This window comes from Quercus lobata, chromosome 2 (assembly GCF_001633185.2).
Source record: "Quercus lobata isolate SW786 chromosome 2, ValleyOak3.0 Primary Assembly, whole genome shotgun sequence".
In the NCBI taxonomy this organism is placed as follows: Eukaryota; Viridiplantae; Streptophyta; class Magnoliopsida; order Fagales; family Fagaceae; genus Quercus; species Quercus lobata.
The window spans coordinates 79,260,705-79,332,472 of NC_044905.1; the positions used below are offsets into that span (position 1 = coordinate 79,260,705).

Genomic DNA, 71,768 nt, shown 5'->3' on the forward strand with positions numbered 1-71,768 from the left:
TGGACCTACCTAAGACAAACAAATCCAAATCAATGGCTCTTAAGTCAGTTGATGATGTTGATGGTAATGGATTTAATTATGAACTCTCTTCTACAGAGATTGCTTATTTTGCCAAAAACTTTAGAAACTTTCTTAAGAACAACAACAGAAAGGAAAGAGGTAAAAACAATGCTGAACCTAGAAATTTTAAGATGAATGAATCCACTAAAGTGAACAATACTGATAAATCTAAAGAAAAAATAGGTCAAACCTCTAATAATTCCTTGGGTCAACAATATTTTGGTTGTCAAAGGTATAGTCATGTGAAATCAAAATGTCCTACCTTCTTGAGATCAAAGGGTAAAATTATGGCTGAAACCCTTAGTGATGATGAAGTTTCTGATCATGAGTCTAGTAGTGATGAGGATGAAAATTTCATTGCTTTCACAGCTACTGCTATAGTTGATGAAAGTGTTGTGATTGATGAGAACCCTTCTGATGGGGAACTCTCTAAGAATGTCGATTTGCAAGAAGCCTATAATAAGCTTTGCAAAATTGCTGCAAAAGATGCTATGAATGTTGACTTAGGTTTAAAGAAATTTGCTTCTCTTGAACTCAATAAGAAAAATTTGCTGTTGAAATTGTTTGATGCTAATGAATTGATTAATAAGGTGAAGACTGAAAACATGGTATTGCTTGATAAAATTAAGAATTTGAAACTAGAATTATCTGTTACTAGAGAACAAACAAATAGGTCTGCTAGTCCTAAACTTGATCACATATTGAGTATTCAGAAGTCTCCCTTAGACAAAACTGGTCTAGGTTTTGAAGATAGCATCTCTGTATCTGAAACTCATTCCACAAATTTTGTTTCTTCTTCTGAGCCCCCTAAGAGTGAGATTGTCAAACCAGTATAAGTTACACCACCTCTTAGGAAGATTAAAGTTGATCTTAAAGAATCTAAGCCTAAGAATCCTACCCTCCCTAAGGATAAGTTGCATGATAGACTTTTATGAGTTTGTCATTTTTGTGGAAAAATTGGGCATATACATCCAAACTGTTTCAAGTTGCAAGCTGCAAAGTAAGCAAATAAGCCAAAAGTACCCGTGCCTCATGCACAAGATCCTATGGTACTTATTGGTGAGTTGGTAAAAGTGTTAAACCTTTATACCAATCTTGGAGTTGCTCATCATTCTAATATGAATAATAACTTCAATGCAAGAGCTGCACTTAAAAGGTTTTGGATGCAAAAGGCGCAATCTAATTTAGTCTTTCTGACATGATCCTTGTGCTTCATCTCTATATTCTTTATGATCATTCTCCTTTTGCTGTTTTTTTTTTTTTTAGGATTTGCATTGCATAACATTCATGCATTTCATGATAGGTTGTTTTTGTTATTCCTTTTTTTTTTAAAAAAAAATTAAAAAGGGAAAGAAGGAAAAATGTGTTTTGCATTATTTCTCTTAGACTTGTAATCTAGGCTGACCATATTATCTTTACATAATATGCTTGTTGACCTTATTTAGCTTGAATGAGCTTAATTTTACTGTACTTTGCTAGTTTTAGCTGTGTAGTACATGTTGTATGGGAATTGTTTATAGTTTTTAATCACATGATCTTCATTTTGAAGCCACATGCTTTTGATTGTAAGGACTAAAAAATCATAAGAGAAAGGCATAAATAACCATCTCACCACTATTTACTAGCCAATCACGAACACCTTAGTGCATATTATAAGATTTTGTGCTCGAGAAAGTGTAGCACATGCACAAAAAAAACATAAGGTGTAGCCTCGGATTAATGCCTAATTGCACACACTACACAAGTTATTCTTTACTAAACTTAGTACATGATATTGTGTGTGAATTTGGTTTGGCCATCCAAGATTATATATTCCTTGATTTTAATGCATAATGTGTTTAATATTTGTGTTTTTAGGACAATTTGATTAAAAAAAAACTTGTTGTTGGAAGATCTAGGTTGCATTCAAATGCTTTCGAAAAGCTTTTAATCTCATACTCATGCATCTCATTCATGAAACACTATGCTTTGAGGAGTTCCTACATTAAATTGCTCTGTTCTTCAAAAATTTGAATTTTCCAAATTTTCAACCGATCGAAGCTGTTGCTCGACCGATCGAAAATGCAATAAAAATTTAGGTTTGAATCTGCCTGACTTGATCGGTGCTCGATTGATGTTGGATCGATCGAATCTGTTTTTCAATCAATCGAGGCTTATTTTCGACCGATCAAAATTTGGTTAGAAGGTGTTTTAAAAAGTCTTTTCTCACGTGTTCTTCATACTTTTTCAAACTTTTCAAACTCTTTTTCACTGTTCTTCTTTAACCGATCCAATCTAAACCCTTTTTGTCATTTTCTTCCTCAAATTTCTCAAGGGTTTTTGTCCTCAAGTGCAAGTAAGACCTAATTACCCCTTCTTTTTCATTAAAATCACAATTTTCATGCATTTTTATTGAAAATTTCGAACCTAGGGATTTTGGGATTTTTATTCAAATCAGTTGTTTTTAATCAATTTTGTTTAATAGGTTTTTGTTCTTGGATGTTATTAACATGTTTCCCATGCATTAATTTGATTAATTTTGTGATTTGAGAAAATTTTGAAATTCTAGGGCTTGAAACTTTGTGAAATTGTTGGGGATTTTGTTCAATTTGGCTAAAATTGATGAGATTGACTTGTGTTATTGGTTGATTATGTCATTATATGATGTTATCTAACTAGTGTGATGATAAATTGATCAATTTGTTAGGATTTTTGAAATTTGGTTTTTCAAAATTTGGGGTTTTTGGTCTAAAACTATATGTTCAAGTCAATTGATGGTTTATGAAGTAAAATTGAACAAATTTCAATGCATTAGAGCCTGCATCATTCGTGCATTCATTACATGCTTCATATAGATTGTTATTCATTGATATTTTTGTGCTCTAACCCTCTCTAATGTAGTCTACCCTTGGTTCTTTTTTTTCTTTTTTTTTTCAACTCTTAGCATCATGGTTAGAAAGACTAGAGCAAAGAAAACCATCACCCCCTCTACCCCTATTTTCCAGAGTGATAGGTTTCTAACCCTGAAAAACCAAGAAACCTATGAGAATCTAAATGTTTATAGAAAGGAGTGGGCTGAGTGTAAAGTAACTCTAGATGAGGTTGATCTGGAGATATGTAGGAGTTTTGATCGTAGGGGTTGGTTGCCTCTTTTAGATGTAGATCATCCTCCTCCAGCTGTTTTGATTAGAGAGTTCTACTCGAACCTCTCTATCCACTCCGATGATTCCAACATCCAACATGTGACGAGTTGGATACGGGGTGAAGTGTATGTCATTACTCCTAAGGTAGTGGCCTCTACTCTTCATGTACCTTTGGTACAGCAACTTGTTTATCCTTACACCGAGGTCCCTCCTCTCGATGACATTATGTCTTACATCACTAGTACTTCCATTCAGTGGGGTACTAATCCTCGTGTCACCTCTCATGAGCTTATTGAGCTCAACTATTTGTTTTTCCAAATTTCTTGTCATTCTATTTGGCCTATCTCTATCTCTCACTTGCACACCATTCCTATTGAGAGATGTGCATTTTTGTATGCTCTTGTCACCGATTCTCCTATGAGTTTTCCTACTCTTTTCATTCAATCACTTGTTAAGGTTCATAGGAGTAGTTCGAAAGGGCATGGTCTTTTCTTTCCTGTTTTCATTCATAGAATTTTGTTAGATTTGGGTTTAGAGGACTTTCTTGCTTAGGCAAAAAAGTCCAGAGTTAAGTCTGGACTTTCTTGCCACCTTCCTTAGGCAAAGAGCAGCTCAGATGAAAGCTAGCTCTAAACGCCCCAAATTTGAGTCTTCCACAGGTGATGCATCTCGGCCTCCTCGATCTGGTGATCCTTCTACTGAGGAGTTTGTTAATCCTACCGCCGCTATTGATCCTCCACCTTCTTCTTTGAGCAATGCTTCTCTACGGAGTATGCTGGACACTATCATTATTATTCAGGTGGCGCATGGACAAATTTTGGTGGATGTGCTTGCGGAGCTTCAAGCTTTACGTGTTGATTTGGTGAGTGTTCAACGGTCTCCTCCACCACCTCCTTTTGATGATGAGCCTTGATTACCCTTTAGCACTTCATCACAAAAAGGGGGAGTACATATTATGCATGGAGATAGACGGAGTTTTTTGTTTTGGGGTACATAGATTATATCTAGGAGCTTCTTGATGTACTTCATTTTATTTTGGCTCATGATGTATTTTAGGAATTAAATGTATTAGAACTTCAATTTGTAATGTGTTGGCAAACCATAATCAAAATTTAGAGTCTAGATTTAGGTTGCTCAAAGTGTGTTTATTTGTAAAGTTGGAATCAAGTGATTGCAGGATTTATTAGACTAAATCTGCAAGGCTCGATCGATCGAAAATTAGACTCAATCGATCGAACCTCGAGCGGATTATTTTTTTCTACAAAATTTCTAACTCAGCCCAAGCCCGATTTGACGTGTAGGGTTTTATGTTTTACTTCAAGTATAAAAGGATAAACCCTAGCGACGTTTTAGAGGTCTTTGATGTGTTGTGTGTTGAATCTCTTGTGAGATCTAAAGGTGTTTACCTTCATACACACTTAGAGTTATCAAGATCAAGATTATGTCAAAAACTTGTTGATTGCTTCAGTTATTGCATAAATAATTTAAAGAAGATCTGAAACCTTTGAGTGGAGTCTCAAAGTCACAAGTGGGAGTACTTGTGGTTACATTGGATTAAGTAAAGAAGTAGTCCATGGACTCGAAACTGTCACGTGGTTGTGGTAGTAAGTTTTCTACACGATGTATCAATAGGATGTTAATGGTCTAAATTCTATTATAAAAACTTCAATTCTTTCATAGTGGATCTGTTTTACCTTGAGAATAGCTAGGTTAAATCCTCCCCAGGTTTTTTACTGGTTTGATTTTCTTGGGTTATCATATCGTGTGTTCTTTATATTTCTGTATCACTTACATGATATGATTTTATTGAGTTAACCTAGATCTGAATAATTTATCTAAGTAGTTACTTGGCTAAATAACTAGGTTAAACAACTTGTGTTTTAAGGGGTCTAAAAACGTACATTATGGAATTTGGAAATTAGAGAGGAAAAAGGTAGAGAGAATAAATGAGTTTAGGCTCTAAGGTTTGTGGTTGCTATCTAGCTCTTCAACATGGGAATTTAGTGCTTAATCTCACGGGTTTTAGAGGAATATGAGAGGGCTTAAAGGATGGGTACAAAAAATGATGCAAATAACCGATTTCTCTCAAGCTCATGAAAACTAAGTTACTGCCAAGTGTCCTCTAAAGTTATTATTCCAACTACTTTTTCAAATTTTGAACTCACCCCTCAACTCACCTAACATATTAATATCTATTAAGATGTTTAGTTCAGAAATTTCACTTTTTAGCAAATTGAACTCTCAACCGAGTATAATGAACCCACAAATGTAACACGGTACTGTTTGTTTTTAGACCCCTTAAAACAAAACCAGATTAACCTAGTTATTTAGCCAAGTGATTACTTAGTCAAATTATCAGATCTGGGTTAACACAAATATATCATATCAATGTGTAAAGTGCGGAAAATAAAGAACACAAAGATATGATAACCCAGGAAACCAAACCGGTAAAAACTTGGGGAGGATTTAACCTAGCTATCCTCAAGGTAAACCTAAATCCACTATGAAAGAATTGAAGTTTACACAATAGCGACTTAGACCACTAACATCCTATTGCTACCTCGAGTAGGAAACTTACTACCACGACCCCATGATAGCTCCGAGTCCACGAACTACTTCTTTCTTGGATTCCTAGCGAGTACAAGCACACCAGCTTGTGTATCTTTAAGCTTCTTGAATGCAGTAACTGAATGATCACCAAGTTCTTGACATAATCTTGAATCTTGGAAACCCTAAGTATATGTGAAGGAAAACACCTCTAGATCTCACAAAATATTCACACACACAGCATAAGGAGCAACCTCAAAAACGTGGCTAGGGTTTCCCTTTTATACCTAGGGCAAAACATAAAACCCTACAAGTCATATGGGCTTAGGGCTGAGTTGGAAATTCTACAGAAAAAACAATCTACACGACTTTCGATCGATCAAGTCTAATTCTCGATCGATCGAGCCAAACAGAATTGCATACTCAATTCTGCAGTAACTCGATTCCAACTTTACATAAAAGGCCTATACTTTGAGCCAGTCTAAAACAAGACTAAACTTGTTTTGATCATGGTTTGCCAACATACAAAATAAAGTTCTAATACATTACTTCCTAATTACTTAGAATTTAACAAGTAAAACGAAAATATCAACAGAAAAGTACACGAAAAATTGGTACAAAATAATATCAAGGGAGTCAATCTCGTATTGGAGGCTGTACCAATTTGACCAGTGGAACGATATATTTTGGTACTGGTTAATACTGGTGTACCATTTCGGATTTACTGTTATTTTTCATATTCATAAATATGTGTGTGTGTGTGTGTGTGTGTGTGTGTTATACTAAATATAAAAGTTTACCATAAAACATTACCTCAATTCAGAACAAATTATTCATGGTTTTAGACTTTAGCATCAATTAAAAGAAAAAAAAAACACAATATAAAAAATAGAAAACTTAATTGTTCATTGCATACTAAGAAAACAAATAATACTAATAAATTAATGCACAACAGATTAATAAGAATAAAACTACCATATTCTGCAACAAGCTCACCTCAAAGGACATGAGAAACCACATAAAGCAAGCCTTGGGAGTTCCTGAAATCAAGCAATATGAGAAGTACTTAGGATTACCATCATTTGTGGGGGAGAGGAAGAAGGCTAGGTGTGGAGAAAATTACAAGGTTGGGAAGAAAAGCTACTCTCAAAAGCAAGTAGGGAGGTCCTAATTAAAGCAGTGGTACAAGCAATCCCCACCTATACCATGAGTTTGCTTTAAAATTCCGGTAGGTCTATGCTCTGAAATTGAAAGTATTGTTAGAAAATTTTGGTGGCGACAAAGAGGAGACCGTAGGAAAATCCATTGGGTGAAGTGGGAAAATCTTTGTCAACCAAAGAAAGATTGAGGTATGGGTTTTAAGGATCTAGCCTTATTTAATGATGCACTCTTAGCAAAATAGGCATGGCATCCCCTTCACAATAAAAATTATTTATTTTATCGAATTTTCAAGGCTAAATTCTTTTCAAATTGCTCCATCATGGAGGCTGCTCAATCTTCAAAGGGGTCTTACGCTTGGTAGAGTATACTGAAAGCAAGAGACATGTTAAAGAGAGGAGCTAGATGAAAAGTTGGCTGTGGGGAGAATATTAGCGTGTAAAACGATGCCTGGTTACCATCTTTGGATCATCATACAGTGCAATCACCAGTGGTGGAAGGATTTCAAGAAGCCAAATTGATGGAATTCATCAACCCGGTTTCTCACAGGTGGGAGTCTGAATTAATCAACGATTTGTTCACTCCACAAGAAGCTAAATTGATATTGAGCATCCCATTGAATCAGAAGTGGACTGAGGATAAAGTTATTTGGCTGTTTGCCTCTTCAGGTAACTACTCTGTCATATCAGGCTATAAGTTTCTTGTTAATGAAAATTGCATTCAAGGTACAAGTTCAAACAACCCGAGCCTTCTTCAAGTTCTCTGGAAGAAGATTTGGGAGGCTACAGTTCCTAATAAAGTTAGGAATTTCGTGTGGAGAGCATGTAAGAATGCAATTCTAGCAAAGACAAACTTGGTCCATAGGAAAGTTCTAACTGAGAGCATTTGTGATCACTACCGTGCCTCTCCCAAAACAGTCCTTCATGCACTTTGGGAATGCCTAAAATTGTCGGTGGTGTGGGAGTCAGATAATCAATGGAGCTTCAGAGGAGGTTCAAGCTTCTCATCTTTTCATGCACTAGTCCAACACGTTATTGCTAAAAATTAGGATCTAGAGAACTTTTCCACTATCGCTTGGACGATATGGTATCACTAGAATCAAGTTAGGGTCAGCCAGAAAGATTTCCCTTACAATCAAATCTACCCTCTTGCCACCCAAATGCTACAAGAGTTCTTGCAGGTGCTTTCGGAGCGGCAACCTCAGCTACCAAGAGCAGAAAGGCAGCAAGTCAAATGGAAACCTCTTCTGTTTGTTTTTAGACCCCTTAAAATGCAATCAGATTAACCTAGTTAATTAGCCAAGTGATTACTTAATCAAATTATCAAAGGTTAACACACATATATCATATTATTGTAAAGTGCAAAAAATAAAGAATACAACAATATAATAACTCAGAAAAACCAAACCGGTAAAAAACCTATGAAGGATTTAATCTAACTATTCTCAAGGTAATACGAATCCACTATGAAAGAATTGAAGTTTACACAATAGCGACTTAGACCACTAACATCCTATTGCTACCTCGAGTAGGAAACTTACTACCACGACCACGTGACAATGCCGAGTCCACGGACTACTTCTTTCTTGGATTCCTAGCAAGTACAGGCACTCCCGCTTGTGTATCTTTAAGCTCTTGAAAGCAGCAACTAAATTGACCACCAAGCTCTCGACATCAATCTTGAGATTGAAAACCCTAAGTGTATGTGAAGGCAAACACCTCTAAATTTCACAGAATATTCATACACACAGCATAAAGAGCAACCACAAAACATGGCTAGGATTTTCCCTTTTATACTTAAGGCAAAACATAAAACCCTACACGTCAAATGGGCTTGAGCTGAGTTGGAAATTCTGCAGAAAAAAACAATCTACACGACTTTCAATCGATCGAGTCTAATTCTCGATCGATCTAGCCAAGCAGATTTACACAGTAAATCCTGCAGTAACTTGATTCCAACTTTACATAATAACGCATACTTTGAGCAAGTCTAAACGAGTCTAAACAAGATTAAAACGTTTTGATCATGGTTTGTCAACATTACAAAATGAAGTTCTAATACATTAGTTCCTAATTCCTTAAAACCTAACATCCTCCAATGACAAAACTCAAAGCAAACTTTGATGGGGCTGTATAAGACAAAAGAGCAGGGTTGGGTGTGGTGATACGAAATCATCAAGGTCAGGTTCTCACTTCTTTGTCCGAGAACATTGTGCTTCCACCTTCCATCGAGGATGTTGAAGCTCTGGCAACAACCTGAGCGGTTTCCTTTGCAACTGAGCTAGGCTTTTCATCTATCATTATTAAGGGTGACTCAAAGGTGGTAATTAAAGCCCTAAATAGTGAAGAGGAGTCCCTTACCACGTTTGGTCATCTATTTTCTACAGCAAGACCAACTATGGACATGTTTAGCAGCTTAAGTTTCTCTCACACTCACAGACAAGACAATAGTTTAGCACATAACCTAGCAAGACATGTTAGTAGTAATTTAGTGTGGATGGAGGATGTTCCATCACAGTTACAAAGTGTACTTCAAGCCGATTTTGGCTAGTTTGTTTTAATGAAAATTTATGGCTTGCTTCTCAAAATTAATTAATTAATGCAAGTAAGTTACCATTCTGCCCTTACAAAAATTCAAAAATTATAAAACTATAAAAAATAATAATAATAAAAAAAGGAAGCTTTTTTTTTTGTACTGGCCCATACACCCGGTATTGGCCGGTAATACCTGAAATCAGCCAGTATGGCTGGTATGGCTGGTATTTGAACTGGTATTAAATGTTGACATTTTGATACCAGTATACGTACCAGTACGATACATACTGGCCGGTATGGTATCGACCACCTTGCAAAATATGCCAATACTAAGATCCTATAATATAATTGGATTAATTATCCATTAAAACGTGAATTTTTTCTTAACTAGTAAAATATCTTGCTATTGAATAAGAGACCGAACATCAAATATGGCATATATCTGGATTAAAATACATTATTACAACGTACTCACCTTCGTCCTAGTACGCCTTATTAGCATAAGTGCCCACTATGTCTATGGATGTATCCTAGTCCCTAGATTCCAAACACAGATGCCTAATATCGGAATTAGCCAATTGCGTCTAAAGACTCTAAACCTTAGAAGGTGCTAAAATGAAGTGTATTGTGCCTAAACCTTAGAAGGTGCTAAAATGAAGTGTATTGTGCCTAAACCTTAGAAGGTGGTAACATGAAGTACACTTTGGTACACTTGAGGCAAGCCGTCCTATATAACACAATGATTTGTGCCTACTGGTTGCCCATATGATCGTATATCATATATTCTTTGAGGAACGCATAAGGTTCTGAATTGGATTGATTGAGGAAGGCACCATGTGTGGAAGATATATAGCACTACTTTAAGAATAGCGTTTTAGGTGTACGGAACTAATGACCTTTATGTATTGATATGATCGTATGTTTTCAGATTGTGACATTTGTCTATCAAATTTTTAACTTAAAATGAGACACTTGTCAATTATAACTGTCAATTGGAATTTCCCTTTTACTTGTTCTTTATATAGACACACAATTTGACAACAATCAAAACCCAATAAGTTAATCTTAAGCACTTGTCTACCATTTTGATATAATCATAAATTTCCTCCATCCTAGGTTGGAAGAAATTTAATGTGACAAATAAACAAATTTTCGAATATACATTTCCTCTCCTATAACATATTCAATAATAGTCTATGACATATTTAAATAATTTATAGTAAGTAATGAGATTTAATAAATATGGATAATCTCCATGGCAGGGTAAAAAACAAGACTAAATATATTAATGATTTTAAAAACCACAAAATAACACACACACATGTATATATGTGTGTAATTAATACTTAAAAGTTAAAACATGTTTTATCATGACTTATTATTTTTATTATTTTCCCATTTATAAAAAAATTCCATTAAGTTAGTTTTTTGTATAAAAACTTCCATCAAATATTTTTCTATTAAGTCATATATGTACATATGGATTCAGATCCTCTAGATTTTCTAGAGTACTCTACCAAATAAATTTCCTTAAATCTTAACCATTCTTTAATGATTTAATAGTCTAGATATTTAATGATTTAATGGTCTAAATTTTGCCATGTTAGCATTCCATTAATAATAATCTTAATTGTTAAGATTAAGGAAATCTATTGGTAGATTACCTTAAGAACTCTAGAGGATCTGAATCCATTATTATATAGTTTAAAGAAAACATTTTTCTATTAAGTCTACCTCTCTGCCTCTTTTTGTCATTTGATAACCTTATTAACTGCCATGAAATGTATTGAAAGAGGTTATTTCAACTAAGTTTGGAGGAAAATGTTGTCCTTCTAATAAAGATATCCACATTTAGTAATTAGAACTCTTCTTTGTCATTCAATACACATAGTTCCACTAGGTTGATGCAGAGAAATGGGGAAGGGAGGAGGGTACAACTAGTCACACATCCAAGGGTATGTTAAGGTGGAAATTCATGTTGGCAAGTTGTGTTTGTGTTGTGGTGAGGTCTGGATATTCGAATACATGATTTAACCATAACTTGACTTATTTAATAATTGTGTCAAAGCCCTTCATCCCTAACATGATCTGTTTATTAAGTAGGTTAACATGACACAACTCACATAACATGCTTAATAAATAAGTCATTTTGGGTTGACACAAACTCAAGTATTTTTATCCCATTAAATAAACATATTTTATTGGGTTGACACAAAGTAATGAACTGAATTTTGGATTATTGTAAGTTAAATAAATCAGAGATAAAATTGACTCATTTATAAATTGTTTTCAACAAATCGAGTGATTTGACATGAACCCATTCACACTAATCAATGAACACTAACCCAATGTGTCGTCTCGCGGGTTATGTCGAACACTATCACCTTGCATGTTAGTACTATTGTTCCCTTTTAGCACATTCATCAATAATTATCCTAGATTTTCAGCATGGCTCAAATGGGAAATAACATATTATAGCAAAAAGTTTTAACAAAATAATAGGATGTCAAGTTAATACATATCAAGAATCACGTACATCTCCTATAATTGATTATATTCTTCTGCTAATTTGTTTATACCTTTTTTATTTTCCTTATTTAATTAGGAGTCCTTCAATTACTAAAGGTTTTTTTTTTTTTTTTTAGAAACAAACACACACACAAAAGGAAGAGAGAAAGGGGTAGACTAGATTATTTTCTTTAGCATTGTTCTTTTTCTTTCAATCTTTTATCTCCTTTTTATCTAGATCATGGATTACAACTCATTAATTTTTATCCCCTTCTTTTTTTCTTGATCATTGCTGGACAACTCATAAATTGGAGTTGAGTCATGATATGGCTGACCTTGTAATCTTTCCGTTGTGTCACTCAACTATACAGGCACGAGCTTTTCCTGTCTAGCCTCAAAGTAGTCTGACTAGATTTGATCAGCAATATTTCATATTCCTTATGACTGCCACTAGCTGATACTCGATCGTGCAACTCTTCCTTGCTTTTCTTCTTATTATTTATTAGTGTCACAATTCTTACAAGTGCTCATCATTTGTTTGATCGATGCATTTTTTACTGCCAAATCTATAAGATTGTATCTAATTTACTTAAAGCAATTACCACCCCGCATGAGACAAGACAAGCATAAGAGAATTAATGGTGCTAGTAATCTCCCACTAGTATTCCTGTTGCCATTGTTGTATACTATTAGATCATTTAATCTAAAGTTTTATGGAGTCATTTACAAATAATATGCTTATCAACACCCCATCGTGCGGAATAAAAATTTTCATGTTATTATTCCCAACCCAATACACAAATTGTCGGCATAAGGAACTTCATTTTATTATTGTCTTGATGAGCTTGAATTTCACTGCTCTGATACCCCACCTTGAGTTTGAGGGAACTGTTAATGTGTAATAGGCTCGTGAGCTTTAGGCCTACTTTACTTGTCTTGCTTAGCACGCATATTTGTACATCACACTTATCTACTATATAAAGACACTCTTATATATGTTATTACTTGATAAATACACTACAATTGATTCAGTATTTCTAACAAATATTATTGTAAAACTGGGCTTGGATTTAACACTTACATGAAAATTCCAGGTGGTGTATCCTCAGACATTGTGACCTTCAAACTGTGGGAGTGAACTGTTCACTTTTTGTTCCTATCGCCACTAACTATAAATCATCATCGCGAATAATATTCTTTCATGATGCATTTCAAAAAATATTCTTTCATGATGAATGTGTTGTCTTTCTAGCTAGTACTTGTTCTTTCTGCATCCCACAGAGGCCATGACAATATTGATTAAACACTTCTCTTTTGTGGCTTTCCTTCCTCCTTTTGGAACCTTATTCTTTTATTTTCACAGCATCAAAACAACACTTGCAGAGAGAGAGAAAAAAAAAAAAAAGGACAGGGATGAGGGATGTAATGTTATGGTTCAAAACTTTCAATACCTAAAAAAAAGAAATAGTACTGACTTCTCTAACTTTAAGTTTGTCTTTCTAGTTATTTTAGCACAAAATGTACATTCACCTGAGTGTGTTCGTCAACAATCAGATGATGGGCAAAGCTTCTCTTAACACAAACAAGACACATGTGACACATATGACTATACCAATCTGTGTCATATCATAGACGTGTGCGGTAGCAATGTATTTAAACACTGGACCCAAACCAAATCAGAACCAAAAACGCTTCCAAATGTAAGTATTGCACAGGCCACTCTCTCATCATGAATTTTCATGGTGATGGAGTAAAAACTAAGAAGTTGATAGAGACCGAAGTGACTAATTAAGATTCTTTTAGGTGGAGTCTGTCGGATATCTGGGGTTAACTGGTCGAGTTTTCAATTAGAAAAGCCCAATTAAACAAGGCCATTTCACATGGAGTTGGAGGGAGAACCCCAAGGATGTGACTAACATGACAAAACTCTTTGATCCGCACCTAGGTTTGTCATGAAAAAACAAATGTGCCTGCTTTTGCATCATATGATGAGCTTGCTGAAAGGTCATCTTGTAAGGAGTATGATAAGGATACAACTTTGGCTCTTTTTAAGCGTGCGTTTAATGTTGACTATGGCCAGAAAACATGGACTCATTTTCAAAAAGAGGATATATTTTTCTACTTTTCTCTTTGATTTGTTGTTGTTTATAAAAGATGACCCCCTCAGTAAAATGAAGTGCTAGTTTTCATTAGTGGCACACTGGCTGTGGCAAAATTGGCATCTAGCCAATGCTACAACGGCAAAAGTACAAAGCGAGTGGGATTTGATGGTCAAGCTACCACAATCGCTCGTTAATTTGCTACGTATAGTAGCATAAGAAACGACAGTGCTATACCCATATTACTTTCTTGGTGTAATAATCCGTATATTAAAAGGACGTGAAACCTAAGTTGCACGGACACGGACACGACACGGACACGGACACGGGGATACGGCAATTTTTGAAAAATAAGGACACGACACGGCGGCGACACGGCGGTTAAATAATTAATTAAATTTTATATTTAGACACATTTTTTAATATTTTTAGACATAAAATACATTTATATCTAGAATTCAAATTATGTAGAACTACAAATAAGTAAACTAACACCCAAAGTAGTACAATAATACACATAAAATGTTTAAAGTACAAACCATAAAAGGATAACAAGTTCAACATCAAACTAAAAACATAAAAGGATAATAAGTTCAACATCAAACTAAAAACATAAAAGGATAACAAGTTCAACATCAAACTAAAAACATAAAAAGATAACAAGTTTTAAACTACAAGATTATCAAAGAACAACAACATCATCATCATCAACATAATCATTATTCTCAACAATACTTGTCTCCATCTCTGGCTCATCTAGTGTGAGATAAGCAACCTCAAGCAACCCAGGTCCTCCAAATGGCTCATCCCAATTATCTCCACCAATGTCCCACTTCTTAGATTCTCCACTATTGTACTCGGGCCTCCTCCTTGAAAGAAGTCGAAGATTAGAATGAACAAACACTAAATCTTCAGCACGTTTAGGAGTAATTCTATTCCTCCTCATAGAATGGATGAAGCCATAGGTACTCCAATTCCTCTCAGCACATGATGATGAGCAAGGCTGTTCAAGAAGTTTTAGAGCTAAAGTTTGAAGTATTGGTAAAGTAGACCCATAAGTTGACCACCAAAGCATTGGATTGTAGTTCCACCTATCCTCCATGTTATCCTCATCATAAACCTGTAATGAGTTAAACAAACCAAACTCCACATTAACTTTTTGCCTATCATCAGGATCAGGAAAGATCCTTTTGAGACACTTGTTTCTCTCCACTGAAATTTCAGCATCCTTATGTGGTGCAACACGGCCTCTAACTTCCTCAATCCATTTAATAGTATAATACCTAGTTAAAAACAAATAAACAAGTACAACTAATGATTTTAGTTTATTTATTTGGAAATACCTAAAGAATATAAACGAAAAGATTAAAGAGATAGAAAAATTACTTTGGATTCAAGGAGTGGGCTAGGCAATGAAGTGGTGTGCAATTTTTAGTCCACCGTTCAATAAGTATATTGTGTACCACATCATAGAATGGAGACTCCTCATAGTCTTCCTTGCCTTCATGTTGGTATATTTCTTTCTTCACATTTTCTATCATGGAATCCCACATTTCATACACCTTATGGAGAATAGGTGCATCCGTGTCAGCCACTCGAAGCATCTCATAAATAGGTTCTGTGAATCTTAGAATGTATTCGACCTTGTCCCACCACAAATCATTCAAAATATAATCCCTCACAGTTTGAGCTTTTCCTACATCATCTTCTCTATATGACATCCATTCCTCACTAACAACCATATTTCGAAGATTTTGTTTTACTTGAAACAATCTTTTAAGCATGATAATTATTGAAGCAAATCGTGTTTCAGCAACAGCAAGTAACTTCAAAGGAGAATATGAATTAAAAATTGCTAATCTCATAGAATGATTTGTGATGAAAATACGAATGAAAGTTGCCTCATCTGAAACTTGTGCAATCCAGTTACATTCATTATATGCATCCTCATTCTGCAAAGAGTACTTAGGTGCACATATATTCTTCAAAGCCAAATTGAGAGTATGCACAACACAAGGTGACCAAAATATATGAGGATATTCAGCTTCAACAATAGATCCTGCAGCCTTCATAACAGACGCATTATCAGTAATAATTTGGACAACATGTTGAGGCCCAACCTCACCAACAACCTTTAAAAACAAGTCAGCAATGAAGTGCTTGTCTTTGTACTCTTTGGTACCATCAATGGATTTGATAAAAATTGGCCCTTTCTGTGATGTAGCCATAAAATTGATAAGTGGCCTTTTTTGTACATCTGTCCACCCATCACTTACAATGCTTAAACCCTTTTCTTTCCAAGTGTCTTTAATTGCCCTCAACAACTTCTCAATATGTGCCTTCTCTTTTTGCAACAAAGTTGTTCTTAATTTATTGTAACCCGGAGGAACATAGCCCGCTAAATTATTATTAGCTGCAAACTTGATCATCTCAATCCAATACGGGTTCTTAGCAAAGTGAAAGGGTAAGCCAGCAGAGTAAAATGTCCTAGCAATAAGACAATCTAATTGCTCTCGACATTGATTGTTAAAAGCCCTCTCCAAAGGAGAATTCCCAATCCCAACCCCTTTTTTTTTTTGGAAAAATGGATGACTTGTAGCTGTACTACTCTCCCTACTATCCAAATTAGGACTAGTAGGAGAATCAGTTGGTAAAGACACTAACTTAGGCTTCTTCAATCTACGCGAAGATTCCTCAAATGCATCTTCTAATTTCTGCATTTCATTTTGATACTCATCTCCAACCTTGGCACATGCTTGTATTCCAAACTTAGGCAATTTTAACAAGTGTGCCTTCACCCTTGAATAAGACCCCTTAAAAAATTTTTCACAATAGTTACATCTAAAAGAAACATTCCCACCACCAACACTTGCTTTTTCTAATCTAGTAACATATTTCCATAGAGGAGCAGCATTCTCAGAAGATGATTTCTCATTCTCACTTTCTTTTTCAGGATTCATTTTAATAATTCACCTACAATATTTAACTTCAATAAATAAATAAAACTATAGCAGGGCACAAAAACAAATTTATAAATAATAAGTTATAACTAAAAAAAAAAAAGAAAAAAAAAAAAAAAAGACACAGGTCACGGCACCACCACAGCAGCAGTAAAAAAAAAAAAAAACAGACAAAACACGTTATATATATAAAAGTGCTTAACAGTAAACATTACACCCACCCACGCTAAAATTAACACTTGAAAGAAAGAATGAAAAAAAAAAAAAAAAAAAAAAAAAAAAAAAAAAAAAAAAAAAGCAGAGAGAACAGAGAAGAGGTGAATCGGACCTGTTGTCCGCGCCGAGAGAGATGGAGATCGGAAGGGACGGATGGAACGCCGTCGACGTCAGAGCTCGCCGATCGGCACGAGCTAACTCCGGCGAAGAGCAGACAGCAGCGGCAGCGAAGTGGGTTTCAGCAACAGAGAAGAAGTGAAGAACTTGAGTTTTGTGGTTTGAACTTCCAATTTTCAGATTCTAAAAATGTTTTATGGTTTTAGGGTTGTCACAGATCAACGGTAATGGTAAGTCCATCTGTCAAAATCTGTGCTTTTTTCCTTTTTTTTTTTTTTTTTTTTTTACTGCTGGCGTGTCGACGCGTCGGAACCGCGTCGCGCCGTGTCGGAGAGAAGCGAAAAAAAAAAAAAAAAAAAAAAAAAAAAAAAAAAAAAAAAAAGGGACACCGCCGGACACCGGAAACTGGCGCGTCGTCCCCGTTCCGGTGTCCGACACGTGTCGGACGCGGACACGACGCCAAAAATGGCGTGTCCGTGCAACATAGCGTGAAACATTATGTTACATGCATATACGTCTATTGGAGGCACATTTATACGTCTAGTTTGAACCCAACTAGCAAAATTACCCCAATAATTGATTAAGTTTTGCTTAGTCTAGAGTTAAGAATTTATAAATTAGCTAGCACACCAGAGTAATAATCAATTAATCACAATCCAAAAATAATAAAAGTAATAAAAATAATCAAGGGTTTAGTGATGAAGTGTTTCAAAGGAAAAATCACTTTTGGGTAACTAGGTTTAAACATCGGTTCAACAAGTTCAGTTACTGTTTTATGCAGTCTTGCTTGAGCAATAGTCAAGCAGACTTTTTGTTTAAGTTCACTCAAGCGAGTCTTCTGAAACTTGAGATCTTCAAATAATTTCTTGACTTGACACAATAACAATATATAACCAAACTATTTTAAAGACACCCTCATTTACACTTGTTTTGATACCACAACCTAAAACCTAACATATGAAAACATGATAAGTGAAACTAGAGATAGAAGAAATTTCACTACATGAGTACTAAAAACTAATATGCTAACTTAATTTTAAACAAGAATAAAATAAAATTAATTAAGAAATTTATCTAGGAACATGCTAAAATTACTACCAATTTACATTAAAAGTCTTAGAAATAAACATGACAATCAATGAGATTGGAACTACTTCAACAATTAACACAATAAAGAAATTGCTTAATATATATACATTAGCTTGCTTGTAAAAGTTGGCATACAAGTTTGTAATACACATGAGATAAAATGCAGGGTATCCCTGTAAACTGTGATTGATCGAGTATTAGTGGAATGCTCAAAGTGAGATAAATGAATTTTATTTTTAAATTTAGCATTTTTCTATTGTTGTGACAAGTAATTACATAAATTATTATGTTCATTTGTAAAATTTATGTAGTAAAATAGATTGTATTTTTAGTATTTTTTGAAAATGATAAGTCCTTAATCATTTCATACTAATATTAATGACAATAATGATTAATAATTTTATTTTATACATAGAATTACACATTGCCAGCAACAAAAGAGAAGGGGAACCTTGTGGGGGGTTTATAGTTTGGATAAGTAATCGTATAAACTTTGGATAAGTAATCATATAAACATAATTACTTTAAATAAAAAGTATTCATATAATAATATATGTCTAATTTGTATTAATTCTTCTTTTCATCTCCAAGAAAGTCTCCAAAACATTGAACCAATAGAAGTCCAAGCAAATTGAAACCCTAAACCATTTCAATAAATGAAAAAAAAAAAAAAAAATGAGTATACTGAAAAATTATTAATAACCAATTTTCTTAAAAATTGTAAAAGAGACTTTAATAAACCTAAAAATAGCAATAGCCAATATGAATGCATGGTTTTAATTTTTAAAACAAAAAAGAAATAATATAGAAAATTTATTATTAATTTAATATTTAAATCAAAAAAACAAACACTCTTAACAGTTCAAAATGTATTGAGTAGACTCTCATCTGAAGTATACCTCAGATAATTTACAATTAGAAGATTCCTATCAAACTATATTCAATCATTATAATTTTAATATGAGCAATAAATTGCTGGCTATGCCACTGTACACTACGCCTCCACTTTTTTTTTGTTTTTTCCGGTGAATACTGTGCAAATTGATAGCACAAGAAAGATGGATTGGCAATTTGAACAGTTTTAGGCATTCAACAACCTCTTCTATCTGCAACCAACAAATTCCCTGATGACCAAATTGACAACACAGTAGTTGACAATGTGGGTGGGTGGTGTTTGGTAGCAATCACATTCTTTGGGAATTTGGGGGCTTAGCAGCAAGTAACTGTAGCAAGTAATTAAGCTCCTGTGGAATGTGGACCCTTGGCTTTGAGCAGCAAAGATAAGTGGGTCTCTTTTTCCACCACTTCCCCACCTTTTATCGTAGACAGCAATAAGATCAGGGTTTCGTAGGGCACTTCCTCTGTGCGCTACGCCGCCAAGTGTTGGAAACCTATCCTATAGAACCAGGACCAAACTATATTATTGCTAGGGGGGCCATGGCCAAAAATTCTAAGACTATAATGAAATGATTGAAAGGAGGTAACGAGCTTATGTGAAAGAGATAGAAAATTAGTTACAGTTTGTCACATAGAATAATTGTGAATTTGATTGTGGTTTTAAACTAAGGATTGAGATAGCTATAGCACCATGCAATAAGATATCAACAATTGATAATAAAAGTTGCAAAAGTCACTTTTAATCTCAACTCTTAAATAAAAAAATTTTTAACTCTCAATTTTTTACTATTTCACTTTTACACTTTATTGTTTCACCTCTCTCTTACGTACTATGATTAATTGCACGGTGCAACAGCTTTTTGCTATTGCACCAAATCTCAATCCCTAAAATAACTCAGCCATATATGCTCAGATTTTAAAATCTTTTTGAATGTTATATACATAAATTAAAATTTAAAATTAATTATTTTGGGCCCCACAAAATTAAAAATTGACCCTAGAAGCCAAGAAATACAACATGCATCTCATTTTTGTGACTCTGCACTATAAGATCAAGTGTATCTCTCTTCAAAAAAAAAAAAAGATCAAGTGTACTTGTAAGGTGTGTGTACTGTTTTGACATTTTGCAAACTTCAAAACATATTTTGTTAATTATGTTTTTATTATTTATGCAAATGACTTTGCATTTTTAAGTTGTTTGGCTTTGGTTGTTTGTAACTTGGGACTTAAAGTTAAAAGTATGGTTCTTTCCTTGGCAATGCTTATTATCTTTTTAATTCAAAAAATATTTGACATATAAATAGTTGTATCACTTATATTTGATTGGTAAATTAGGGAAACCTAGATACAATAGTTGCATTAAAAAATTTGTTTATACTGGCCCCCCATATGGTAAAATTCTAGCTCCTTCCCTTTATAGAACGGTTATAAAGCCACTTTCTTCCTTCTTTAATTTTTATTTTAAAAATCATGAAACGGCTTTCTAATAATATGGAAACCCACATAACTGAATATTCACATGTTAAGAGAATAATCACAAAAAATTGTTTCATGAAATACATTCTCAATAGTTTTGTAACATATACCAAGAGTCTTATAACTCAATTATTATCTTTGGATAATTTCAACAAAATCGTCCACAATTGAATTCCCCCAATCCGGGCTGAATTCTCACGTACCAATCTAAAAGAGCTTTAAGCTTTGTAAGCCTTGCACTTGTTTAGGGATTTACGTAGGCCCTTTTGAATTGGGCCCGCCCTTAGGCCCATTAAATCGGCCGTTAGCGAAACCTGAAATGGTTTCAATCACACGCAAAAATTAGCTTGTGAAGAAGAAGAGCGAAACCGAAAGCCCAGAATGTGTGGTGCGTGTGTTGTTTTAGACATTTTACAAACTTCAAAACATATTTGTTAATTATTTAGTTTAGTTTTTAGTTTTTTTTTTTTTTTTTTTTATGCAAATGACTCGTATTTTTAAGTTGTTTGGGACTAAAAAGTTAAAAGCGCGGTTCTTTTGCTTTCCTTGACAATGCTAATTATTTTTTTAGTTAAAAAAAAAATTCGTCATATAATTAGATGATAAATAATTGGAAACCTTGCTACAATATTTTTTTCAAAAGAAAAATCCAAATAATTCAACAATTATTTTGTCTTTTTCATTTATTGATTGGTCAAAGAATTTATTTAGAATGATAACAAAATTATTGCACAAGCCTTACAAATTGATGTATTAATCATCAAAATACAACAAATAAATAATTAAAAAAAATTATTTTTTATGTGCACCAATCACATTTATTGTCATATAAGTTTTTAAATATTTTGTAGTAAAACTAGTAGTAGTTATATTTATTATGCTATTGATATGACACTAATTACGTTTAATTCATTGTCACATTAGTTTACTTTTTAGTAAATTAGTAGCAGCTTTAGCATTTTCCTTGTTGATATTTTGTTAATACTAATTAAATGCTAGTTTGCATTAAAAAAAATTGTTTATATAACCCCCCATAAGGTAAGATCCTAGCTCTGTCCCTCTATAGAATGGTTATAAATCCACTCTCTTCCTCCTTTTATTTTTTTTTATTATTATTATTTTAAGGATCATGAAGCCACTTTCTAATAATATGGAGACCCACATAACTGAAAATTCACATGTTAAGAGAATGGTCACATAAAATACCTTCTCACCATTTTTGTAACATGTGTCAAAAGTCTTATAACTCAATTAATACCTCTTGATATTATCAACAAAATCATTCCACGATTGAATTCTCCCTCTCCCAACTTTCAAATTTTATATACATATATATATATATATGTTTTACTAATGTGTGCCCTTAGAGCATATATTAATAAACCATTTTAAGAAATCTTTTATGTAAAAATGAAAAGTGTATGCTCTTAAGAACATACATTAGCCAGACCCTTATAACATACAAGTTACGAATTGGGCTGGTAATTTTGCAAGTATTTGGGCTGCCTTCTTGTGCACCAATCCAAAACAGCTTTGCACTTTGTAAAGCATTGCATTTGTTTTGGGATTTACGTCGGCCCCTTCTAAATTGGGCCTCAGCATTGGGCCCATTAAACCACTACTTAAATGCATAGGGCCGTAAACGAAACCTGAAACGGTTACAATCACACACACAAAAATTAGCTTGTGAAGAAAAAGAAGCGCGAAACCGAAAGCTCAGAAGAAATGGCGGGAAATGATCCTCAGAGGCAGCTCCTAACCCTAATTCGCGATTTCGCATCTGAAAAATCGCAAGGAGGTACGAATTGACTTCCGTTTGGTTCCCGAGAAAGTGTTCGCGCGGAAACAAAATAAAAAACAGCTCTGAATCTCATTTTTTTTCTATCCTGGTTTCGATTTTTCAAATTTACATTACAAACTCCTTTAAAGTAAGCTAATTATTGGAATTAGGCACAGAAAATTGCAATGCGTTTATTTTTATGTCCCGAACAATATAGATCTTAGAACTAAAAGGTTAAATTCTTCGATCTTCCTACATTTTCTTGGCAATCAAACATATGCTTTGGATTTTCTTATTTCGTTGCAATTTTCTGAAATGCAATCGTAGATCTTGATTCATATATTTATTGTGAAATATGCAGAGCGAAGAGTAGTTGGCTTGAAAAAGCGAATCGAAGAACTTCGATATGAGCTCGACACAGCAAATGCGGAGCTTGAAGATGCCAAGCGCGCAAAAGAAACCGCTGAGCAAGAGCTTAAAGGCTACGAAGTTGAATTGACTATGAACGAAGCTTCGATTCAAGCCCTAGAGGTTTTGTTTTACTTTGGATTTCGTGTCAATTTGTCGTTGAATTTCCCCTCAGTTAGATCAAGTTTAGGTCGAATTAATTTCAATGCAATTGCTCTTAATTTCTTTCAGGCAAGGATTTCTCTGATTCAGGACGAAGTATCCACCATTGGATATGATGTGGAAGCTCTGAAGGTACTGGTAAAGCCTTTTTTTTTTCTTTTTTTTTTTTTTTTGTGTGTGTAGTTTGAACCTCTTTTTCCTGATAAAGCTAACTTGAATTCTGTTTTCTTCAATTGAACCTTGATGTATGGGAAAATGTGATTGGATCTTCCAAAGAATACTGAAGGAGCTTTGCGGTATAGTATTGTCATCCTATACTTGATTATGCTTTTTGAGTATGGAATCGTTGTTGTAGTGTAACACAAATTTGGCTTTCATGCATTTATCTCTACTGCTCTTATTGTCCTTGCAGAGATGAGTTTATAAGCCAAATGGTTGAGCTCAACGCTAGGATAAGGTTGGTTTTCTACTCTCGCTTATGCAGATCTCAGCGTTTTATTCTTTGAACAACATAACTGAGTCAGCTGACCAGTGTTTGACATATGATCTTGATTCCTGGCAATGATTCCATATGGAATATGAAGCGTTTAAGTGCACGTGCGTGTTTCTTAGGTAGGATTCTCCTTTAAATGGATATTGCAGAATGTAAAGAAAGGAAATCCCTAGAAAAATTTGAGTGTTGTATCTGTTTTCAAAATGGTGGTGAGTGACATGGCATGGCATGGGCTACCTTTGAAATAGTGTAGTACTTGTAGGCGATATTCAATTTTCAAGAGAATAGATATGGGCATATAGCAAGTGAGTAAGCTTTTTAATGCATTAGAATATATACTGCCCCAAGCTGGTGTCCATTGTACTTTTGTTTCTTATTCTTTTGCTTGCTTACATCGACTGATGCCTTTATTGTTATTATACTTTATCAATTAGAACATATCATTATCCTCGTTACAGGATCTTGATGATCCTACAACCTTGCACTAAGAAATCAAAAGGCCTCTTATATCTACTGATTGAGTACAAGATACTGGAAAACAACTTGCTATATTATTGGCATGAAGATTTTGAGATTCTTGCTGTTCTTAGAGATAGTATTCAATAAAAACTCATTTTTGGATTTTACGGACCTTGATGTAGTATAGAAGAAAGTGTGCAGAGCGTTATAAAATATCTAGCATATTCTGATTTTCTGTGATCATATTACTGCTTGTTAATACAGGAAATTTCACCAAGAGACAATGACTTGTGATGTACACCATGAAAATCATGTTGGAATGGCAACAGGTGATAGCATTGGTACAATTTTTCAGTTTAATATTATCATGGAAATTGATTTTGCAATTCCTGGCATTGATGTTTGTTAACAAAAAAATAAATCAGGGCATTTGCCTTTTTGTATTGTTTCTGTGGTATGATCATGCGGCATGTGCCTTTTATTAGAAAAAAAAAAAAAAAAAAAGGCATAATGGGCTTCCCATTTCCCAATTAGTCTCAAGTATATAGGTTAAAATCCAAAAACTTCCGTGAATTGAACTGATTTGTTGGTTTTTGATTTTTCATAGTTCAACACAAATCAATTCTACATTTCTGCATCTTGGAAGCTGAAGTTTGCAAACACGTGTTGAATAATTAAATTTCTGTTATAGAATGGTAAACTGCTATTGATTGACAATGTCCTGTCAAATTACTAAGGAAGCATATTGGTAATTTTGGAGACATTAACTAATATAAATATGAAACCTCAATCAATTATTTTAGCTAACTTTTTGCTCATTGCATACACGAAAGAGCTTTTCTATGTCTCTTCCTGACCCCCGTGTCATTTTTTCCATTTTATTCTTCCCTCCCTATCTCCTCTTTGTTTTCTAATTGAATCTTTCTTGCATGCAATTACTTACATTGATTAATGTTGTTAGCTAGAAACTGAGGAGCTTGCGACTTATTTCAGAAACCAAAGACAAACACGTGATGGAAGTCACTGAAGTAGATCCAAAGACTTCTGAGGACACATTGGCCCATATAATATCCCAAACAACTAAAGAGGAAGAAGAATTCCAAGCAGAGCTGAATTTTCAAAAGCAGGTGAGAAGTTAGTCCTCTGCATAAAAGTTCTACAATATAATGCATTTTTCGAAAGGTCTAGACTTTACATCTCTTATTCCTTTCTCATATGAGATCTTGATGAACCCCAAGGGGTGTAATCGGCCAGGGATCATGCCTTGCAAAGCGGAGGTTACTAGTTTAATTCTCCACTACCCCATCCCATTGGGGCTAAAACTTATTTTAGAGAGAGAGAGAGATCTTGTTGAAATTTTCTGTAACAAATACTTAAATTGTCTGTGACTCCTGCAGGTCCAGCAGGATTTGATTGATTTTGAGAAGAAGGTGTCTCTGATGGAAGTGATAATGAAAGTAAAGAAAGCAGTAGATGACATAACAATATATCCTTATCAAATCTATACATTGGGTACTACCTTTTGAAAGGTCACTAACTGTTTAATAATTTATGAGAACAAAAGATAAAATTGCATCATAAAGAAAACTGTCAAGCTCATTTGTACAAACAACATTACAACTGGTAGGAAAGAGATATTTAGCTTGCAACTAATTGACAGTAAAAGGGCTTCATTAAAAAATCTTGACACCATTTTTTATTTTTTCATTTTCCTTATTCTCATCCCGTTTTTATTTTTATTTTTATTTTCTGGATCACCCAGCAACCAGAAGAGCAATAATGTTTAATATGGTATAGAATTGGAAAAATATGCTTGCTTTCTTTCATCTGAGCTATTTTGCTTGTGCTTCAACCAACATAGTTTATGAGCCCAACTAGCCAAGAATGTTTCTTTGACTGTAAACACGCAGAGTGATGAATTGGAATTTAAGTTTGCTTCCCTCAGAGAGGAGTTGCAGAGGAGTTTTATTTGTCCGAGTTGTCATTTAGATAATGTGGAGGCTCTGAGTGGATTTGATCAGGTAGACGTGGCAAACTGATTCTTTGTAAGTAGTCTACTTGCTATTACTGCATTTATAGTGTTGATCTTATCAAATATGTACTGCAATTGCGCACTCGAGGGTCCAAACATTCATGTTACTTACTGTTCATATTGAAGACAACTGGCTTTAGAAGTTGAGTAAAACTCCTGCGTTTCAGCCTTTCAGGGAAGATGTGACTGCCCATTTTGTACAAAAGATAATAATAGGAGGAAAAAAAATATGCTAATTGTTTGGAAATGCTCTATGTTTCAAAGCTTCATTCAAATTCTATCAAGCTTATTTTCATAAACACTTCAAAGAATCCTAATTTTCACTCCCTCATACCTTTGTTTTGCTAGATAATTCCCTGCTAAGTTAATATTTCCTTCCCTCCTAACCCACCCCCCCAAAAAAAAATAATAAATAAATATATCAGAATGCTTTACTTTTTGCCTATCAGATCTAATTTTCATTTCGAACAAATAATAATCCCAAAGAAAACCGAGAAAATTAGAACTATGAGACAACGACATATCTCACGGAGCCAGCCTGCAGCTACATGGGCCAGCTGTATCCATTCTCATCCGTTTCATTTACATTTATGCACTTGTATTGACGATGGTTCAATATCATTTACAATCAACAATAGGAATGTTGATTTCGTCACTTCATCATGAGACAGCTCCTGCAATAAATACAATAATGATAATGATGATGACAACACTTTCATTATGGCCACAAATTTAAATACTCCATAAATGACTCAATTTACTGAAATTTATGTACAAGTAGAATTTCCAGATAACCAGTATTTTCGAACAATCAGGTAGAACTTACAGTTAGTTTGGGGGGTCTTATGGTGGGAAAAATGGTGTGCAGTGCAACAACTCCTGGACTGGTAGACTTAACATCTTGACCTTTGTAGAGAATAGGCCAGAAACGGGTCGATGGTCGGAGAACTTGCTTTCACTACGAAAATAGGATATTTGCTTTATCCCTCTCCCATACCATAGAATTCTATCACACCTGCCATTACATGATCTTGTCTCATACATTGTTCTAGCGAAGTAATTTTAAAGCAACTGCTACTAATATTGTAATTTATGACAATTGACAATGAAGATGGAAATTTATTTCAGGTCAAACTATCACTTGCAACCTAGGACTGGGTCAATCATGGTCATCTGGCCTTGAGACAGTTCAAAATTTTAAGCAAAAACTGTGATTGATGAGAGCAATGTTAGGGATACAAAAATTTTGACAATTACTGACATGATAAGTTGTGACTGAAAAAAAAATTGTCTCTCCAGACTTATTGGATTGATAATTATACCATGCTGGAGTCCTTTGCTTCTCTCCTGCTTTGCTTGGAAGGCCACCTGAGTACCGGTTGTGATTTGAGGAAGAATACTTGTAAGTAGGTGCAAAATCTATATCTCCCTCCTGCCAACCCTGAAATACTCTTGCATCTTTTTGTTCCCTCCGAAGTTGATCAAACTCTTGCAATGCTTTCCAGTCTTGCTTCTTTATCAGCTGCCTTGCAAAACTGTCCTCCAAGCATAGTCTATAGTTGAGATCCCCGAACCAGAATATCTGGCTATTCCACAAACATAATACATTTTAATTTATTAAAGATCAGAAATTTTGTTCAGCCTATATCATATAACTTTAACATTCTTCATCCTCTTCAAATTATCTTTTTATTAAGGTGTTGCATTTTAATATTTACTTGGAATTTGAAATAGAAGTTTGATACTGAAAATACTTTTGAATGTTGAATAAGATTTCAAATGCAAAGATGTTACTGTGTAACAGTAATGTGATGCGATTAGCGTTAAGATCTTCTTGTTGAAATCCAATTTCTTCCTTAATACAAGCCCTCCAAATATCAAAGTAGATGAATAATTTTATGGTCGTACTATTGACAAAAACTATGCTTGTCAAAAGTTTTTGATCTTAAGAAGGATTGAAATTCAAAATCTTAATTTTTAGGCCCAAAAATACTGAACACCAACATTGAACAAAACAATATAAAATCTTATTGCTTATTTGTTTGGAGTAGGACCACTTACTCATGTCCCAAGATATTGAGAGGGGGTGAACTATTATCAGTTTTAGCTGCTTGAGGGAAAGATGTTCGCCTGAAAATCTCCGAGACTTGGCGATTCCTTCTGATTTCATCACCCTTTTTCTCACCAGAAGCCAAGTGAGCAGCAATGAAGCAAAAACTAGTTCCTTCAATTGACATGCTAACAGAAACCGCACCTTTGTTTCCCAAATAACCCATGATTCCACAAGCCACTGAACAAACTTTCACATTCGAAACGCAAAACTTCCTAAGCAACTCCCTCTTCATCCACACGCTTACAAAGACCCCAACCATCTTCTTGCTTGCCATTAGCTTGTACTTGCTGTTCCCGTTTAGCTTTTCACTTTGATTTCTTGATCTCTCTCTTGTTGGAGTCCCAATTCGGCCGCCAACACTGCTCCTCTTTTTCCAATTGGGACTCCCTGCGTAGTGGTAATTGTCACTTGAGATTATATTCAACATCGGTGTCAACCAAGGGCATCCATATTTGTTATTGAGAGTTTTTCCTATAAGCATGTTCCAATTTGTAGCTTCAGTTGGATCTTCGGCTCCTATTACATTTAGGGTCTTTAATGGTACAATCTCTTGAAATCTGCAAGAGGAATTTTCTTTGCTGTCAAATGAGTTCCTTTTTTTCTGACATAAGAGATTAAAGAGAGATAGATATGTACGTAATAGGGACATTAAGATGACCTGAACAATTATTACATACCCAAGAACGTACATGTCCGCAGCATCTTTGAGATTCAACCATTCATCCAAATCTACAGCTAGACTACCTACAGGAGATCTTCCAGCAACATTCCATGTACCCACAAAGATTCTGAAGTGCGCAGAGAAAGATATTTATCACACACAAAGTAAAAACTTTTTTTTTTTTTTGGTTTATTTCTTAATTTGGACTAAAAGATAAAAAGTCTCACCTTAATTCATTGATTGAAATGGTTGGATCCATTTCCCTTGACCGAAGGAGAACATTGTCCAGGTAATCATCACTCTCATCCTCAACTTCATATGCAAGAGATTTCAGTAATTTTGAAACAAAATACTATTGAAAGCCATGAAACTTAGAAGGAAAAAAGAAGTAGTAGTTAACCTGAATCTTCACTCAGATGAAATGGGTCGGCTCTTTTTTTCTTCCTCTTAAACCATTTGCCAAGCTTCCGAGTTTTCGACTTCTGGTTCTCAATATCCATAGCTCACAAACAAAACAATCTAGTCCATGCATGCCATATAAATCACAAGAAGATGGAATAGATGTGCCTCGTGAGAATTTTCGAATCTTCCTTACTTGAAAGCCGTTCAAAATTGAGCATAACTGCTAGTTTCATCATATTCAATATTACCAATAAATTTTCCTGGGTTTTGGTGTGGATAGCATCGTTGAGCCAATCGCCTTATGTGAGAGAAAAAGAAAGAGACAAAACCAAGCAGGAAGCTTGTACGTTATATATTTCCACAGCACGCAATAACCCCGAGAGAGATTTTAATTTTGAGAGCAAATCAATGTTAAAGTCAAAGCTTGTTGGACCAAACTTGTAACCCCATATACTACTTCATGGTGAACTTCCAATGTCTGGTTCAGAGAAGGAAAAACCACAAAAAGATAGTGGCCTCACAAAGCTTTTATGATTTTCATTTTCTTTCGATAATTTGGATTTTTAGACGTTAGGTGGTGCTGGTCACGTATGTCTCATGGATTTTTACGTGACAATAGATTATTAAGTCAAACAATCTAGTATAGGGCATGGGTTGCCCTCTAGAGTGGACCACTGAGATAAGCTATCATATGCACATTTATTGGATGCACCTTCTCCTACTCAATACTCCATCTCTCCATCAAACAAATAATAATCACGCAAGGATTAGAGCTGTAAGAAATAGAACTTTGGTAGTAGTGATTGTTGGTATTGTTGTACAAAGTATAGTTTTATCCGAAGAGTTTTAGTAGTAAAGCTTTTGAATTCTAATCGTGGAATTTTTTTTTTTTTATACAATATAGAATTTCTACTCTAACTTAATCTAAGTGTATATGTGTGTGAAATTTCCTCCTGAATACTTAAACCCCAACCCTTGTCCCCCACACCCTACAAGCATTTATACTTGTGAAGTGACCACCACACCAAGGATGCTTGAATGCACTTGTTGGATCAAATTCTAATTATGGAATATGCTAATTGGTGCTTGATTGCAGTTGTTTGATCATTAATATCAGGTTCAATGCTATTTTAGTTAAACTGACCTCTATTTTTGTTACTTTAGCTAATATATTATGTACAACAACTGCATCACTCTCTATACACTATTTTTATTCTATTTAACTCTTTACAAATATATCTTTTTTATTCCTCTACTCCAAAATCAACCCAAATCGGTTACTAAAAATATAAAAATAAAAATAAAATCAACGCAAATCTGTTGTGGCCAACGTCCTTCACCACATGATTTGTCATGGCCAACATCTAAAAAGAGGTATGTTAGAATTTTAACTTAAAGCATCTACTCTATAATTATTATTTTTTATCATCAAACTAAGACGTTAATTGATTTTTGGTGTAGGTACCTTTTGAACCCTAGATCTCTTATTCAAAGACAAGATTTTACCGGTTAAGTTAACTAAAACTCATTATTTTTGGTAAACTATTAAGCTTGATGCGAAGCATTTTTAAGTGAGATTTGCTCAAATTTGGCTAAGCAGGCTAAGCTTGCTGAGAATGCTCTTAAGAAATAATTGAGCTAGACTTTTGTATTGAGAAGTAACAAAAGTTAATAAATAATTACCCATTTAACTAAAGGTTGTGTGACTTTCCAAAAAATTGATAAATTGCAATAAAAAAATTTAACTTTAATTAATGCACTTCGATACTGTTAATTGAACTCTTTTATTATTTTTCAAATCAAGTGGATATTTCCTTACTTTACTTTTTATTTTTTTAATCCATAAACATTAAATGTGCAATACCACACACAAAGTACTCGTTTGGATACTGATGAAAAGGCCAGAGTTTGGACCTGTGTATTTTTTCTTTTTTTTTGAAAAGCATGTTTCTATGGCTTTTATGCTTTTCTAGGGGTCCCATGCACTGTTCACGGGACCCACAAACCTCTTTTTTAGCAAAACTTTCATTAAAAATGGGTCCCACGATACTATTCACACATTTAAAAATTATTTTGCTATAGTGTTTTCAATTTTCAGTTTCTTCCAAAATAAGTGATATCCAAACACACCCAAAGTATTCGTTTGGCAAAGATTATTTTTGCCAACTTATTTTATTATTCTGCTTATTTTTGTTACTATTTATGGATCCCACTGCACTTTTTTGTACTATTCATAGGTCTCACTCTACTATTTCAATTAACTTTTACTTTTATCTATAATACTTTCAGTAAAAAGTTTTTAGTCTGTTTGGAATCTGGTTATTTTACTGAAACTGAAAACTTTTTTATGAAAATACCATAAATAAATGTAAAAGTTAACTTAAATAGTACCGTGAGACATATAAATAATACCAAAAAGTGCAGTGAGACATATGAATAGTAGCAAAAATAAACTAAAATTGCAAATAAACTGAAATTTTCAGCTTGTCCCAAACAAACACTTAGTAGAATTTTGCAATTAGCAGAAAATTGTAAATTTTTTCCCTAAGATCTTCAAGTCTCCAAAAAAAAAAAAAAAAAAAAAAAAAACAACAACAACAACAACAACAACAACAGATAGATAGCCATACCAAACATGAGATATTGTTACATTAATTATATCCAACTCTAGTGGCCGGACATTGCATCTCAATCTCAGAAACTACAATTCCTCAACCTGTGTTCAAGTGGTAATAAAGTAATCTGAGTTTAATTTTAAAAAGAGATTTATGACTTACAGATCAGTATATACTTGCATATTAGAAAAGGACCATTATATTCACTTGTTTATTATATATTACAGCCATTTTTATTGTTTCTTTTGGTAAGATGTTACATTTAGTTCACTCTTTTTTCCTTTTTTCTGGGCAAGTCAAGTTCACTCTTTATTTATGCTGAATTTATTATTTCTTGCGATGTGCTAAAGAGTAAGCCGGGATAGAGAATTCAAGAGAATATTAATGCATCTTACAAAAGAAAATTATTATAATTATTAATTACTAATTAAGTGAGATAGGTTCTTAGAGCATTCTTATCAACCATTCTAAAAAATTTAGCATTTACCATCTCAAAACCCAATTTTATAACATATAACACACCACTTTACAATACAACTTATATTAAAACTTCTATTTTTTTTTACCATTTCATTTAAATATTGTTTCTTTATTATTTTTCCTCTCTCTCCTCTATCTCTCACTTTCTCAACCCAATTATTCTCAGCAACGCCAGCCACCACATCCACCCACCCACCCATACCACAACCACCCACCATCGACACCACCAGCCACCAGCCAGATCCACTACCACCACAAACAACAGCCAAAAAAAAAAAACCCTCCACATCCACTGTCGGACCAAACCATGGCCAAATCGAACCGCCAGCCACCACATCCACCCACCCATCACCACCAACCATAGCAAGAAAAAAAAAGGAAAAAAACCCACAAACCACAGCCAAATCAGTTCCGACCAATCAGTTTGATCAGACCCATGAACAATCAATTCGATCCACGACCAAACCACGCTCCGACCCACAAACAATCAGTTCGATCCACCCTTCGATTCACCCTTCGATCCACGCTCCAAACCAAAAACCCACACTCTGACCCACAACTCCTTCGATCGGCTTGGCTTGATGCTTTGGCCTGGGTTTCGTCGGAGAGGGAGGCATAGACGTCAAGCAGAGGGAGACAGAGAGCAGAGAAATGGTTGGCTCAAAGCAACGGAAATGAAACAGAAATGAGAAAGAAATAATATGTTGAAAAGAAAGTGGGCCCCTCTGAATAAAAAAATAATATAAATTTTACCATTAGTGACAGTTCGGTCTCAAATATGAGATTGCACTGAACATCAATGCCAAAAATTATAACATTTAAAACCCTTGATGGAGCAAGCGTTTGGGTTAAAAATGCTAAAAAAAAGCGTCTTTTAGCATATACAAGGCTTGATAAGAATGCTCTTAATAGTGATGGCCACGAAAAAGAATCTAAGAGATCCGTTTTTAGACTAGCTTGGTACGATTAGCATTAATTACTTTATCATTATCAGTTTATCCTTTCTAGCAACCCTTCCATTCTATCTAAATCATCCACATTTTTTTTAATTTGGATGTCCCAGAATATTTGTTCCATGTTAAAACAATAATGACTAATTTCCTTGCCTCCATTTCTCTTCACATTTATTGCACGGAGGTAAACACTTTCTCACTAAATTGAGTCTCATATAGAAAAAGTTAATGAGAATTTTCTTTTTTTTGGCTGTGTGAAAAGTATTTATGGTCAGTTCTTTTCTCTCCATTTTTTCTGAGGAATAAAAGTTATTGTTAATAATTCCTAATGTTATGACGGAAACTAATTTTTTTTATTTTAGCCGGTAGTGGCAAGGGTTAAAATGACATGACATTAAAAAGTTAAAAACCAAATTAATACATATAAAAGATTATGAATCAAATTAAAATATAGTGTAAATGATATGGATATTTAAGAGGTTTGCTCTAATATTATTATAAGAGTATCTGCATCAGTGGATGCAAAATTTCTGTCCATTTTGCAAAAAAAAAAACATGTTTTTTCTATTTTACGTACCCACTTTTACAAAACACCCACATTAGTTTGTCTATTCTACACATTTATTCAATAAATTATTTATTCTTGAACCATCTCACTCAATACCTCTCTCTCTCTCACAGACCCAACACTATCCAAAATAACCAACACCCAACCACCATCAACGATCAATCCACACAACACACCCACCATCATCAACCCACCCATCAAAATCCCGAAACCACTAAACAAAATCATCAAAACTCACTAATCAAAATCATCAAAACCATAAAAATAAATAAATAAAAAAGCAGTGGCGATCATCAACTTAGCCTTCATCATCAACCCACCCATCAAAATACCAAAACCACTAATCAAAATCATCAAAACCCATTGATCAAAATCCCAAAACCATCAAACAAAGAAAAAAGAAAGCAGCAGCGATTAGCGAGAGCTTCGGCGATTGCCGAGAGCTTCAGCAAGTAATCAAAATCATCAAAACCCATTGATCAAAATCTCAAAACCATCAAACAAAGAAAAAAGAAAGCAGAGGCAATCGGTGAGAGCTTCGGCAATTGGCGAGAGCTTCAGCAAGTAAGGTGATCGATGGTGGCAGTGGCACGGCTAGAGTGAGGTGAGAGTGAGAGGTGCCAGAGAGAAAAAGAGAGTGAGATGGAGAGAGAAAAAATAGTAAAATATTAAATGTAAATCCATAATAACCGTGTATATATATAATTACTATAACACTTTTACATATATATATATATATATATATACAAACTTATGTAAGTACTATGTGAGTACTTTTTTTATTAAAATATATAAAATTAACAATTTTTTCTATTTTGTAAAAACTGATGTGATTATCCTAACTGATAAAACTAGAAAATAAAAAAAAATAAAAAATAAAAATTACAGTGATCACCTCACTATCAGTGTAAAAAGCAGGGCAGATCACCTGGACCATGTCATTTATGAATTAACGGTACCTGTCACTTCGTATGAATTAATGGTACCTGTCAATTTGGATATTCTGGAGAGTCTAGCAATGTAAAAAGAGATTTTTTTTTTTTTTTTTTTTTTCTTAAGGGAGAGAAGGAGAGCAGTACACATCATGATTTGAGATGCTTTTTGTCACATATAATATCATGACACAGATTTCCTGTGATTGGTTAGGTCAAATTATCTGGTCCGGAATCAGATCATAATGCACCCAAAGCTACAATTAAAGCACCGCCTTAAGTTTTTGGATTTGGGAGTAGGGACCCTCGGGTTAGACGTATAGCACCAGTAAGTTTTTACATGTTTGGTTAGGGAATTTTAATAATAAAATTGTTTTAAGTGTTATTTTAGTGTTATGTTTAAATAAGGAAAATTGTTATTTAAATAATAGTACCAAATAGGCCTTAATATTTATATAAATTATTTCACAAACAACCGTCGCCCGTGGTTATGAATCGATGGTAAGAATCTTTGTATTGCTTCACATGATGTTTAGTAAGAGTTGAGAATTGATAGGTTATTATTGATTTTTGTATGAATCATCATTGACACTATTTTATCATCTACTATTGAGCTGACAAGTTATTATTAATTTTCATATAAATCATCACTAACACTATTTTATTATCTACTATTAACAACTGTAGGGTCACAATTTGGGGCCCAAGCCCAATAGGTATGGGGTCTTGGTCCAAGGAGCCCAGAAACAATGAATTTGTAGAGAATGGGCTATAGAACTAGGTCTTAGCGAAGTGGATAATAGTTAAAGTTGGGCTATACAACAATTAAACACAAGCAGATCCTCTTAACGTCCATAGATTCTCAGTCCGAGGAGATGAGATGCATGTATGCTGGTCCCTATTCAAAGACTATGGTTATTTGTACTGTTCCTCTGTTCCCCTTTTTTCCGTCCCCTTCCTCATGGAGACTCTCTTTCTTATATAGTCTTCTTGAAGCCATCGTGGCCTTACACTTGTTGATTATCTAGACCCTCACTTAAGTGTTTGTCTCATCGAACACCCCCCTCCATCCTTCTGTGAGTTGTGGTAGCCAAGGTAGCACTGTTCACAGGTCTTCTCCACATTAATGCAGCCAGAAAAGTAGTTGCATCGCATTTAATGTGGCAGCTGCAGCCTCTCCTTGGACATGGGTCTGTGGGACTCGTCCTTGTTACTAATGTCCGTTGGGGTGGGTCCTTCTAGTAGACAGAATGCATGTTTAAGCCACACTTGTCACGTCCAAGGAGACATTTCTCCTCGGACCGCCCTTTAAGGGGCTGTTTGGATTCATTTTTTTAGTCACTCAATTTTCATCACTCATCACTCATAACTCATAACTCATCACTCATCACTTAAAATACCATGTTTGTTTGGCACCATCACTCACTTCTCATCACTCAATATTTTTCACACTATTTGTGGGCCCCATACCTGTCACATGTGCAGCTTTTTTTTTTTTTTCAGTACCCAAACTCATTGAATCCAGTAAAAAAAAAAAAAAAAAAAAAAAAAACCGAACAGCCAACCTAGGAAAAGAAAAAAAAAAAAGAAAAAGAAAAAAAAGAACGAATAGCCAACGCCAACCAGCCAACACCAACCAAAAAAAAAAAAAAAAAAAAAAAAAAAAGAAAAACGAACAGCCAACGCCAACCCAGAAAAAAAAAAAAAAATCAAAAGGTGGTCAAAAGTTGCGGATGTGGGTCCCCTTTGTGTGTTTAATTACAATATTGTCATTGAGTTATGAGTTATGGAAACTGAAAACAGCCAAAAGTTGTTTTCAGTTTCCATAACTCATAACTCAAAAATCAGAGAATTGAGTGATGGAAACAGAGTTATTATTTGTCAAACAAACTTTTTGCTATGAGTCCCACCATTTTTGAGTTATGAGTTATGAAAACAGAGAATTAAGTTATCAAAACTAGCAATCCAAACGAGCTCTAAATGTCTTTATGTCCACGAGAACTGGGCTGGGAGTCCTTTTGGCACCCACGTCTTCTCCTCAGACGTGATTGATCTTCCCGTATGGGGCCCAAGGCCCATTGTGTGATTTTGGGCCTTTACCCCTACAATAGCCCCTCAAAATTCCGGTTTTTCCCTCTTATCCGAGGAGAAAATGTGGGATTTTAATATTTAATGGATAAATTATCACAATTTCTTGATTCACGCGTGTGGGAGAACAGTCTCACGTGCCTCATTATTGCAACTAGCGTTTCGTAGCCCACGAGGCGCCATTAATTGCACCAAGCGACTCTATGTTCCCTCGCATCCAACGGTGGAGCACTTAATCAACGGTAGATGTCCCTCCAATTTTTTGGGCGGGAGTAATCCCGTTTATTTTTTCCTCACTATATAAGGCTTCTGAGGGAGATTACTTTCCCTTTTTTAGAAAAGACACTCAAGCGTTCCAGAGTACTTCAGCACTTTCTCTCGCAAAACACTCAAAAGTCCATAGCCATTTCTGTAAGGATTCCGGGCGGATCCTTTGAAAGCTCGAGAGATTTAGAACTCACGCTTCCCGTAAGTGTTCGTTTCCCCGTATTCCTTAACTCTCCTTCTTTGCTGTTCTCCTCGACCTCCTTTCATTAGCGAACCTTTTTCCATGTCACCTAGGGTTAATAGGATAGGTAAGTTTAAGAACCTAGTAGATTCTCCGACCAGCATGCAAGGTTTTAGGGCCAAATACCGTATCCCGCAAGGAGTGGGTCTAGAATATTGCTCCTCGGACCAAATCCTAACCAAGAGAGAAACGGGACAAGTCATCATTCCTATGATCGCTTTCATAGAAGGAGAAATGACGATTCCCATGGGGAGGATAACTAGGGATTACTTGCGCGGCCATAGGTTGGCCCCCCACTAGTGTGCCGCTAACATGTTCCAGATCCTAGGGTGCGTAGACGCTCTAAACGAACAAATGAACCTCGGCCTCTCATGGCACGATGTAGTTCACTTGTACGAATGTCATTGCCTTAATGAGTCGTATTACCTAAAATCCAGGTCCGACGAGGTAAGGCTGATATCTTACCTTCCCAAGTCCAACAAAGGCTTAAAGGACGATTATTTGATTGTCTCCGGAGCATGGCACGACGGTCTTCGCTGCCCAGTTAGGGCGGGAGCACCAGGTGGGGCACTTTAGGATCAAGTTTTGAGTTTTCCTTTCACTTGTCTTGGTCTCGGTTTTGATTGTTTGCCTTCTCGAACTGACATAACCCTCCCTTTAGATATTTTGCAGATAAAGAACATACTACTCCGAGGATCAGTCTGGTCAACGTCCAAGCTCTCAACTACCTCTTAAGGTCCGAGATTTTTGTGAGCGAGGACGGACAGTTGCGGGCCGCTCACCTCATCTTGGATTACGAGCCTCTTTCTCGAGCTTTAGTGGACGTGGGCCAGGCGATAAGGGCTGGGAGTCCCCGATTAGCCCGCATTGACGTTTTTAAGCCGGGCTTCCTTGCTCTGAAAGACTTACCACCAGTCCAACTGCCCACTCAAAGCATTCTCCAAAAGGTAGCCGTTCCAAGGGAGGGAATTGACTCCTCGCGCTCGTCCCTTGAAGCTAAAATCGATCATTTCCATTTCAACGAGAAGGGCGATGTATCAACAAGGCCCGTAGAGCTTTCAAATTCCAGTTCGAATCTTGATCGCTTCTCGGCGACTCACTCTCCTGGGCTAGTAGTTGCTCAGATTGACACGAGCCAAGAAATTAAAGAGGAAGGCATGGACTTAAAACCGAGATTCGGTCTAAGGGGTCTTATGTCCAATAGGAACAAAGGGCAATCCTCCAAGGATGCCCCTAAAGAGCAGGTTCCGGCCAACCTTCCTCCTCCTCCTCCTCCTTCTCTTCCTCCTTCCACTGACCCCGCGCTACAACCCATTCCCAACTTGAGGAGGAAAAGGCCAGTTTAAGAACTGGAGAAGGGTGAGGTGAGCCCCCAAAAGGCCAAACAGCAAAAAAAGGGCAAGGAGTCCAAAGACAAGAGAACGAAGTCCATTGATAGCCGAGAGGAGGCAGCCCTTAGGAGGGAGCAGCGCACCTGGTCTCCTCGCCTGGAATTGGACAGCGCTCTCATCCCATGGGATGCAACCCTGTGGGAGTCCTAGCGGGGGCAGGCGTCTTATCTCGCCAAGGCCTTACAGCAGCCCCTCCTCTTTCCTCGTGATATGGACGAGCTCTGAGCCACAAGGCAACCGGACCTTTTCATGTCACTGAAGAGAGACCTTACTATGGTAAAACGAAGATTCTCCCCTGCTCAGGTTCCTTATTCTGTGCTCGTCTACTTATCGTTTTCGTTTTAGTGATTCTTTCGTTACTTCTATGCAGGTCACCTAGCAAATCTTCGTGGCCGAGGAGTGGGCGAAGAATTCCCGAGAGAAGGTGAACACTGAGGTTCAGTCCCGCCTTGCCGCGGAGAAGGCTACGGGTGCCCTTAAGCTAGAAAAAGAGCGCCTAAGTGAAAAGATCAAAAAGGTTATTAAGGCCCGGGACAGCACTGAGGCAGGCCTTAAGACCACAACGAGGTAGGCCAAGGACATGCGCCAGCAGCTTCATGTTACAGAGATAAACCTTGCGGTCGAGAAGCAAATGGTCTCGGACCTGAAGGCACAGCTGCTACAGGCCTTAGCTTTACCTTGGCGTCATAACCTTGCTTAAGCTTGTGTTGGTAGTAGGCGAGCTGGACTGTTGCCCTTTCCCTTCTTTCCTCGATAAGGTCTAAACTCCTTTCCAGCAGCTCATTATTGCCGTTAAGGCAGAATGAGCTAGTTTTCAATGTCGGAAAGTTTGTTTCCAGCGGAATAACAGCCTCGACCCCATAGGTCATGGAGAAAAGGGTCTCCCCTATTGATCTGCGGGGTGTGGTTCGATACATCCACAAGACGTGTGACGACTCTTCCACCTATCTTCCCTCTGCGTCGTCTAATCTCTTCTTCAACCCGTTTACTATAAACTTGTTTACGGTTTCAGCCTACCCATTCCCCTGTGGGTAAGCCGGTGTGGAGTATCTATTGGCAATTCCCAACTCGCTACAATACGTTCTGAAAGCCTTACTATCGAACTGAAGGCCGTTGTCCGAGATTAGGGTATGAGGGACCCCGAACTTGGTGACAATACTTTTCCAGACAAACCTCTTGGCATCCACTTCTCTGATATTTGCAAGTGGTTCGACTTCAACCCATTTGGTGAAGTAATCAGTGCCGACAAGCAAATATCTCTTGTTCCCTGCCGCTTTAGGAAATGGCCCAACAATATCCAAGTCCCACTGAGCAAATGGCCATGGGCTGGAAAGTAGATTGAGAATTCCCCCTGGTTGATGTATATTTAGTGCAAACCTCTGACATTAGTTGCACTTCTTCACATATTTATGTGCCTCTTTCTGCATGTTTGGCCACCAGTACCCTGAGTTATGGCCTTATGGGATAAGGATTTTCCCCCTGTATGGCTTCCGCAAATCCCTTCATGCAACTCTTCCAAGATAAGTTCTGTGGCGTCAAGGTGCACGCAGAGCAGGTATGGCCCTGAAAACGAGCGTTTATACAGTTTCAGGTCCTCGGATAGCCAAAATCGAGAAGCCTTTCTTCTAATCTTGTCGGCTTCGCTCTTCTCCTCAGGTAAGGCATCCTCCTTTAGAAATAGTATTAAAAGGTCCATCCGGCTGGACCCCGCCCTGACGCTGTGACATGTACCATCTCGGCCTTCACCACTGAGGGCCTGTGTAGATCTTCCACAAGTATAACCCGAGGTAAACATTGAGCCGAGGAGGTGGCCAGTGTGGCTAGAGAATCAGCATGTGTGTTTCCGCTTCTGGATATGTGTAGTAGGCTAAAAAAGTCAAAACGCGACCACAGGCGTTTAGCTTGGTCTAGGTACTCTTGCATTCTTTCATCCCTTGCCTCCAATTCCCCATTTACTTGACCTACAATAAGTCTTAAGTCCGAGAACATGTTTATAGATTTCCCACCCAATTTCTCGACCATAAACATTCCTTGCAGTAGGGCTTCATATTCTGCCTCATTATTTGTGGACGAAAAGCCTAGCCTCAGTGATTTTTCGATGGTAATCCCGTCGGGGGAAATAAGGATGAGTCCCACCCCAGAGCCCCTTTGATTCGCTGCACCGTTGACATATGCTTTCCAACAGGTGCGCCCCTGTTGAGAGATCGCGCCAACCGATTTTTCATCCATGCTTGGCATTCCTCCCCCTTCTTCTAGTAAGGGTTCGGCAAACTCAGCCACCAGATCTGTGAGGATTTGGCCCTTTACGGCGGTGCGAGGCATGTACTTGATGTCGAAGGCGCCCAAAATGGTTCCCCACTTAGCAATTCTCCCTGTGTAATCGGCACTTCGGAGTATAGCCCTGAGCAGGAGTTAGGTTAAAACAACGACTGTGTGTGCCTAGAAATAATGGGGGAGTTTTCGTGTGGCTTGAACGATCGCCAAGATGGCCTTTTCTAAGGGAAGGTAACGAATCTCAGCCTCGTGCAACGACTTGCTCACGTAATAGATAGGTCGTTGTACGCATTTGTCCATTCGAATCAACACCAAGCTTACTGCATGAGAGGCCACGACAATGTAGGCGAACAAAATCTCATTGGCTTCAAGGCTAGACATGACTGGCAACCGAGACAGATACTCTTTGAGCTATTAGAAGGCCAAAGCGCATTCTTCAATCCACTAAAACCCTTTCCACCTGTTTAACAAGAGAAAGAAAGGCCTACACCTATTTGCCGAACGAGAGATAAAACGATTCAAAGTGGCGATCATGCCGGTCAGCTTTTAGACCTCCTTGGGGTTCCGAGAAGGCTGCATGCTGTGGATAGCTCTAATTTGGTCGAGGCAGACTTCGACACCCCTGTGGGTCACCATATAGCCCAAGAACTTCCCTGATCCCACCCCGAATGAACACTTAGACGTGTTCAAGCGCAGCCTGTGTCTTCTCAGGATCCCAAAGATGTCACCGAGGTCCCTCACATGTTCGGACACCAATTTACTCTTTACCACCATGTCATCTATATAGACTTCGATACTCTTACCCATTTGTAGCTCAAACATCCTGATCATCATCCTTTGGTAAGTCGAACCGGCGTTCTTCAAACCAAAAAGCATCACTTTATAGTGGTAGTTTCTGATAGGGGTGACAAAAGCTGTCTTTTCCTAGTCGTCGGTAGCCAGGGGTATTTGATGGTATCCTTGAAAGGCGTCTAAGAAGCTCATTCGAGGATGTCCCGTAGTTGAGTCCACCAATCGATCTATCCGAGGCTTAGGAAAGGGGTCCTTCGGATAGGCCTTATTCAGGTCCGTGAAATCCACGCAGACTCGCCATTTCCCACTCTTTTTCTTCACCACAACTGTATTGGCTAGCCACTTAGGGTAGAAAACTTCTTTGATAGCCCCTGTTTTCTTAAGTTTCATCACTTCCTCCCTTACCATGTCAGCATTCTCTTTCGACGGTCACCGAAGGGGTTGCTTCTTAGGCGTAACGACCCGATTAACGTTAAGGTGATGGCATATGAAGTTTGGATCGATCCCTGGGGCCTCATAGGCGTCCCATGCAAACACATCCACGTTTTCCCTGAGAAAATCAATTAGCTTTTCTTTCTCTTGGGGTGGTAGTTCCGAGCCGACTTGAAAGAATCTCTCCGGATTGGTGCCCATAAGAACTTTTTCCAAATCCTTACAACTTGCCTCCTTGGCTGATCCCCCACCACACGGGGCTGGGGTCGTTAATTGTTATAAGCCATTCTCGGTAAGGGTTGAGGGCTCGGCACTCGGCCGTCGCGAGATGGCGGATACCATGCATTACCAGGCCATGGCTTGGTCTCCTATCACTTCTTTGACCCGACCCTCCGACGGGTACTTCACCTTTTGGTGCAAGGTTGAGGAAACAGCCCCTAGAGCATGAAGCCAGCGTCTAGCTACAATGGTGGTGTAGGATGAATATGCGTCCACCACTATGAAGTCCACCTCCACTATGTCTGAGCCTGTTTGTATGGGCAGTCTAATCTGGTCTTTCAAAGTAACAGTTTTCCCTTCGAAACTTACCAAAGGGGAGTCGTATGCCGTCAGGTCTTCGGGTCTTAGCTTCAGCCCCTTGTACAGGTCGGGGTACATTACCTCCACAACACTGCCCTGATCGACTAGTACCCTCTTCACGTCATATCCCCTAATCCTGAGTGTGACGACTAGAGCATCGTCGTGGGGCTAGATAGTTCCAACCTTATCCTCATCCGAGAATCCGAGCATGGGCGAGGCCATCCCCTTAGCCCTCTTAGACTCACGATCGTCAACCTCGGCGGGGAATCGGGCCACTGACATCACTCTGAAAGGTTGGGAGCCGATTCTTCCTGGAGCGGCAAGAACGACATTTATCGTGCCAATAGGCGATCTCAAGGTGCTTTGCCTTGCCTCAACGTTCGTCTGTTCTTGTCGGCCATTAGAATGATGCAAGAGATGTCTTAACTTTCCCTCTCGGACCAGCTGGTCCGAGTGGTTTTTCAGATTTCTACAGTCATCGGTGGTGTGCCCCAGTTCTTGGTGGTACTGACAGTATAGGTTCTGGTTGCGTTTTGTGGGGTCACTTGCCATCCTATTTGGCCATTTAAAGAATGGTTCATTCTTAACTTTCTCCAAAATCTGATGTAATGGATCCCGGAACACAGTGTGGACTGCCTACGCACCGGTGGATCCAAGTTGCTCCGTGTAATCTCTTCTCGGTCGATTGTTGTTACTAAATCGGTCAGACCTGAAGTCCCTCCTCTCTTGAGGGACAACCTTTGTTTTACCCTTACCCACCTACTGGACCTCTTCGACCTTCTTGTACTTGTCGATTCGGTCTATGAGCTGGCGCACGTTGGTGACCGGTTTCTCGGTCAGCGATTTCCTTAAACCGTGCTCGATCGGTAGTCCTCTCTTGAAGGTACTGATGGCAACGTCATCATAATTGCCCTCTATCTCATTATACATCTCCCAGTACCTATTCGAGTAGGCCTTCAGGGTCTCCCCTTCTCGCATGGATAAGGACAGGAGGGAATCCAAGGGCCGTGGAACCCTACTGCTCGTGATGAAGCAAGAGCCAAAGGCCTGTGTTAGCTGCTTAAAGTAATTTACGGAGTTCGGCTTGAGGCCATCAAACCATCTCATCGCTATAGGTCCCAAACTGGATGGAAATACTTTGCACATCAAAGTCTCGTCTTTGGAGTAGATGGTCATCCTCTGGTTGAACTGACTTACGTGCTCTACAGGGTCCGTCCAACCATTATATATAGTGAAAGTTGGTTGGTGGAACCGCCGAGGAAGTTCAACCCCTTCTATCTTGCATGTAAAGGGTGACAAGGAGATTCGGTCTAAGGCTTTGCTCATAGTGTCGTTTGCTAGGCCCTTGTAGGACGGATTTTTGTGGCTGCATTTGTGAGGGTGCTCTTCCTCATAGGAGAAGGTTTCACTTGGTGGGGTTCTTGACCTTCGCCTGTATTCGTTGTCTTCTTCATCGCTGGTATCCGGACTGGTGGAAGGACGTCTTCACTGTGCTCGACGCAACTTCCTCTTCAGGTCGTCGATTTCTTATTGTAGAGCCCTATTATCATCCCGCTTATGGGATGCATGGCCTTTCCCTCTTGAACGGCTTCTGCTCATACGGGAGGTATTCACACTACCCTCTCATCGCTTGTCTTGATCTCTTTCCCGTTCGAAGTTAAGAAAGTTGTCCTGCCGTTGGGAGTCTGCGGGCCCCGTTTGGCGTGGGCCTGATCCTTCCATATCTAACGGTTGCACTTGTTGAGGCACAAATTCTTCCCACAGACGACGCCAATTGTAGGGTCACAATTTGGGGCCCAAGCCTAACAAGTATGGGGTCTTAGTCCAAGGAGCCTAGAAACAATGAATTTGTAGAGAGTGGGCTATAGAATTAGGCCTTAGCGAAGTGGACAATAGTTAAGGTTGGGCTATACAACAATTAAACACAAGCAGATCCTCTTAACGTCCATAGATTCTCAGTCCGAGGAGATGAGATGGATGTATGCTAGTCCCTGTTCAAAGACTATGGTTATTTGTACTGTTCCTCTGTTCCCCTTTTTTTCCGTCCCCTTCCTCATGGGGACTCCCTTTCTTATATAGTCTTCTTGAAACCATCATGGTCTTACACTTGTTGATTATCTAGACCCTCACTTGAGTGCTTGTCCCATCAGACACCCCCCTCCAGCCTTCTATGAGTTATGGTAGCCAAGGCAGCACTGTTCACAGGTCTTCTCCACATTAATGCGGCCAGAAAAGTAACTGCAATGCATTTAATGTGGCAACTGCAGCCTCTCCTTGGACATCTTACATTTCCTTCTTTGCCACGGGTCTGTAGGACTCGTCCTTATTACTAATGTCCGTTGGGGTAGGTCCTTCTAGTAGACAGAGTGTATGTTTGAACCACACTTGTCACGTCCGAGGAGACGTTTCTCCTCGAACCGCCCTTTAAATGTCTTCATGTCCACGAGAACTGGGCTGGGAGCCCTTTTGGCACCCACGTCTTCTCCTCGGACGTGGTTGATCTTCCCGTATGGGGCCCAAGGCCCATCGTGTGATTTTGGGCCTTTGCCCCTACAACAACTTACATAATTGTAGAATTTATTATAATTTTATTGTCTCTAGACTTATTTGTCCTAAAAAGGTTTGGGTTGTAACGGGATAAAATTATATGTATACTAATTATATGATATGATTTTAACATGAACTTATTTAATACGAATTTTATTGTGAATGCATGTTTTGATGAAAAAAACTAAATAACTTATTATTATATAATTTTATAATTATCATATAGTTTATCAAAGGTTTTATAATTTCGTGTCATAGGATTTATTTTTTGTTTATATAGATTGTAGTCATAACTTATGTTCTATACTTCTATTACTTTTCATTAATAGTGACTTAGTAAGGATGTGAATTGAAAGAATTAAATAGTTTTAATTAGATCTTTTGAAAATAATTTTTTTTATTAAAAAAACTGTTAAAATTAGGATTTTTTTTTTTTTTTTTAAGAATCAAAACTGAGGGTTTAATTTGAATTCCCCAAACTATAAGGAACTTATATAAATGATCAAAAACTTAATAAAAGATAATCATAACTTCTAGACCCTAACTTTCATCATATAATATAATATATGCATGTTTTTTAACTGAATTTTAGATATCATATCAAGTTATTAGGTCCAGTAGATTTAATTCAAAATCAATGTCATAGATGAAAATTTAAGCAAAAAAATGGGTAAATAAATTTTAAAATATTTTTGGTGTCAATAACTTGTGCTTAGTGGCATTGTCTAATTCTCAAATTATTATTATTTTTTTTTTTATAATTGATTTTGAACTTTCTTTCTCCCCCTTGTTTTAAGGGAAAAAATATACTTTTTTTATCACATTAGTCAAGAAGTATCTCCACATTTGGGTAGGCATGTAAATATATAACCTCAACCCCCTAAGATTAAAGACAAGCAATATTACACATTTTGCTAACGTGGTAAGTTTGTATCAATTTTTATTTGAGTTATTTCATTACTGGCATTATTTTTTTTATCTACCATTAATAATCTATCACATCAATAAATGTCAAATTTATTTGTATTTACATATTTTTCGATTAAAGACGGTATCTTTAACTTCCCATTTTCTATAGAGCAGGGCCCTTGTAGGCCTATGGATCCCATGCATGTGGGTTCACAACCTTGTGGCAGGGGCATGGATAATGGAACCACCAAACCAGTGAGTAGATGTTTACTGCTAAGACTGGCGACCATCCAAAATTCCTTGGCAAATTTAATTTCTCATTGACGGGCCTGATCTTTTAGGTCCTGCCTTAGCCATTACTAGCCCCTATTTTCTTTTTCTTTTTCTTTTTCTTTTTTTTTTCCTTTTTTTTATAGGAATTAGTTCCTACTTGATATTCACTTCATAACTCTGTATCAAAGATATCTTTAGTGATGGGTTCCAATTAACTCAATTAGTAAATATTTTGTTGTCAAATAAAAGACCTAGAGTTCGAACTCCTCTTACACCAAAAATCATTCAATGTCTTGGTCTAGGAAACATGAACACTTCGTTTAAGATGTTGCACCCATGTCATACTCGTGTTATACCAGTGTCGTATAGGCTGTTTTATGTTATAATTTTCCAAAAATTGTTAATGTTATCGTGTCGTACCCATACTCATGTCTATGTCTGTGCTTCCTACTTCCTAGGTCTTAGTCTCATAATAAAGAACAATCATCATGAAATGGTTGCTATAAGTTAAAATTTCGTTGTATCAGTCAAAAAAAAAAAAAAAAAATTACCTCCCATGGCAATTTAGCATGGACCCAGCTCGATTTTCTTCTTAATTGATGCAGTGACTGTGTCACATGTGGAAAGAGTCGGACATAATAACGGGTAGCTTTCGTAGGTAGAGACATTCTAACGAGAAGTAGATGGGTTTGGAGTCGTTGCAGAGTGCAAACAGATATCTTTCAACCTCAAACCATTATGAATTGCACGAACCTTTACCTGCCTTTGTTCTTTTTGGACCACTTCTTTTTCTAATCTTAATAAACTCATACATTTATGTATTTCCCTCTTCCTTTTCTCATCGAAAACCTCCTTTCCCACCTTTCAGATTCAAATTAATATGAAAATCTCTAACATGTATCATGTACATCTCTAACCTCATTTTAGCTATATATTTAATAAATGCATACACAATTGTAACCTCCAGTTGCATATGGTTCAAAACACTCAATAAAATGTTTTTTTTTTTTTTTTGTTAACAGATGTGTTAAGAGTATTAATTGATTCAGAAAATATTTTTAAAAACTTTTTATTATTATTTTTTTTTTGAGAAAGAAAAAAAAAAAAAAACTTTAAAAAAGTAACTTTTTTTTTTCATAATTTTTATATTTTTATGAAAACAGTATCATAATTTTTATATTTTCTATTAAAAAAATACTCTAAAGGCACCCCCATTAACTGGACGCAATATAAAATGTTGAAATTTTTTTTTTTTTTTGAGAAACAAAATGTTGAATATTATCATTATGGACAGCCAGCAGTTTTGTAACTTTATGCTTCTCTTAAATCCATCCCCAGTATTGGAAACTCTGTTGGTCTTTAATGAGGCTGAACTACTATTTTGTTAGGATTCTAGTTGTCCTTGATACATCTATTTCCCAGTGTTACAAAAACAAAAAACAAAAAAAAGGAGTTCAATATTCATTTAATATACCACCAGATACATTGATTTCTTTCTTCCACCAATCCCTCCTTCTTTTTTTTCTTTTTCTTTTTCTTTTTTTAAGAAACAAACAAACACACACAACATGCTTCTCAACCTCAACTGGAAGTCCCATGGACAGCATGTTTGGATGTTTATAGGTTTTATTTTTTTAATCTTATTTTTTACCCAATTTATTATTTGTTAAGAAAAATAAATTAATCCAAACAAATGACACTACAAAGAGGGAATTTTGAAAATACCAATTGTTAAACAAAGAAATTTTGTATTCAAAACTTCATGGCTCCAACTATAGTATATGCCTATTCTATTCTATAGAAAACCTAAAATAAAATTAAAAAACTATAGTATGCTTAGCTTTCAGTGGTCTTTCACTCCCCAACTGTACAAACTCCCAAATGTTGGTTCATTTATTAAATTCCAAGGTATCTAATTCTATAAGTGACGCATCTCCATAAACGCGTCAAAGTACGACTTTCATGTTGGGTGAGTTTAATGTTTATGATAAACTTTTTTTTTTTTTTTTCAAGAATTCAATGAAATGATCAACACGACTGTAATGTGCTTATGTGCACAATTCAAATTTTAAATAAAATAGTAATTAAAATCTCTGAAGAACTTTCTCATGAGTTAGTAGTACTAATTCCAAAATCACCAAAGACATTCTGAATTCTCATAGTATTTTTGGCTAAATCCAAACATTCATTGAAAATTGAAAGTAAGAAAACAACCTTTTTCAAGTGAATATTTCCCCAATTTCTGAAACATTCTTTCTCTTCTTCTGTTTTTTGGGTAGGAAAATCTTTTTCAGACCCCCAATTAGCTTTGATTTCATGTCTATACCTTTTGTTTTTATTCTAATCCTAATTGTATGTTCTAAATTAGGATCATTAATTGAAATAAAATCCAACCCCCCCCCCCTCTAAAAGAAAGTAAAAACCCCTAAAATTTTGGTATTGAGTGATTGAAAAAGATAGGGTAGGGTCTGAAAATTTCCCAACCACATAACCATCCAATCTATTGCAAGTTGATCCGACCAAATGAAACTATTAAACACGTTACAAAGAGAGGACATACTGACAAAAAGAACTATGCTAATTCATGATCAAATTGCAAAACATCAACTTAATTGATTGGATTGGAGGTTAAGCAAGGACCTTATGAGTCAATGACATTAGTTATAAGGAGAAAAAAAAAAGGACAGGAGGTTCAATAATACATCTGACTCATGTTCATGAATCTACAACAAGATTGTGACTATAATTATTGAACTTTGACATAATATTGAAAAGGCAAAAAGAAAAAAGAAAAATCAAAATATTGTGGTTTAAACTCATAGAATGAAACAATTTTCTTTCTAATCACAGTCTACATCTATCTAGTTAAGTTTGAAGGTTTGGTCAACTTACAGCCTTGATTGTGACTGCCAAAATTAGGATGACAAATAATAAGAGATTTTTTTTGGTGCTGGACAAATAAGTAAATAACAATATCGCATATGTAACACCAAAAAGAAACAAATCGCATATTTTAAACAAAATTGAACCTCTTAACTTTGAATAAATATAACATTCACCCCTTAACTTCTACATTTAAACACTTGACCCCTTGGAGAGGAGAGGTCAAGTTAATGTTAGACTTAGCCACCCTTTGAAAATTCAAAGTTTTAGCTCTTTCTGACTTGTCAAAAAACTGGGTTCTACCTTTCTTAGCATCTGAAACCAAATGCTGCCTAAACATAGCAATGAAAGTTTCCACTCTCTCATTCAGCTCCTCCTTTGACAGCCTTGGAATCTCAGCATCGTCTTCAACTTTCTCTTCTGGCTCATTGTTCCCTCCACTAATAATTTTCTCTCTATGTACAATCTCCTTGCACTCTATTGTACGTTCTTCAACTTCTGGTGCTGACCATGTACAACAATGACTCTTATTATTCTTGTTCCTTTCGTCCTTCATTGCCACATTGTTACTGCATTGTTGGGTTTCTTTGGAGGCCTCCTCAGACCGTGTAGATGTGAAAAGAATGGCTAAGAGAACAAGGTTGAGCACTAGAAAAACCCATGCACGCCATTGCTCGACCAGTAAAGTTAGCATAGCACATTTTACACATGCCATTAGGAGAGCTAGTGTTCCAGCTGTAAACAAAATTATGTGACCAGTACTACCATCTTCATGGTTTCTCTCTTCTATTACTCTCTCACTCTTTGTGATCTTCCTCACCTCCATATTGTGTTTTTTTTCCTAGCTGAGTCAAGAGGAAAAATAGGGTCTTGGACTCTTGGAATGAAGGTGCTACTTGCTAGTGTTACACTTTTATAGAGAATTGGAAAATGTAGATAAAATTTGATTAATTTACTGCAAGATCTGTGGTGTTTTTTATTTAAATGATTATGTGGGAGGCAGTGAGGCTTCACTTTGAGGGACCAGGTTTGATGATAATGGTGAAAGCAGAGGTATAGGAGGAGACAAGCAAACATATTGTGCCTGCACTAGTGCAGCACAAAGAGTAGCTTTATGATTGCTCCCACAGTCCCACTGATTTTAGCTTTGTAACTTTGTGCTTGTTTAGTTTTGGCGTGCACACCATTGGCATTGATCCAACCAAAGCAATTCCATTGCCAACTACGTACGTACCTTGGAATTTGCAAATGTAATTTGAGATTGTGTTAAATATTGCATAGGCCTTATCTAGTCAAGTTATTTTAATGTGTTCGTAGAGAGTGATACTACTAGGTGTATTATGATTTTATTATATTGAGCTTAAAAAATGGATGTGTCACCTATCACCAAATTCAAACATTTTACATGTGTATTACCATTTTCTATACCAAACATTTTTTTAATTTGATGGTACTACTACTATCCAAATTTAACTTCTTTATATATATAGGAATTTCGTTTTTTGTTTGTGATCCATTCTATGTTTTAGGATGTCTTATAATATGATATCTGTAAAAGTATAATGAACACAATCTTAATAATTTATGTTAACTTAGTCTTTACATTATTTAAGAACTAACACTCATTTTTTACTAATTTTATTTGAATACACATTGAAGAGGTTAATTTATAAAATACTTATATTTTATTTGAAAGATAATGTATTAAATATTTTTCAGATTAATTACTGTAAGTTTTTTTTTTTTTTTTCTTGAGAAACTACTGTAAGTTATATATATGATGTTCTTTCTAAACTTTAAAACCGAACCATGTTTTCCCTTAGTTATTGGTAATAAGTACCTATCAAAAAAATAAACTATTGGTAATAAGTACTTTGTCTCCTACCATAAGAATTCTTGTAAAATTTGACAGACTTCCAATTTCTACCCATGTTTTGTCGGAAAATTTTAACCATTCAAAAATGTTAAAAGCTAGGATAAAGTTCTAAATATCTAATCACTAATAATTTGTTTAGAGTAAAAAATCACAACATTCCAGTTAAAGGGAAAAAGTGCAATTAACCTTTTTGATTTTAACAACATGACAATGACCCTACTACTATAAACATGCCACCCCTTTCTCACTGGGAAGTGGGAACTTTTACAACGTAGGCCATCTATGCTACTTGAAATCTTGCTTATATGAAAGCACAGAAAAAGTGGTTTCAGAAAATGTTTTCTCACTAGCATTGAATTGATTCTTTTTCTTTTCGTTTTTTTCCTTTTGCTTACAGTAATTAATCTGAAATATATGATCAAGTACGAACTTATTAATCTTGAATAAGTAATTGTAAAGCTTTAAGAAACATTTCAGCACCAATTACACAAGTAAAAATAGAGATTTAAAACCAATGTTAGTACCATGGGGAAGTGGAAATATTCTCATACTCAAAAACCGCATGACTTTTACACAAAGCAAAGCAGTTTTGACAGTGCTCATGCAGATTTTTGCCGGTTGATGATAACAATTGAATTGAATGAATGAAACGTGACGATGCAAAGCACGCTTGCTGGATACACAAAATCATTCAGAAAATGACCCTACATCTTGCTTTATACTACATCATCAGCAGTGAAGCAGATAATTTTTCTCTTGCTCCATTTTGCTATGAGCTTTTGTTTTGACACATTGTTGAAGTGGTGCACAATCACTTTGTACCCATCACCTTTTTTTTCAACTCATAATCCACCACTTAAAGTAAGTTGTGGCAAAATTTATTCCTAGGCCTTCCTTTTTGTTATTCTTTATACCTTTTCTATGTTCATCAACAAGACTTTGGCCCAATACTCAAGAGTGTTAAATGGAATGCAGAACTAACACATGATCATTTTAGAACATGATCCATTTTTGTGTTGCCTATGAAACACTAGACCCATTTCAAATGGAGCCGGATACCAACACATGATCATTTTAGAACACGTACCATGCCTGTGTTGCATTTTAAGCACTGAACCCATTTTTCAAATAATTTTTTCGCATGGCAAAGACAAGCCTTTCAGCTTTTTAACTCAGAAGAAGTGTTTGCTTCACAAAGGTAAGAAATTATCATTAGGGTGAGCCACAGTTGCCTTAACCATGCCGGTTGGAAAGGGCCTAGGGAAACTAAGAATATATGTTCATATGTAACTATGTAAGAGCACTAGCATTGGGGGTGTAAAGTGTAAACACCCCCAGTTGCTATTATACAACCCAAGCTACCCAGAACCCACTCCATCCGGGTTTGCAAACTTAAAAAAATTTGCAACCTATGAATAGTAAGGTTGCATATATATATATATATATATATATATTAGTTTAATCTTGTGATTGTGTGTGGAGAAAAAGTGAGTGGGAGGAAAAAAAGAGAAAATAGTACTTTATATTATTTTATTAGGTAATTTATATTATTTTATTGGATTGTATGTAAAAATAAAAACTAGGATATAAGGTGAATTGTAAAATGAGTTGGTAAAATAGATAAAGTAGTGTTTAAGAATGCAAAATAGGTTTTTTTTTGCATACCCAGATGCTAATGCAAGTATGTAACATTGTATAGGCTACCTAAAGAAATCTAGAATGAAAAAATTAAAAATAAAAATCTTGTGATTGTGTATGAAGAGAGAGTGGGAGAAAAAAGAGAGAGAATAGTATTTATATTATTTTATTAGGTAGTTTATATTATTTTATTAAATTGTATGTAACAATAAAAACTGAGATATGAGATAAGTTATAAAATGAATTAGTAAAATAGAAAAAATAGTATTTAAAGATACAAAATAGGTTTTTTTTTTTTTTTTTTTTTTTTTTTGCATAACTGGATGCTAATGCAAGTATGTAACATTGTATAGGCTACCTAAAGAAATCTGAAGTGAAAAAATAAAAATGGGCCTTCACAGCGATTTATTTATAAGCCCTACATGTTGAGTCATTGCTCGTTACTTCCAATCACTAGCAATCTACCACCCACTATCACCATGTGCATATAGAGATACATCCAAAATTCATAATTAGGCCACCACAATAATCTGCTCTGTTTGATATGACTGGAAAACTACTCTATCTCCGTTTTGTACATCTAAAATCGTATGATTATGTGCGGGGTTTTTGTATATATGCCTCACAAATACATCTAGATTGAAGTAGATAAATAAAAATTAAAAACCCAGCAAAACAGAAAATGAAAAACTTCAAAATATTTATGGAAAGCTAGAACTACCTGCATATCTGTATATGCAACTTGTAGCCTGTTTATGAACAAAAATGACTCTAACCATCGATGCCTCAACTTATATACATAGCCTTATTATTCAGCATTTAATGGTGAGTTCTAAAAAAACTATAAACGATGCAAATGTCATTAGACCTTGCCCAAAAATCAGTACAGACATTACTGATAAGTAACATCTACATTTAGTAGGAGGATTTCATAGGAATGTAAAGAAATTAGGCTGGACAACAGAAACTTCTATAGAACAAAATTCAAAAGGCAACAATGATTAGAAGTTAATGGCCATTTAACAGCAGATTATTACTATCTCTCTCGCACTCTCTCTCTAATATATGCAGCCTGTCGACGTCAGATTTCTTCAGAAAAGCACTTTCTTGAGGAAAAAAAACATGCTAAGGTTAGTTTTGCTTGTATGTCATATCCAAATTTCTCCCTGTTGAATGTAAGAAACAGCCAACTTTACTACCACCACCTCTTCCCAGACAAAGAAACAAGCTGCACAAAAGGGGAAACAAAATAAAATTTTAGACAAGCTTATTAATCACCTGGTAACATGAAACTCAACAAGCATGAGATTATGCACTGAGAGCACCAAAAAGGCAAAAGAAATCAGTGATGTGTGTATATTTGGATGGGTAAAACTTAGGTACAATATTTTAAGTGCAATAAAATTAACTTCCAATAAATTTTTTTAACTCATAACTGAATTGAACTCAATTGTTATTGGAAAAAAATAACACTGGTTGTGCTTTATTGGCTCCCATAACTAAGAGTTTGAATTTGATTGGAGAACCTAAAGAAATAAACCTAAATTTTACCCTATTTGGATTACAAAATGCATCCATCTACATAAACAATTACAATTAATTTCAATGGCGATATGATCTTTGGGAATCTTCTTATAGACCTCTCTGAAGAAAAAAAAACGATGTAGTTCATAGTAGAAAAGAAATTTGAACACATCATCCTAACTGCCTTATGAATCATTTATAACACTTCAGATTTTTATTTCTAGCCCTCCACATTCAATAGAAATGTTGAACACAGGATACCAATAAATGCCCAATGAACCACAATTCCCGCCCAGTATACGTTAGGCCAAACATGCAAATTCATAAATCATATCTGTTTACTACTCAGAATGTACTGAGCCAGGTCATAAAGTATTCACAGATATATGAGATCAGAATGAGGCATCTTAGGTCTGGACACAATCAAGGGGAAGAATTGAAGAAAACCAACCTGACGAGCAACTTGAGCTAGTCGCCGACCATCCCTAGATGATTCATTATTTAAACTAGAACCTTGTAGCTCTGGTGCACCACTTTGATTCTCTCCTGCCCTTCTCTTTTCAAGAGGAACACTTTCATCGAGGTTGCCCAAGGATTCCTTCTTGCGCTTCCTCTGAAAGGTGTATTTGAGAAGCCTATTGTTGTCTGATTGACAAGAAGAATCCTTTATATCATCAGATGCTTCAGCATCTTTCAAATCAGAATTCATCAGTCGTATTTTGACCATCCCAACATTCAACTCCGGACTTGGATGCATCAAATTATCGGCAGTGTCACCTTTGTGTTTGCCCAACTCAGAATCATCCATCTTTGTGTCCTCTACCGCATTCTGGATAAGTCCAGATTTTTTAGATGCCTTCATGCTCACAGTAAGATTAGTAGAACCTAATCTAGGATTTATGTCACGTTTAATTAATGTCAGTCCTGGATCCAGACGAGTCAAAGGCTTAACTTTGGATTCAATTTCATTTATTTTCAGCCTATCTTCACCAGATTTGACATTTCCATTGACTGAATGTGAAAAAGTTCTGCAACAGGAGAGTACAGAGAATGACTGACAAGGTTTGCTAAGCTGATCAGGAAGAGACTTAATTGTGTCAATGGCATCCCCACTTTTCATCTCATTTTTCCCTTCCCCTTTGTTAACAGTCTTAAATTCCTCTTTGTCTGCCTTAATAGATGGTATAGTACAGGCACCCTCAGCAGATTTAACAAGCCCGTTGATGGAGTGCGGTTTACCACTGGAAAGAATAGAAGATTGCTGACAAGGTTTCATTAGATGACCAGGACGAGACTTCCGTAAGTTAGCTTTGACTTTTCCAAATCGGTTCCTTCTTCTTCGTGATGTGCGGACCTTAACAGGCTTCTTTACTTCTTCCCTAGTTGAGTTCTTCATTATTTTCATGATAATGGTCCTAGTTGAGGGCACGGGACATTTTCCTTCTTCCTTATGAATCATTTTAGTGGTCAACTCATTCTTTTTGGGGGAATGTTGATCACCTACATCTCCAGAAGTAGGCACTATTCCATCTGTTAAGTTTCTTTCACATGCATGAATTCTCTGTGTAAATCCATTTATGTATGGCTCAGGTTCCTTGCTTTTCTGATCTAATGGTGCATTCTTCAAGTCAGAAGTTGTCACAGTTTCTGATGCTGAACTTGAAGGTGGAGGAGGGATCATCAGCTGAGCTGCAGTAATTTCACGAGAAGATGCATCTTCTTTCCTGATCCGTCCATTTAAAGCTTTAGCTTGGCTTCTTTTCACCTTCTCCAACTTATCCCATACATGTTTCACCTCTGTCCTAAGATCTGCTATAACATCCTCTGCCTCATTGAGCTGCGCTTCAAGCTCATCAATCTTTCTTTGCTGATTTAATGATGTCATCTCCGCTTCAGCCGTCTGTAAGAAGGAAAGACTGGTCAATTCTGTATTAATTTCCAACAAAATCTGAGAAGTACACCCAGAGCAGGCACTGTTAGTGAACTCAGATGCTTTTTGAATATTAATGCACTGAAATTTTCTATAGGCTTGAAAGAGCAATGCAATTTATTGACACACTACTACGACTACCCATAGGGGCAGACCTCCCAATCAAACCAAGACCTTGCACAAGCCATCCTCAAAGAATGAAATTGTCAACATGTATAAATTAAATGAATCGGTAACTTACAATGATATTGGTGAAACGTATAGTGCCTTTTGTTTCTATAAGGGTAGGGTAGATATAAAAAGAGGCATAGAAGCAAATTATAACCAAATAATGGGAAACAAGAGTGCAGATTTCTTTTTGACCAACAAATTACCTTTTCCTAGTATTATTTGTGGAAAAGGTCCAGGCCAAAATTCAACAAATCTGAGCAGAACATAGTGGACTCTAGTTACTCAAGTCACTAGATGACCTCTAACACCAGGGAGTGAAGACATTATTGAAAATTTGAGAACAGTTTACACCCAACTAAGAAACAATTAACTAACAAAAGAAGATGGTTCAGAAATAGCTGAATTCATCAAAGACACAACTCCATCCTTTTCTGCACACAGAAGGTTGTGGTCCAAATTTCTTATACAAATTAATAAAGTGGATATGAAATCAACAGTCCATCATGCGATAATGAGATTAAATGAGTTTGAATACAAATTTCCAAATTGCACATAGATTGCTTCGTTGGAATACTTTAGAAGAACCTACTCCAAATAAGAACCAATCTTTCTGGTCCTGTCAATCAAATATCTTTTGAAGCAATCTTTACGCTTGCTTCTCTATTGACACATTTTGCAATTGCTTGGGGAAATAACTCAAGGCATAAGATGAGAGCTTACAGACATAGAAGTTAACATACGAGGCACAATACTAAGCCTCATGAGATGAGACCCCGATACTAACCCTTGAACATGTTCCTTTCCAAAACAAGTATATGACACACATGCACAGAATAAGCAAATATACAATCATCAAGCAATGCCCCAAAAATAAATAAAAAAAACATATTCAAGTTCAACTTCACCCGAAGCCAAAACTACATATTTTACTTCTACCCAATTAAAAAGACAAACCGAACACAAACTCTGTTCATTCACAATTCATCCCAAGTCCAATAGAAAATAGTAGAAACTCTCCTTAACCAATAAAAAAAAAAATCACAGAAAACCAAAGACACATCATTTCTAGCAATGGGTATCACTCATTAATTTGGTAAGCATTTCGGAACTACTTTCTAGCATTAATCGCATTAAAAGTTATAGCTTTGTTAAGCCATGAACCAATGAGTGATAGCATTCTTCAAACCCTATCACTAAATGGGTTACTTTCCAAACCAAATAATATTGCACCGGCATTCCCCTCCGTTTAATTCAAACAGAAAGTATCAGAAATTCAAAAAGTAAATACAAAGTTTTTTTTTTTTTTTTCAATTCTTTCCAAACAGCCCCTAATGTAGTGTCAGAACCAATGTAACACTCAAGAAGATCATAATTTCACATCATTGAAACCGATACAAAACCCAATTGAACAATAAAATCAAACACAATTTTTTTTTTTTTAAAAAAGGACCTTGGAATCGATGAGTTGCTTAAACCGAGTCAGCATTCGAAGCGCCTCGTCTTTGGTGGCACGAAGATCGTGCTGAAAGCGAAGCGCTTTCCTCTCCGACTGCATTACACGCGCCGCCGCCTCTTTCGCCGTGTTCAAAATGATCTCCGCGTAAGCTTTCTTCAACGCCTCCATTTTCTGCAACCAAACACAAACACAAACACACACAAATCTTTTTTGTTCAATTTCAAATCTTTATTTTATAAACGAACCGACAAAGTGAAAAGATAAAATCGAAGTTTTAAAAAAAATTAAGGAAAACAACAACGTTGTATAATCGGCGGTGGTGGTAGTTACCGTTACCTGGGCTTGGTCTTCCATGAGTGCTGACTGGAATGTGCGTTGTTTTTGGGGTTTTCTCTCTGAGAGAGATTTTGATTGTGAAATGTGAGTAAGAGAGAATAGATTCAGATAAAAAGGGAGGTTTATTTAAGTTTATTTTTTCCCACTTCACTCGTTGCAGTGTGTGCCTGTTGTGTGTCTGTTATAGAAACCTCAAAGTGGGTTCACTTGCCGTATTACGTATTTGCCCCTGTTTTTGAATTTCAAATTTTATATTCCCAATGATTTCCTTTTTTTTCTTTTTTTTCTTTTTTTCTTTTTTTTACCTAAATGCACTTTTAGTTCTTACATTTTGTATCTTTTCCATTTTGATCCTTACATTTTTATTTCACCACTTTAGTCCCTAAATCAATTAACGCATTCCATTTTGATCCTTACTGTTACTCACTTAACAGAAATTGCTGATGTGACAAACGAAGTGTACTGTTAACACATTAAATGCTAACGTGGCCAATAAAACAATATTAAAAAATGTCATGTCAGCATAAAATAATGATTAAAAAAAGACACATAAGCATCCACATCAAATTTTGATTTTAAAAATTAATTTATCTATTTTAACAAAATAAAAAAAAATAAAAAAAAAAAAAACAAAATTAGAACCTAAAATACACATGAATTAAGATCTAGTCTCATCTTAAACATTTACAAGAAAGAACACAAAGCCAAAATATTCAATCACATGAACACAAACCCAAAATATATATATACCGACAAAAACATAAATTTCTCGTCTCAGATCTGTAACTGGTTGCCTTATCTCGTTTCCCTAGATCTCTTCAACAACGCTCTCGCTGGATCAATCCCGTCGAAGATCGCAAACTGTAAGTTATTGAACAGCTTGATTTTTGAGTAATAAATGCCTCTTCGATTCGATTCCGTACGGTCTTAACTGGTTGAACCAGTTGAAGATATTCTCAGTCGCGAACAACGATCTCTTCGATTCAATACCAGCCGATTTGGTGAGCTTCAACAGTTCGGACTTTAACCGCAATGATAAACTCTGCGAGAAGCCTTTGGGTTCGCAGTGTAGTGGTTTGAGTAGCAAAAGCCTCGCCATTATCATCGTCGCCGGTGTTGTTGGTGCCGCTGCGTCTTTGTTATAGGTTTGTGATTTGGTGGTGGTTCTTTGTTAGGTCTAGTAGTGGAAAAGGCAAAAGCTATGGTTTTGGTAATGGTGGTGGTTTTAAAGGTGATAGTAATTGGGCTGAGCTACTTAGGTCTAATAAGCTAATTCTGTTTCAAACCAATTGTCAAAGTTAGGCTATTGGATTTGTTAATTACAACAAACAATATTGTTTTTTTCATCTTTTATTTTGTTAAAATAGATAAATTAATTTTCAAAATCAAAAGTTGATGTGGATGCTTATGTGTCTTTTTTAACCATCATTTTATGCTAATGTGGCATTTTTTTAATATTATTTTATTGGCCACGTCAGCATTTAATGTGCCAACAGTACACTCGATTTGCTATATCAGTAATTTATGTTAAGTGAGTAACGGTTAGAACCAAAATGGAACGCATTAATTGATTTAGGAACTAAAAATGGTAAAATGAAAATATAGGGACCAAAATGGAAAAGATGCAAAATGTAAAGACTAAAAGTGCATTTACGCTTTTTTTTTTTAAGCTAAATTGTAAATTACACCTTATAATTTTGAAATGTTTAGGGCTTATTTGATACATATGTTTTCAATTTTTAAACAATATTACACGTATTTTCATACACTTTTTTACCCACATGTATTTCCAAAAAGTACAAATAATGTTACTAAAACAACGTTACCAAACAACCCCTTACACAATAACATTTTCAAATTTAGATTTTATTTTTTTGAAGTTTTATTCCATTTGCATTGATAGCTTTTTCGTCCATATATTTCTGTTAAGTGTCACATAAACTTGCCATGCATATTTAGTTTATCCAATAAAATGACACCACATCATTTTTGTAGTCTAAAAAATTTAAATAATTAAAAATGATATGACATAATAAAAATGATGTGGCATCATTTTATTGGATGAACAAAACATGTGTGGTAAGCGCATATGACACTTTTAATAAGTAAGATCCAAATTCTGAAATTTCAAAATATCCAAATACTCCCAAATTTTAGTGGTGTAGTTTGCAATTTAAAATTTTCAATCACTCTTATTTATGTTTAAAACTTATGTGTCTTTTTTAATCATCATTTTATGCTAATGTGACATTTTTTTAATATTATTTTATTGGCCACGTCAGCATTTAATGTGCCAACAGTACACTCTGTTTGCTATATCAGTAATTTCTGTTAAGTGAGTAACGGTTAGAATCAAAATGGAACGCGTTAATTGATTTAGGAACTAAAAATGGTGAAATGAAAATGTAGAGACCAAAATGGAAAAAATGCAAAATGTAGAGACTAAAAGTGCATTTACGCCTTTTTTTTAAAGCTAAATTGTAAATTACACCTTATAATTTTGAAATGTTTAGGGCTTATTTGATACATATGTTTAAACATATGTTTTCAATTTTTAAACAGTATTACACATATTTTCATACACTTTTTTACCCACATGTATTTCCAAAAAGTACAAATAATGTTACTAAAACAACGTTACCAAACAACCCCTTACACAATAACATTTTCAAATTTAGATTTTATTTTTTGAAGTTTTATTCCATTTGCATTGATAGCTTTTTCGTCCATATATTTCTGTTAAGTGTCACATAAACTTGCCATGCATATTTAATTTATCCAATAAAATGATACCACATCATTTTTGTAGTCTAAAAAATTTAAATAATTAAAAATGATATGACATAATAAAAATGATGTGGCATCATTTTATTGGATGAACAAAACATGTGTGGTAAGCGTATATGACACTTCTAATAAGTAAGATCCAAATTCTGAAATTTCAAAATATCCAAATACTCCCAAATTTTAGTGGTGTAGTTTGCAATTTAAAATTTTCAGTCACTCTTATTTATGTTTAAAACTTATGTGTCTTTTTTAATCATCATTTTATGCTAATGTGACATTTTTTTAATATTATTTTATTGGCCACGTCAGCATTTAATGTGCCAACAGTACACTTTGTTTGCTATATCAGCAATTTCTGTTAAGTGAGTAACGGTTAGAATCAAAATGGAACGTGTTAATTGATTTAGGAACTAAAAATGGTGAAATGAAAATGTAGGGACCAAAATGGAAAAGATGCAAAATGTAGAGACTAAGAGTGCGTTTGGGAAGCGCGTTTTGCGCTTCCCAAACGCACGTTTGCGTTTAAGAATTTTTTTTTTTTTTTTTTTTTTTTTTTTTTTTTTTTTTTTTTTTTTCAGCGAATGAACAGTAAAAGTACTGTTTATGTACTGTGCGGGAGACAAATTTTACTGTGCAGAGACAAATTTTACTGTTCATGCACTGTTTGAATACTGTTCATGGGACCCACAATCACTTTATTCAGAAAAAAATTTTAAAAATGGGTCCCACAGGATTATTTACACATTTAAAAATTATTTTGCTACAGTACTTTTCAGTTTTCAGTTTCAGTTTTCAGTTTTCAGCTGTATCCAAACGGACCCTAAAAGTGCATTTACGCCTTTTTTTTAAAGCTAAATTGTAAATTACGCCTTATAATTTCGAAATGTTTAGGGCTTATTTGATACATATGTTTAAACATATGTTTTCAATTTTTAAACAATATTACACGTATTTTCATACACTTTTTCACCTACATGTATTTCCAAAAAGTATAAATAATGTTACTAAAACAACGTTACCAAACGACCCCTTACACAATAACATTTTCAAATTTAGATTTTATTTTTTGAAGTTTTATTCCATTTGCATTGATAGCTTTTTCGTCCATATATTTCTGTTAAGTGTCACATAAACTTACCATGCATATTTAGTTTATCCAATAAAATGATACCACATCATTTTTGTAGTCTAAAAAAATTTAAATAATTAAAAATGATATGACATAATAAAAATGATGTGGCATCATTTTATTGGATGAACAAAACATGTGTAGTAAGCGTATATGACACTTCTAATAATTAAGATCCAAATTCTGAAATTTCAAAATATCCAAATATTCCCAAATTTTAGTGGTATGGTTTGCAATTTAAAATTTTCAGTCACTCTTATTTATGTTTAAAACTTATATCTCTTTATGAATATCATTGTTCTTTACATTGTGTTTTCTTTTTTGTGAGAGTTTTATCTCTAACGTTGGCGGGAGAAAGTGGGGAAGACAACCTCCCACCACAAAACTCTAATCAAAATTTTATTTTTATCAGGTAAGTTGCTTTGTTAGTAATTTTTTAAGATATATATATAAGTGAAGTGTTTATATTATATTATATTATATTTTTTTATAAGCTTTATGGTATAAATATAAGATTGAAAAAAAAAGGGACATGTTTTAATTTATCACAAGGGTTAAAAGTGGATTTGGCTTCACTTTTTTTTTTTTTTTTTCAGCTTTTCCCCCAAAATTTTAATTCTAGGAAGATAGAATTTTATTTATTTATTTATTTTATGATAGGAAGATGGGATTTTATTTATTTATTTATTTTGAAAAGATTTATTTATTTATTTTAAGAAGGAGAAGGTTGGAATTTAGAAGTTTATTGAGACGATGTCGTTTTTGCATATTATAAGCAATTGACTGATTTACCCTTGGCGAAATGGGGCATCGTTTATCTCTCTGCAATTAAAAGCGCGCCGAAATGGAAAGTGTGGGGACCCAATGGGAAAAGTCTTCCTTTTTTTTTTTTTTTTGATAAAATATGAAAAGTCTTCTGATTGACGAACAGAAACGGACGCTGCAGGTGATGAGGTCAGCCTGTTCAAACGCGCGACCCAAATCCCATTTTCAATTTTTAAATTTTGAAAATTTTTACCGTTTGCGTGGGTGTTTCGTTGCTCTTGCGTGCCAAGTTCGCCAGTCGCCACTCTCTTTGCCTTTGAGTCAACCTTGTGTCTCTCAGTCTCAGGTTGATTAAAATTAAAAACAAAATAACTCGTCATAGGTTTCAAACAAATCTGATGTTAACATTTATACCTTGTCAAACTTAAGCCATTAAATGTTACTTTCCTTTGTTTGATCAAAACACACAAGTTGATTGAAAAAAATGCAACCTTGATTTGCCACATATATAAAATTATATTTTATTTTGTGTGGGTTTGGATCCGTGTTTCCAAACCCATATTTGCGTTTTTTATTTATTTATTTATTTATTTTTTTTTATAAAGAGCAGTGCCTCATGAGATATGAACAGTGCACCAAGGTATATGAACAGTAAAAAAAAGATTGAACAGTACTTTTTCACACATTTAAAAATTATTTCTAAGCTAAGTCTAACTTGGTTCATTTATAACTTTAGTGGCGTTCAATCAGCAGCCAACTGGATTATAATTGTTAGATTCTAAAAATAAAGAAGACTTTTCTCTTCTTTTTTTTTTTTTTCCTTGACTCTTACATCTTTCTTTGCCTCTACTTTTCTTTTCATTTTTTTTCCTTCGTCTTTCTCTGCCTCTCCTGAACTTTTCTCTTCTTTTCTTTTGGACTGTTTTTGGCAAAACAGTCCAAAAATCTCCACATCAGTCTTGCCAGAATAGCATCAATTGACAGTCCACATCTTTTGAAGGTATCTCACCTCAATTGACGAGGATTGTTCATTGCCAAACCAAATAGGATTTTTTATTTATTTATTTTATTTTTTATATATTTGTTCTCTCTCATGCATAGATTAGTGGACTAGGTTTGAGACGACTTGTTCATTGACGGTGGTTGATGGCTTTCCACGGTGGCCGTTAATTGGTGGGTTTGGTGGTGCGATGGGTTTGTGGTGTTGCTACTGAAGTGTGACTATAACCAATGAAGTGTGGATGATGGATTTGAGTTTGCCTTTTTTTTTTTATTTTTTTATTTTTTATGATTGAGAAATCTGGGTTTTTTTTTTTGGAGATTGTTTGAATTGAAAAGTTTGTGGGTATTGTTAGAATTGAAAAGTTTGTTTCTTGATTTTGGAAGGATGGAGAAGATGGTGGTTCTGAGCTGATGGTGGTATAGTTTACCAAAAAAAAAAAAAAAATGCAACCAAACCCAGAAACCCAATGTGAAAAAAAAAAACCTTTGCAACCAAACCCAAAAACCAACGTGAAAAGGAAAGGAAAGAAAAGAAGAAGAAGAGAATAGCACAAAGGTGTGTCCCAGACCTAGCGTGAAAGACAAAAAAGAAAAAGAAAAAGAAAAGAAGATAACGTGTGTTGGAGAGAGCAAAAGGTCTAACCGTGGGACCCTCAGTCTGTGTTTAATTATCAAAATGCCATTGAAAACTGAGTTTTAGAAACTAAAAACATCTAAAATGTGTTTTTAGTTTCCACAACTCATCACTAAAAATCAGAGAATTGAGTAATGGAAACAAAATTTGAAAACAAATCCAAATAGAGTTTTTTTTTTTTCGTGGAACCCCATATTTTGAGTTATGGGTGATGGAAACAAAGTTATGAGTTATGGAAACAACAAATCCAAACATCCTCTAAGCTTCTTAATCAGAGAGAGAGAGAGAGAGAGAGAGAGAGAGAACAGTGTTTTATTGGTAGGGAGGATCACTTTAGTAGCCTTTCGATAGACCTAATAATTTCTCGTCCAAAAGTTTAGGGCTGTTTGGATTTTCAATTTTCATAAGTCATAACTCTGTTTCCATAACTCATAACTCAAAAATGGTGGGATCCATGGCTGAGAAGTCCGTTTAGATTTTCATAACTCTGTTTCCAGTTTTTGTTTCCATCACTTAATTTTCTGATTTTTGAGTGATAAGTTATGGAAACTAAAAACATATTTTAGTTGTTTTCAGTTTCCATAACTCTGTTTCCAATGACATTTTGGTAATTAAACACATATGGAGGGACTCACTAGTCAAGTCAGCCGCAACTTTTGACCCTTTTTTTTTTCTTTCTTCTCCACTTTTCTTTCTTCTCTACTGTTCTTCAGTTGTTCTTTCTTCTTTTCTTTTCTTTTTCTTCCTTTTTGCTCTTGTCAATTCGTTCTTCCTTTTTTTTTCTTTTTGTTTTTCTTCTTCTTTCATTGGTCTCCGTTGGCTGGATTTTTTTTTTCCTTCTTCTTTCATTGGGTTCGAGTTTCTGGTTTTTTTTATTTTTTTTTTCACTAGGTTCGATGAGTTTGGGTATTGAGGGTTGAAGGGGGAAAAAAAAAAGTAAAAGCTGCATCAAATTACAGGTATGGGGCCCACAAATAGTTGAAAATTTTGAGAGATGATAAATTGAGTGATGGTGCCAAACACACTTTGTGTAGAGTGATGGGATATTTTAAGTGATGAGTGACGGAAATTGAGTGAAGAGTGATGAGTGATGAAAAAAAAAATCCAAACAAGGATACCTACGACACAAGGGTATGAACTGAATGTTCTAATTTAATGCGATGTATATAATAGGGTTCACTTCAAAATAATTTAATACGGTTAAATCAACGGGCCGCAACAACTTATAATTATTCATGAAAGGCGAAGGTGATCAAAGGAGAGTTTCATCTCATCCTTGCACAGAACATTGCCATAGTTTTATCTAAATTATTAAAACCATTTATGTTAAAAATTTTTAATTTTTTTTTTTGAGAAAGATTTTTAATTAAAGATTTCTAATTAATTGTGCATTGTTTATGGTAGAACCGTAGAAGTAAATATGGTGAACTTGTGCAAGATGGGTTGTTATTTATTTATTTCCCTGAATGGGTTGTTCTTGTTACTTGTTACGAAGGTCGGCCTACAAACGAATATATAGCAGAAAAAAATGGTTTATGATTTCGTGTAGAAACAAGAAACAATCAAGGGTTGAAATTCAATTTTTTCTACGGAAGCAAGTGAGATTTTGGAAACAAATGATATTTTGGATGTGCTTTCATTGCCCCCCGAAGAAGGAAATGATATTTTGGAAACAGTAAGGAATTTATTTTTTATTTTTGAGAAAAAAACAATAAGGGTTTATATTATAGGGCAAAACTTAGGTACAATACTTATATGTTATTTCTTAGGTTTTCTTCTTAAAATTCTACCATGTGACTTTTTTCTCATGGGATGAAAATATATTTTTTCAACAAAGAAAAAAAAATTGAATTTTTTATTTTTTTTATTTACCACTGCATGCACACCCTTAGTGCAATGGTTACTCCACGAGTATAAGTGCTTGTGGAGTGTGAGGGGCAATAGTCGGAGTTCAAGTCTCCAGAAGGAAACTTCACATACACATACACTTAGATTAGGCTAAAGTAGAATTTATATCTTGTGTTAAAAAATATTTTTTATATATATATTTTAGTTAAATAACGACATAACAGAATTTTAAAAGAGAAACCTAAGAAACAGCATCTATGGTATTGTACATAAATTTTCTCTTAAACTATATAAAGTAGGAGAGTAGGACATTCATTACAGATCATTTAGAAATTATTTATTAAAAGAAACCCTTTTTTTTTGGGTGGGTGTCTTTGAAGTTTGAACACCTAACTTTTATTTGGATGGTGAGTTTCAGTTAAGTCAATTGGTAAAATTTTTTGCTATCGAATAAAAATTTGGAGTTCGAACACCACCTACACCAAAAATTGACTTGTGTTTTAATGATGATAAGAGTAACTATCATGGGAGTTGTTAAAATCCTATTATATCTAAAAATAATAATAAATAAATATATAACTATTATTTGGACGTGTGTGTATTCCCTCATTTCAAATATATCTGATAATCAATTAAATCATATAGGTTTCTATTAATTATATGTCCTTGCTTTTAGATGGACCTACTTTGCATCCAGTTTTGGAGAAAGCGGGATGCCTTATGGTAATGACATGTGTATTACATACTACCAAAAAAAAAAGACAAGTGTATTACATGTAAAACTTATCATATAAATATGTCATGTGAAATGTGCAAAGGAATAAATTCTATTGGACAATGCATTTATTCAAAATAGAACAAGCTAAAAAAAGTTCTCGGTCTAGGGCTCTCTTAAACCCTAGTCTGTAGTAACACGTTACCTTTCTCCCTGAGAAAGACGGCGCTCCCTATAGCATCTCCAGTGCTAGTAGGGCTTTAGTGTGTTTCCGTTCAGCCTTAGCAGTAGGTCCTCTGTTCAGATCATGGAGGAGTTGACAAGGAAGTGTGATGGGTTGTCGTTATCAGCGAAGGAAGGGGAGAAACTGAGTTTGTCTAAGAATCTTTCTAAGAAAGACCACGTTTTGGCTGCAAAGTTTCTCACCAAGCGGAATCTTAATATTGAAGCAGTGGCGAGAACGTTTCGACCGCTGTGGAGAACTAAGGAGAGTTTCGGTGTTACTAATGCAGGGAATAATGTGTTATTGTTTGAGTTTGATCTGGAAGTTGATGCCGAGAAAGTCCTTCAGGGTGAGCCTTGGTCTTTTGATAGGCATTTAGTGATTCTACAGAGGTTTGATAGCAGCAAGCTAGTGAAGGAGTTGGAGTTTAAGTTCTGTTCGTTTTGGGTTCAGATTCATGATCTGCCTTTCAAGTTCTTAACTCCGGAGACGGCTGAGTTTATTGGGGCGACTGTTGGACCTGTAATTAAGTCGAATGATCCGACGGAGTTGAAAGGTGGTACCTTTATGAGGGTTCGGATTAGGGTGGACGTTACCAAACCGCTTTGCCGAGGGAGGAAGATCAGTTTCGATGAAAAAGAGGAAGGGTGGGTGGCTTTTCAATACGAAAGGTTACCTAATATATGTTTTTGGTGTGGGATGTTATCACATGACGACAAAGACTGCGAAATCTGGTTGAAGAGTAAAGGTTCCCTTCCTGTGGAGCAGCAACAGTATGGCCATTGGATTAGAGCTTCTCAGTTTAGTCCTGTTCGTCGCCAATATGTTGAGGTTAAGGGGTATGAGCCTAGGAGGCCTCAAACTCTGGCTTATGGTAGGCAATCTGAGTCAAGGGATCAAAGGGAGAATGTAGAGGTTCAACCTATGCTGACTGGTATGGTGGAGACAGGTGTAGTGGAGTTGGTACAAAACTATGTAACAGAGTGCACTACGGAGGGGTTAGGTTCGAGTAGAGGGGAACCACATTCGGCTGTTACTAAAACCCTTGCAGATGGGTCGGACTTTGAGACAATGATTGAGGAAATTGATGAAGGAATCCGGAATGAGGGGGCTGTAACAAACCAGGTAGTTACTGAAATTTTGAAGGAGATTCAAGGGTCGGGGAAGGCGGGTCTGGTGGAGGGAGAGATACATGGTGACACACCAGTACAAGCCGTAGTAGAGAAGGGACTGAATGAATACAGTGACAATGTTTCAGGATTGGAAGACATTGGTTTCAAAATAGGCTGGTCCGAACCAAAACAAAAGAATAAAGGATTAAAGAAGCCAAAAGATAAGGGTGAAGGGGCAGTGGTTAATGATGGGAATGAGGGTCACAGTTTGGCTCAAAACAGAGAAGTAAGGAAGGGTAGTTGGACTAGATTGACAACCAGACCAGCGGGTAATGAGGATCAAATTATGAGTGAGAGTGAAGTGGGTTCTAAAAGGAAAAATGTCATGGGGAATAAGGTGGAGAGTGAGATGATTGGAAAAGCAAAGAAGTTGAAATTGGAGGAGGAAGCTAAAGCTTTGGGCTCTCTTTTTGCTACACACTTAGGAGCGGCGGAGGTTGCTAAGCAACCCCGCCGAGCCCAATGAGTCTATTAAGCTGGAACTGTCGAGGGCTTGGGAACCCTCAGACAGTTAGTACCTTGCAGAAGGTAATTAGGATAGAGAAGCCCAATTTTGTTTTCTTAATGGAAACAAAGTCAGATATCGATTGGTTGAAGTTGGTTAAAGGAAGATGTGGGTTTCAGGAAAGTCATATTGTTCCAAGTAATGGCTCCAGTGGGGGGTTGGCTTTATTTTGGCAGTCTGGGATTAAGGTGGAAGTATTGGGTTCTTCGGTGTCCCATATTGATAGTATTGTTGATGAGGGTAACAATTCTGCTAGATGGCGTTTAACAGGATTTTATGGTAATCCAGAGACTTCTAGGAGGGTGGAGTCATGGCAGCTCCTCCATTCTCTCTCTACTGTATCTCCTTTGCCTTGGGTAGTTATTGGTGACTTCAATGAGATTCGGTTGGATTCTGAAAAGGAGGGTGGTGTTCCTAGACCCAAGCAACAGATGGCAAGGTTCAATAGTGTGATAAATTCTTGTGGGTTGCAGGAGGTTGATTTTATTGGGCCAAAATTTACTTGGCTTTTCCAAAGAAGTGATGGGTTTCAAATCAGAGAGAGGTTGGACAGGGCTTTAGTGAGCCCGGGTTGGGCTTCATTGTTTCCCTCGGCAAAGTTGATCCATAAGTCTTCTTCAACCTCAGACCACAATCCATTGTTGCTTCAGCTTAAGGTTACCAAGAAACGAGGCAAGCCCAATAAATCTTTCAGATTTGAATCTATGTGGTTGAAAGAACCAAAGTGTGAAGAAGTAGTAACCGAAGCTTGGAATGAAGGTTTGGTGGCAGCCAATTCATATCCTTTGCTGTCATGTTTGAATTCATGCAAAGCAAAACTAGAAGAGTGGAATCGGACGGAGTTTGGGTACGTGGGGAAAGAGATTGCACGGCTTCAGAAGCTTTTGGAGGTATTGGAGGTTCAACCAACTAATTTGGGGGTCATTAAACATTTAAGGGAGACTAGGGTGGAGCTTAATTGTTGGTTGGAGAAGGAGGCAGCCATGTGGAAGCAAAGATCTCGAGTTGATTGGTTTAGAGAAGGGGATCGAAACACAGGTTTTTTCCATGCCAAAGCTTCCTCAAGATTTCAGAAAAACTTGATTGAGGGGATTATTGATTCTGATGAAGTTTGGCAGGAAGAGGAGGATGAAATTGGGAGGGTGTTTGTTAAGTATTATTCAGAGCTTTTTTCCTCATCAAACCCTACGGATTTTAATGAACTCTTGGAAGCAGTCCAACCTAAAGTATCTCGGCAGATGAATGAGCAGTTGATAAAGGAGTTCCAGCCGAATGAAGTACACAGAGCATTGAAGCAGATGTATCCCCTCAAGGCACCTGGACCTGATGGAATGCCTCCACTATTCTACCAGCATTTTTGGCCTACTGTGGGTAATGTTGTCACCAAATCTGTCCTTGATTTTCTTAATCTAGGTATTATTCCTCCTCATTTTAATGATACTCAGATTGTCTTAGTGCCTAAGATTAATAAACCACAGAGGGTTACTGAATTTAGACCGATCAGTTTATGTAATGTGGTGTATAAAATGGCTGCCAAGACCCTTGCTAATAGACTGAAGAAAATCCTCCCTGCTATAATCAGTGATACTCAAAGCGCCTTTGTTAATGGTAGACTTATCACTGATAACATTTTGGTTGCTTTCGAAACTATGCATCACATTAGTCAGAAGAAATCAGGGAGAGGAGGGGAGATGGCTTTGAAGCTAGACATGAGCAAAGCCTATGACAGGGTGGAATGGATGTGCTTGGAGAAAATTATGGAGAGATTAGGGTTTCACCCTCGTTGGAGGAGCCTGATGATGCAGTGTGTCTCAACTGTGACCTACTCCATCCGTATTAATGGCAAACCTAAAGGTCATATTGTTCCTTCCAGGGGTCTTCGGCAAGGTGACCCCCTTTCTCCCTATCTTTTTCTTATTTGTGCTGAGGGTTTGTCTGCTTTAATTAAGAAAGCTGTTAATGATGGATCTATGGAAGGCATCTCTGTTTGCAGGAATGGTCCTTGTCTTTCACACCTATTCTTTGCTGATGATAGCCTTATTTTTTGCAAAGCTTCTATTGAAGAGTGTGAGTCCCTTCAGAGAATTTTGAAAGTCTATGAAGATGCTTCAGGACAACAATTAAATAGGGCAAAGACTTCGCTTTATTTCAGTAGAAATACAGCCACTGAGATTCAAGAAGAAATAAAGAACAGGTTTGGGGCTCAGGTTATTAAACAACATGAAAAGTATCTGGGCCTACCATCTCTCGTGGGGAAGAATAGGAAGAACTCATTCAAGGGGATTACAGAAAAGCTGGAAAAGAAGTTGGTGGGGTGGAAGGAAAAACTACTCTCAAAAGCAGGTAAGGAGATTCTGATCAAAGCAGTGGCTCAGGCAATTCCTACGTATGCCATGAGTTGTTTCAAGATCCCGGATAAACTCTGTGATGAGATGACTAGTCTTATGAGGAATTTTTGGTGGGGACAACAAAGAGATGAAAGGAAGATGGCTTGGATTAGTTGGGATAAACTCTGCACTCCTAAAGCTCAAGGGGGGTTG

General features: G+C 35.9%; 5 protein-coding genes and 1 pseudogene across 10 annotated transcripts; 1 reads left to right on the plus strand and 5 right to left on the minus strand.

Annotated features, from left to right (window-relative positions):
• Window positions 1–14,517: 14,517 nt before the first annotated feature.
• Window positions 14,518–16,988, minus strand: LOC115971737. Its single transcript, XM_031091765.1, has 2 exons — window positions 15,415–16,988; window positions 14,518–15,311 (listed from the first exon to the last, which is right to left on the minus strand). Exons 1-2 carry the CDS (start codon window positions 16,986–16,988, stop codon window positions 14,711–14,713), a joined length of 2,175 nt encoding a protein of 724 aa, XP_030947625.1. The 3' UTR covers window positions 14,518–14,710.
• Window positions 16,989–22,435: 5,447 nt separating this feature from the next.
• On the plus strand, window positions 22,436–27,433 carry LOC115976768. Of its 5 annotated transcripts, none has more exons than XM_031098250.1 (10): window positions 22,436–22,581; window positions 22,925–23,094; window positions 23,203–23,271; window positions 23,410–23,429; window positions 23,546–23,590; window positions 24,350–24,426; window positions 25,079–25,212; window positions 25,483–25,571; window positions 25,992–26,130; window positions 27,246–27,433. In XM_031098250.1, exons 1-9 carry the CDS (start codon window positions 22,509–22,511, stop codon window positions 26,122–26,124), a joined length of 810 nt encoding a protein of 269 aa, XP_030954110.1. In that variant the 5' UTR covers window positions 22,436–22,508; the 3' UTR covers window positions 26,125–26,130; window positions 27,246–27,433. The 5 variants fall into 5 exon arrangements, with proteins under 5 accessions (XP_030954110.1, XP_030954107.1, XP_030954111.1 ...); XM_031098247.1 differs by having other exon boundaries at window positions 25,992–26,106; XM_031098251.1 differs by having other exon boundaries at window positions 24,350–24,414; window positions 25,992–26,106.
• LOC115976767 lies at window positions 26,354–29,836 on the minus strand (annotated as a pseudogene).
• A 13,237-nt stretch (window positions 29,837–43,073) lies between these two features.
• LOC115971746 lies at window positions 43,074–44,012 on the minus strand. Its single transcript, XM_031091776.1, has 2 exons — window positions 43,669–44,012; window positions 43,074–43,458 (listed from the first exon to the last, which is right to left on the minus strand). Exons 1-2 carry the CDS (start codon window positions 44,010–44,012, stop codon window positions 43,074–43,076), a joined length of 729 nt encoding a protein of 242 aa, XP_030947636.1.
• Window positions 44,013–49,591: 5,579 nt separating this feature from the next.
• LOC115978322 lies at window positions 49,592–50,464 on the minus strand. The gene has a single exon (XM_031100342.1). It carries the CDS (start codon window positions 50,341–50,343, stop codon window positions 49,690–49,692), a length of 654 nt encoding a protein of 217 aa, XP_030956202.1. The 5' UTR covers window positions 50,344–50,464; the 3' UTR covers window positions 49,592–49,689.
• A 3,339-nt stretch (window positions 50,465–53,803) lies between these two features.
• LOC115976769 lies at window positions 53,804–58,585 on the minus strand. Of its 2 annotated transcripts, none has more exons than XM_031098253.1 (4): window positions 58,443–58,585; window positions 58,107–58,283; window positions 55,007–56,455; window positions 53,804–54,259 (listed from the first exon to the last, which is right to left on the minus strand). In XM_031098253.1, the coding sequence occupies exons 1-4, from the start codon at window positions 58,464–58,466 to the stop codon at window positions 54,227–54,229; spliced, it is 1,683 nt and encodes a 560-aa protein (XP_030954113.1). In that variant the 5' UTR covers window positions 58,467–58,585; the 3' UTR covers window positions 53,804–54,226. The 2 variants fall into 2 exon arrangements, with proteins under 2 accessions (XP_030954113.1, XP_030954114.1); XM_031098254.1 differs by having other exon boundaries at window positions 53,889–54,259; window positions 58,449–58,585.
• Window positions 58,586–71,768: the final 13,183 nt, after the last annotated feature.

What these genes read in the sequence shown, in the direction of transcription:
- LOC115971737 (XM_031091765.1), bottom strand. Translation starts at nt 16,988, where the DNA reads ATGAATCCTGAAAAAGAAAGTGAGAATGAGAAATCATCTTCTGAGAAT. An exon ending in GCCCACTCCTTGAATCCAAA is followed by an intron (nt 15,312 to 15,414) that starts GTAATTTTTCTA and finishes GTTTTTAACTAG; the next exon opens with GTATTATACTATTAAATGGA.
- LOC115976768 (XM_031098247.1), top strand. Translation starts at nt 22,509, where the DNA reads ATGGCGGGAAATGATCCTCAGAGGCAGCTCCTAACCCTAATTCGCGAT. An exon ending in ATCTGAAAAATCGCAAGGAG is followed by an intron (nt 22,582 to 22,924) that starts GTACGAATTGAC and finishes TGAAATATGCAG; the next exon opens with AGCGAAGAGTAGTTGGCTTG. An exon ending in TGGAAGCTCTGAAGGTACTG is followed by an intron (nt 23,272 to 23,409) that starts GTAAAGCCTTTT and finishes GATCTTCCAAAG; the next exon opens with AATACTGAAGGAGCTTTGCG.
- LOC115971746 (XM_031091776.1), bottom strand. Translation starts at nt 44,012, where the DNA reads ATGAGATGGTTTGATGGCCTCAAGCCGAACTCCGTAAATTACTTTAAG. An exon ending in AAGAAGGTCGAAGAGGTCCA is followed by an intron (nt 43,459 to 43,668) that starts GTAGGTGGGTAA and finishes ATGGCCAAATAG; the next exon opens with GATGGCAAGTGACCCCACAA.
- LOC115976769 (XM_031098253.1), bottom strand. Translation starts at nt 58,466, where the DNA reads ATGGAAGACCAAGCCCAGGTAACG. An exon ending in AAGACCAAGCCCAGGTAACG is followed by an intron (nt 58,284 to 58,442) that starts GTAACTACCACC and finishes GTTTGGTTGCAG; the next exon opens with AAAATGGAGGCGTTGAAGAA. An exon ending in AGCAACTCATCGATTCCAAG is followed by an intron (nt 56,456 to 58,106) that starts GTCCTTTTTTAA and finishes TCCTTCTTACAG; the next exon opens with ACGGCTGAAGCGGAGATGAC.
- LOC115978322 (XM_031100342.1), bottom strand. Translation starts at nt 50,343, where the DNA reads ATGGAGGTGAGGAAGATCACAAAGAGTGAGAGAGTAATAGAAGAGAGA.